Source organism: Phyllostomus hastatus, unplaced genomic scaffold, assembly GCF_019186645.2.
Source record: "Phyllostomus hastatus isolate PE091 unplaced genomic scaffold, TTU_PhHast_1.1 phas_contig_17, whole genome shotgun sequence".
In the NCBI taxonomy this organism is placed as follows: domain Eukaryota; kingdom Metazoa; phylum Chordata; class Mammalia; order Chiroptera; family Phyllostomidae; genus Phyllostomus; species Phyllostomus hastatus.
This window is the reverse complement of record NW_025333664.1, coordinates 2,600,208-2,668,465: the sequence shown is the minus strand read 5'-3', so window position 1 is coordinate 2,668,465 and position 68,258 is coordinate 2,600,208. Positions and strand designations below refer to the sequence as shown.

General features: G+C 57.6%; 2 protein-coding genes across 6 annotated transcripts; both read left to right on the top strand.

The window, feature by feature from the left end:
- Positions 1-7,966: 7,966 nt before the first annotated feature.
- Positions 7,967-32,730, top strand: STX16 (syntaxin 16). 4 transcript variants are annotated; one of them, XM_045832661.1, is made up of 9 exons: positions 7,967-8,883; positions 17,639-17,650; positions 24,105-24,212; positions 24,608-24,748; positions 25,419-25,584; positions 26,370-26,461; positions 26,931-27,074; positions 28,307-28,387; positions 30,079-32,730. In XM_045832661.1, the coding sequence occupies exons 1-9, from the start codon at positions 8,752-8,754 to the stop codon at positions 30,181-30,183; spliced, it is 981 nt and encodes a 326-aa protein (XP_045688617.1). In that variant the 5' UTR covers positions 7,967-8,751; the 3' UTR covers positions 30,184-32,730. The 4 variants fall into 4 exon arrangements, with proteins under 4 accessions (XP_045688617.1, XP_045688618.1, XP_045688619.1 ...); XM_045832663.1 differs by having other exon boundaries at positions 7,968-8,832; XM_045832662.1 differs by lacking the exon at positions 17,639-17,650.
- Positions 32,731-41,513: 8,783 nt separating this feature from the next.
- On the top strand, positions 41,514-57,502 carry NPEPL1 (aminopeptidase like 1). Of its 2 annotated transcripts, none has more exons than XM_045833617.1 (12): positions 41,514-41,929; positions 42,506-42,691; positions 43,175-43,345; positions 45,521-45,610; positions 46,080-46,161; positions 47,856-47,998; positions 53,377-53,454; positions 54,303-54,403; positions 55,024-55,147; positions 55,454-55,586; positions 56,103-56,213; positions 56,736-57,502. In XM_045833617.1, the coding sequence occupies exons 1-12, from the start codon at positions 41,780-41,782 to the stop codon at positions 57,011-57,013; spliced, it is 1,647 nt and encodes a 548-aa protein (XP_045689573.1). In that variant the 5' UTR covers positions 41,514-41,779; the 3' UTR covers positions 57,014-57,502. The 2 variants fall into 2 exon arrangements, with proteins under 2 accessions (XP_045689573.1, XP_045689574.1); XM_045833618.1 differs by having other exon boundaries at positions 41,516-41,929; positions 55,410-55,586.
- The last annotated feature ends 10,756 nt before the right edge of the window (positions 57,503-68,258 follow it).

Here is a 68,258-nt window from a genome sequence, read left to right as displayed (position 1 = left end):
TGGGGTTTCGGCACTCCGCTGGCCCCGCAGACCTGAGCGCATCACTTCTGGGGAAGGTGCACGCCCCGCCCCCCCCAGTCCCGCCTCCCCGGCTCCTGGAGAGACCTGAAGTCCCCAGGGAGAGTGGAATAAGCTCCGCCCAGACCCCACGTCCAGTCCCGTTTCTGGAGATAATTTGACAGGAGTCTGACTCCACCAGCCTCCATTTCCATCAGAAAGACGGGAAGCAGGCTGCCGCCCCCGTCAGAACAGGATAGTTAAGTCACATCTGATAAGAGCCAAACAAACACATGTAACTGGGTTTGCAAGTGAACTCCGGAAGGAAAACAAAAAGGAGAAGGAGGGGAGCAGAGAGTGTGTTTGTCCCAACCGTCCCACCTGGAGGCTCCAATCAATGGAGCCAGCCTGGCAGAGGCCCCCGGAGGCGCAGTACGCAGGGGCAAAGTTCAGCGGCGGCAGCTTTGTTCTCCGTTCTCGGTTTCCACGAGCTTCTCATTAGCCCGCACAGCCCTCAAGGCTCCTGGGCTTACGGATTGTTCCCGACTCCAAGGAGCAGGCCCTAAAGACATCTCCCTGGGCTCGCCCGACTCACATCTCAAACCCTGGCTTTGGTTACAAAACAAGGCCTGTCGGCCCAGCATGAGACGCCTCCCCAGCCCTCTGATGCTGGTGGGATCACTCCGCCTCCGCCACGCAACGGGGAGGCTCCGATGTCTTCGTTCAGTCGTGTGCCAGGGAGGCCGCTGCTGGCAGGCACGGCAGATGCAGAGAGGAGCGGGCAGTGCCTGCCCTCTCACCCTCCCCACCTAGAGGAGGGGACCCTCGTGGAGAAAGACTGGCACAGGTCAGGGTGCCTGTCCTGCAGGCGGAGAATGAATAGGGCGCTTCGGTGCTTTGTGATCCAAGAAGCAGCCCTGGCTGATGTTGGCTGGGGGGGTGGGAAGGGCTCAGTGTGATGTCTGACCTTGATCTCGAAAGGTCAAGATCTAGGGCGGCAGAGAGCCCGTGGAAGAGATCTCCTTTCCAGGAGAAAGGGGTGGAGGAAAGCACTCAAGGTAAAGGGTATCAGATGTTGAAAGCGGCAGAAATGGTAAGCAGGAAGTGTGCCGAGAATGTTCCAGAAAGCCAAGGCTTCCAGGTGGGTGTGGCTGGAGAGGGCATGGCTCCTCAGGCTTTTAGAGGCAAAGTTCAGGAGTTGATTTTTTTTTTCCAGGAAGCAGCAGGGTGACCATGCAGCAATCTAAGGAGAAGAGGAACATGAACAAACTGATCTTTTTAGAAAGGGGATGGTTTCGAGACCATCCTGCACCAGGGACCAGGGCTGGAGGCGTGGAGACCAGGTAGACGGGCCGACGTTGCTACCTTCCAGGCCCAAGGGACGTGACCGGAGGAGTGGCGGTGGGGCCGGAAAGGAGGAGGGACAGCTGAGACTCGGGGGGCAGCACCACCCTTCTCCGTGTCCTGGTAGGGCACGGAGGAGCTAGGATGGTGGGTGGCACCAAAGGCCCCACGGAGGTGCACTGAGTGACTGCTGGTGCCCGTGATAAAACCGGGACTCGAGGAGGAGGCACGGACCGCGACGGGACGCCGGTGGCTCACAGTGCGGCTTGCAGGGCACCCAGGCAGCCCGTGCAGTCGGAAGCTGGAGGTCTACACGGACTGCTCAGAACGAGCGGTGAGGGCAGAGGGTGGGCGTCGTGGAGACAGCCTAGGCAGGCGCACCTGAAACCATGCGCAGGTGAAGGGTAAGACAGAAACGCAAGGACCGAGCACTGGAGGCCCAACACCGTGTGGAGGCTGGGCCTCAGAGAGTTTGGGGAGGGGAGCCGGTCATGGCTGAAGTTCCAGACGCCAGAGGGGTGAGGTTCCAGGAGAGGCAGGCAGGTGGCAACGTATGCGGACTGAAAACTGGCCCAAGGCAGGACTCCGTGGTGTTTGAACCCCCCGCCCCCCATCCCTCTTCTCGGGTCCCACACGCTGGTTTCAACACGAGCGAACTAGCCGTGCCATTTCCCTGGGTGGCTCTGACCCTGCCGCCGGCACCTTCCCGAGTCCACAGGTGGTCCCAGGACCCCGGGCTTGGCCAGCCAGGTGACCCCCACTCTCTGGCTACAGCTTAGGAATAACACTGTGACTCAAGAGAGGTCACGACAGTCCACTCCAGGACGTGAGCTGAAATCGCCGGGACGGAGACTTGTGCCTCCCGTGGGGCTGCCGGTCTGCGAGATGGCGGCCGCCGCGCGCCCAGAGCCCAATCTGTCACCCGCTGGGAGAGCGAGCCTGGACACGCAGCTGGCGCGGGCAGAGCGGAGCCGGGGCGCAGGGACTCTTGGGATGTCATTTACCCTCCGCATGTGGCTCTGCCCAGATTTTTAAAACGTCATTTGGGCCAACACATTTGCTTTTAAGCTTAAGCCGATCTGATTTGGGTCCTGCCACTGGCAATTAAAGGGGCCCTGACCCATACAAGGCCACAGCACAGCTGTCGAGGGGCTGCTGGTGACAAGAGGGGCGTCTGCAAGGGCCCCCAGTCCGTTCTGCACGTACACATCACTCAGAATTGGTCGGTGGTGATGGTCATGGGAAATAAAAAAACAAACAAACAAACAAACTAGAAACGGATGAGCTGGCTGTGTCTCAATACCTGTCAGCATGAAAACACAAAGATTTCCTTTATGTTTCGTAGGGGCTGAGTCATACAGGCCGGCCCCGGCTGTGCACATCCAGTTCTTGTTCCTGTCAAGGGAGATGGTTAAGATGGGAAGGTTGATTTATGTGAGTACGCATGTGTCAGCTTTAGCCTGGAAAGAGAGAGAAAGAGAGAAGAAGGAGGAGGAGGGGGAGGCGGAGGGGGAGGAGGAGGGGGGAAGAAACCCTCTGGTGGCACGAGCTATCACCAGGGGTCTCTTTCGTGGCCTCCAAGACCCAGAGCCTTGAGGCTAGATGTCGTTTGAATCTTGCAGCTGACGGAGCATGCGCCCGTGGTAGGGTGGGCCTAGGGGCCGGGGAGCTGACAGTCCTTTCCCAATGCCGCCGCTGGTAAGGTGCGGGGACTGCTCCCCAGGGCGACATCTGAGACTCGAGTCAAAAGAAGGGCCAGACACACAAAGGTGCTGGGTAGGAGGGGAGGAGAGTGCTCGGGCTTGAGACATTGTCACAAGGCCGGTGAGTCTGAGCAGGAGAGCGGACCGCCGTCCTGTCTGTGTGTCTGCCTGTCCCACCCGGTTAGGCTCTTGACCATCCGGTCTAGTCTGGTAGTGAATATATTTAATCTCCTCTTTCTATCTGTCAATCCACCCAGTCATCTATTCCACAAACATTTATTACCCCAGACAGTAGGGGGCGCTACGTCCTGAGGGAACCGTTCACCAGGCAGGAGGGGCAAGACCCTCGATCTAGGCAGAGGGCAGCGCCAGGAGGCAAGCCCTGCAGGGAAGAAGCTCCCCGCTTGGGTGGGGCCCGCTGGGAAGGACGTCGAACGCCTGGCTGCCATCTCCGCCGCACTGGGAGCACAGGGCACCAGGCATTGTAGACGTAGGAGAAAAAAACAAAAGGTTGACACATGATTCTGGGATAAGTCTGACACGGTCTTGTACTAGATTCTAACACAGCCAAGGGACAGCAGGCGCCAAAGGCTTAAGGAGGAGCGAGGGGAAGAACACTTAACGTGGAGGCTATTCCATCAATTAGCTACATTTTTTTCCTGCCAACCGAGCAGAGACCGTCATCAGTTACTGTCGGTGGCGGCCCGGCTTCGGGCGCACCTGTTCTCTGCTGCCTGTCGCCGGTGCGGGCCTGAGGGAGCTGTTTCGGGGCCTCGGTCAGGCAGGGACACGATGCGATTGGTGCTTTGGAAAGGTCCCCTCAGCTGCAGGGCCAGAGGCTGGGTGGAGGGGAACAGAGGGTGCCCGTTAGGAGGCTGTTGGAGAAACGCGCTCGAGGAGAACCGGCCTTCAGGCGGACGTGGTGGAGACCGGCCAGGCCGGGCTCAGCCGCTGCCACACCCGTAGAAACGCCCACTGCACTGAACTGTGCGGCGAAAACAAACCGCAGCCTGAAGGGAGTCTGGGCAACACGGCACTGCCGCCTCTGCGAGTCCCTGCGCTGGGGAGGGGCCTCGTGGCGGAAGGCAGACGGAGCTGGGGGGTGTCTTGAGGCCAGACATGCTCAAGGTTTTGAGGAGTCATTTGGGGAGACAGAACCCAAAGCTCCTCTCTCCTAAATCTGGCCAGGATCGGTGCGATACGTCGGACCTGGGCAGAGGAGACATTCATGAAGCTCGGGGGCCTTTTGCTGCCCATCTTGATAAAAGCAGGACCTTTTTTCAAGGGTCTTACAAGAGGTGCTAGAAAAGCCAAAGTTCAGAGGCGCCCAGGGACAGCTGTTGAAACCCACCGTCTGCCTGAGAGCACACAGCATTCACATCTGGGTTCCTGAGCCACAGAACCAGGATCGAGGCCATGTGCTGGGAGAGGGCCCAGTTCCCACCACTGTGCCCTCCCCTTTGGAGTGTGCTGTGATGCCTTCCAGGGAGGGTGGAGCCCGCGCGCGCTCTGTGCCAGCAGAAACGGCTCTGTAATACACCAGGGTGCCCACTGGTAGGACTCTTAGTACGCGCTGGGCCCCAGAGGGCTCCGTGAACCCTGTCTCAATGAAACCTCTTCACCCGAGGGGGTGAGTCTCACCCTGCTGACCCATTTTGTCTAACCACGAACCTGTTAACACTAGAAACCTCCTCCCAAGCATGCTGGCCATTGCCTGGCCCAAGCTGGAAACGTCTGTGTGTATGGTTCCCTTCCAAACGGATTAGGAGGACGAGAAGACAATGAAATACTTGTCTCCAAAAGTGACTTCTTGGATCCATTGGCAAAATGTTAGAAAGTGGGTATGAAGCCCAAGAAACAGGACACCCAGGCTTCTGGAGCTTGGGGAGTATTACAGAATCCTAGCCCAGGCCAAGAGTGAGTCACAATGAAAGCTTTTAAAATATAAAACCATCAACCTAGATTTCAATTCCAAGGAAACACATACTTGGCCATGAGGGAACGCTTAAAAAAAAAAAAAAAACAGGCTTAAGACACTTGACAGGAAAATAAAACAGCCAAGGAACATTCAAATGTAATGATTTACATCCTCCCCCTGCCTTCCCCTCCCTCCCAATATGGGTCAGGGTGGACACAGAGGCCATCTCCGCCAGCGTCCTTGTCCGCTCCTGGCTCTCTGCTTTTCACTTAACACCATTGCACGCACACAGTACGGAGCCGGCCAGGGCGGCAGGTGCTCGCTGCCTGGGGTTGCTATGCCACTCAGGGACTGCTCACCATTTCCCTGGGCTCGGGCTCTGCGTCTGCCTGGTTGGGGTGGCTGTTCGGGGCATAGGAGAATGCTTCTTCCATCCTTTGTGCAGGCAAGCACCGGTCATTTCTCTCCCGGAAACAGAAGCCTGATGGACTCCCTAAATGTAAAGGAAAAAAAACAAGATTGCCCTGGAATAAATATTTAAGACTGACGAGGAAGGACGACCACCATCCCCTAAAACACCAGGCCAGGAATCAGTCCTTTCCTAGGGAAGGGAATGAATGAATAACCATCCTATCTAATATTTGCTCAGCCCCTGACAGTTTACAAAGGTTCTCACTTATCTCATTTGATCAACACAATAGCCTCCCGGAGGTAGACAGGGCACGGATTACAAGAATTATTAAAACCCCACATTTTTTTTTTTTTTTTGCTTTCTTGGCAGATAAGGGTTATAAAGGCTTAAAGTCATTTGAGGAAGGTGGGAGAGTTTGGGGACTAAACCGCGGGTCTCTAATTCATTCATACACACATTTTAAAAACGTTTATCCGGAGCCTATTCCAAGGCAGAGGAAATGGCAGTGGGTACACAGATAAATAATACACGGCCCCTGCGTAGGAGGAAGGTCACGTTCTAGCCTGCGGGAGAGAGCGAGGAGAAGTAAACAAGTCCCCGCTTTGCAAGGTGAAGAGTGCTTAAGAGAAAGGAACAGAGCGGGGGCGACATTGTCTAATCTGATGATCTCACGAAGATGGGCTCAGTTGTTATTTACAATGGCCTGTCCTCCCCAGCGGGGAGCAGGGGGTCCCAGTCAGGTGCCGGGGTCGGCTGTCACTGGGGGGATCACAGGCGGTGTGGGGACAGAGCCCCCCCTCCTTCGGCAAATATGCAAACATTCCCCGCGGTGCCGAGCTAAACCGGGGGTCCACGCGAGGCTCCCCGAATTTCCCTGCACGAGATAACTCGGGGTCTCTGCCTTGACCGCGGCGTCTTCGCGCCGCCACAGCCTGCAGCTCGGGAAAGCGGGCTGCTCGCTGTCTGCGGCTCCACGCCGCGGGGTTCTGGGGCGCCCGCGCGCGCGGCCCAGGCCCGGAGAGGTGGGAGCCAGCGCCCCTGCTCCGCGAGCCGCGCTCCGCCGCCCTGGCTCGGCAGCCGCAGCCCCCTTCCTCGAAAGGAACGCGCCAGCCCGGCTCTCCGGCTCTCGCTCTCTTGTTCTTCTTATGTTACGCATTTCGATGTATCGCCCGAACGTATCCTAACATGTCTAGCGTCACAACCGACACACAGAAGCATCCTCCTTTAGAGAACCGTGTATGGAAATGCTCGGGGTCGCCGCGATGCCGGGGAGCCGGTGGGGACCCCGCGGTCCCCGCGCCGCCCGCCGGGCCCCTTTGTGAGCGGCGGCAGCGGCTTTGTGTGGCTCACTTAGCCGGGCTGCTCTTCGAAAGCCCGGTGCTCAGCACACGGGAAACGCTCGCCAAGCCACACGTGTGTGTCAAGTTTGTGTCACGCAGGAACAGATACAGGGGTCAGGGCCCGACCCCGGATTTCGGGGCGATTTTCCTTTGTTAAGACCCCACTCCCGAGCCCTGGCCGGCGGCTCCGCGGTGGTCTCGGCTCGCCCTGGGGGAAGCCGGCCGGCCTGGGCGCCCGGTCCGGGGGAGACGCAGCCGCCCGGCTCCGCGACCCCGACCCGCTCGGCCCAGACCTCTCCCGGCTGCGGCCTCGGCGGGCTTCGTGCCTCCCTTGCGGGGACGGCCTCCTGCCCCCTGCTCGCCGAGCTCGGGCTGGGCGGCTCGAGACCGACACGGATCCGCGGAGCCCCTGCCTGAATCCCGCCGACCCGGCTCCCGGGTGGAGTGCTGGGGGTCGCTGGCCGGTCCCCCTGCCTCCCCTGACCCTGTCTGACCGCGGGAAAACGCGGCTGGAAAGTGGGGGGCGCGAGGCCAGGACCAGCACGCGGGTGCGCGGGCCCACTCGGCAGGAAAAAGTTATTTGGGGGGAGGGGGGCTGTCAAAGTTTGGGGGATGTTTTCCACTTGAGATTCCACAACCCTATAGTGCCCCCTACAGAACGCGGCAGCCGGGGAGGGTGGGCGCCCCCACGACCCCCCAACTGCAGCCGGCGGCGCGGCCCAAGCGGCCTAGAGCTCTAGCTGTTGCTTTTGCCTTTTTTATTTTTTTTTAAAGCTTGTTGTTTTTCAGATACATCTTTTTTTAGAATTGGGGGAAAAAAAAAAAAAGCGAGCGCGAGCCTCTGCCTGCAGTGGAGCGTGCTCGGCCTCCAGAGGCAGTCGTCTCCAACTTTTCCTCTCCCGCCCCAGCTCCGTGCGCGCCTCAAACTTCTGCCCTTCTGGAGCCCAAATTTGCCTGCCGCTCGACTCCACTCTAATGTGCGCGCCCAGGCCCCTGGCAGCGGTTTGCAGCGTGGGGGCCACACTCTCGAGGCCCAGGCCCGCCCGCTCGCCCGCTCCCCGCGGCCGGGCCCAGTTGGGGAAGGGAAAACCGGGCGCCCCGGGAGCGCCCAGGGAGAGGGCGGAGCGCTCCCGCGCCCTGGGGCCAGGGGGCAGGGAGCTCCCGCGCCCGGAACGTTGCGAGCAGGGCTTGTGAACGTCGCAGGGGGGCACTCGCGAGGGACGGACAGGAAGAGGGCCAGGGGGAACGCCAGAACCCGGGACCACAGTACGGAAACGGCCCGGGGCTGAGCTGCACTTAGATCCTGGGATGGAGGGAGCCGCAGAAGAGGAGTGAGGAGGCCGGCAGGCAGGCCCCGCTGCCCTGCTGGAGGCCGGCGGCCTGTTGTGGCAGTGGAGGAGCCGGCAGTCCAGAAAGGGAAGGGGTCAGGAGGTCGGGCCCGGGCCTCCGCAGGCTCAGACGAGGCCCACGAAAGCAGCCCCAGGCGCCCTGGGGTTCAGGGCCGTGGCCTCGCCCGGTTGTCCAAAGAGGGTCAAGGCCAGGCCTCTAGTGGGGAAACTGAGTCAGACCCAGGCATCAGGGCACGGCCCAGGCGCGCGTGTGAGCCAAGCTAAGGGCAGGAGACAGAGACGTTTGAGGGTCTCCGAGACTAAGGGGGGTAGGGGGCTTCAGATCCTCCCAGTCCAGAGCTGGATTGGCGAGTGAGACGCTTGTAGATCCGAGGTTGGATTGGGGAGGGGTCTCTGGGAGGTTGGCCAGCTAGGCAAGGATTGGGGGTATTTAAGTGCTTAGAGATCGAAGGCAGGCCTGAGGAGGGGGGCTCAGGCAATTGAAAAGCCTGGGTGGCTATTTGGGGAGGGGTCTTCGTGCTCGGAGGAGGCTCAGCGCTGCTCCTGTCTGGCTCGGGGTCTGAGGCCTTCTCAAGAGAAGCTGCTGCGAAGGGTGGGCCGACTAGGCCAGGCAAGAGCAAGACAGTGAACGAATCTGGACTATAAGTGGGCGGGGGGCCCCTGAACAGGGGTTCACAAAGGGTGAGCCATGGCCACCAGGCGTTTAACCGACGCTTTCTTGTTGTTGCGGAATAATTCCATCCAAAACCGGCAGCTGTTAGCCGAGCAAGTGAGTAGTCACATCACCTCCAGCCCTCTGCATTCACGTAGCAATGCTGCGGTGAGTCCCCGGGCGGCCTCTCCGACACACGCCTCGTGTGCACTGCGGCTCTGCCTGTCTGTCTGTCTCTGTCTGTCTCTCTGTTTAAAAAAAAAAAAAAAAAAAAAGGATAAGAGTAATACGGTAATGCGAGGTCTCTTGGCATCTGTAACCCTGGAAAGGGGTGGGGGGGTTAGGTCCCCGCTCCACCTCTGCCTTGCTCTCTCTCCCTCCTCACTTCCGCAACCCTCCCAATTCCTCGCCCCCGCACCCCACTTCCCCCCTCCCGCGACCGTCGTCACGGCACGACAATCCGCCTCCAATTTACATATGTTTTAACACTAAGATTTGGAGGCTTTCTGAAGCCTTTGTGTTTCGTTTTTTCACCCCCCTCCCCCACCCCCCCGTACTGAGCCTCCCTTTGGTTCTGAGGGATCGCAGGTCCAAAGCCTTGCAAATGAACGACACCCTCCCCCCAGACGAAGAGGGAGTTGTGGGGTTTGGGGGGGTTAGGTTTTTTTTTGCCCTTTTTCTTTTAATGGCCTCGCAGCCCGCTGTGTGGTCGTGTACCCTGTGAATAATTGCTTCACTGTTTTTCCTGGGGGCTCCTGTGTGTGAGACTGGAAGGTGCTAGCATCTTCCTTTTCCATTTCCCCGACAGGAAATGAAGCTCTCCCCTCCATTCGAATTTAAAAAACAAAACAAAGCAGTGGTTTGTGAAAATGAGCCCCCAAATAGCACAGGGTTTTTAATTTCATTAACCTGGCCCTTCGTGGAGCCCCGCAGCAGAGCCTCGTGTAGGCAGGGCCCTGCGCGATGACATGTTTCTGGGCTGGTGTCTGATGGGGGCTTCCTTTCCTTTGTGAGCATCCGTGTTCTGCTGTGCAATGAGGAGAGGGGGAGGTGGGCTGTCTGGCTGATCTAAACAAGACAGTAATGATGAGCAGCTTTCTAATATCTCAAATGGAAGAGGGGGGTCCTGAAACTAATTTGTAGAGGGGGGCTGCGGGCTGTAGACAGCCCAGGGGCAGCCTCGAAGGAAGAAGGAATCGAGTCACCCCCCCCCCACTCGCCCCCAAACCAGGTTCTTGGGGATTACACTGGAAATATACAGCTTTGGGAGTCACGCACTCACTTTACCTCTTAGGGACTGTATTGCCTTTTCATTTTTTTTTTTCTTTATGACTACCTAAATGCTTCAGAAAAATTACGCCATGTGTCTTAATTATGGGCAGGTTGTCCACCCAGACAGATTTTCCTTTCCGTAAATCACAGGTGGAAACTGTCTTTGGCCATTGTTGTTCCAGTAGAAAAGCTAGTCGGAGCCGTGTGAGCAGCTTGAGGGATGCAATCACGTACACTCAGATCAGAAATCACAGAAAACGGGGGTGGGGGGTGTTTATGTTTTTACTTACTTAAGAATTGGGGTCTTTTTGCATTTGTAAACTGAAATGGTATTATACTGAAATGAGTGTAAAATAGAAATGGCTAATTCCAGCGCTCATTTTGAAAAGAATATTCTGAAATAAGCCAAGAATTAGAGAGTAGAAATTGAATGAAAAGATTCCACATTGGAACCTGAGTTTTATTAAAGAAGATGATAAAAATTACATGCTCCTTAAAAATGGCTTGATTTCATGCTATCCCCTGGGGGGGAAAATACAAACAACTAAAAATCACCACCATTTCTAAGGTGTCTGTTTTAATTGAATGAAAAAATAGTGTTTGCTTTTAAATTTTTATAAGGTTCAGAACACTATGAAATGTTGGGTGATGTGAGACTTTTTTATTATTAATTATGACAGTAATTAGATCAGACAGTTTAAAAACCTGGGCTCTGAGACTGGCAGCTTTTTAAAAGTGCATCCCTAAATCAGGCCGGTTTTTAAAATGGTTTTCTAAGGCAATTAAAAATATATATTTATATATATAAGCTTATATATATATACTTGTGTGTGTGTGTGTGTGTGTATATATAAGCTAAGTCAAATAATTAAAAATTGATACCTAAAGTGGATAATTTGGAAAAATAGATAATGTCAAAAAATACAGATAGGTAATGCAGACAATTTCTTTAAAATAGATTTCCAAATCCAACTAAAATTTTAAAAATGTATATATAAACTAAGTCAAACAATTAAAAATTGACACCTAAAGTGGACAATTTGGAAAAACATGTCAGAAAATGTGCAGATAAGTAATGCAGACAATTTCTTTAAAATAGATTTCCAAGTTCAGCTAAAATTAAAAAAAAATCTATAAGCTAAGCCAAACAATTAAAAATTGATACCTAAGGTACACAATTTGGAAAGTAGACCTGTCAGAAAATGAACATATAGGTAAAGCAGACAATTTCTTGAAAATAGATTTCCAGATAAAACTAAAATTAAAAAAAATATATATATATATATATATATATATAAGCTAAGTGAAACAATTAAAATTTGATACCTAAAGTACACAATTTGGAAAATTAGATATATCAGAAAATGTACAGATATAAAATATCCGTACATTTAAATATATAAAATATATAAACTAAGTGAAACAATTAAAATTTGATACCTAAAGTACACAATTTGGAAAATTAGATATATCAGAAAATGTACAGATGGGTAATGCAATTTCTTGAAAATAGATTTTCAAATCCAACTGAAATTTTAAAAATATATACATATATATCAGCTAAGTCAAGCAATTAAAAATAGATACCTAAAGTACACAATTTGGAAAAATAGATATGTCAGAAAATGTACAAATGGGTAATGCAATTTCTTGAAAATAGACTTCCAAATCCAACTGAAATTAAAAGAAAAATATGTATCAGCTAAGTCAAGCAATTAAAAATTGATACCTAAAGTACACAATTAGGAAAAATAGATATGTCAGAAAATGTACAGATGGGTAATGCAATTTCTTGAAAATAGATTTCCAAATCCAACTGAAATTTAAAAAAAAAATGTATCAGCTAAGTCAAGCAATTAAAAATTGATACCTAAAGTACACAATTAGGAAAAATAGATATGTCAGAAAATGTACAGATGGGTAATGCAATTTCTTGAAAATAGATTTCCAAATCCAACTGAAATGAAAAAACATATCAGCTAAGTTGAGAATTAAAAATTGATACCTAAAGTATACAATTTGGAAAAATTGATGTGTCAAAAATATACAGATATTTAAGGCAGACAATCTCTTGAAAGCATATTTCTAAATCAAACTAAAAATATATGTCTAAGAGCATTAAAAAATATTTTCTGTATGTTATACCAGTTAAAATGTTACATTCATTAGACTATGTAAAATCTCAGATTATAAGCAATCAGATCATTTAAAATATTTTCATAGTCCAGACAATCTAAAAAATAGAATTTGCAATTAAACAAAAATGGTTTGCCTGGTTAAAATGAAAAAGAAAACACATTTATGTATTTTAATTTTGTGCCTTAAAAACACATGGCATGTCATCCGTTTCTGAAGTGCTTAGGGGTGAAGGTTCTGTCTGCAGTTTGCTCACAGATTCTACAGAAACTTTCTACACAGAGTCAATGTGGCGAGATGTTAATTGGCTAAGTAGAGGGTATAGTTTTTCAACTTTCCTGGAAGTTGGAAAAGTGCTACAAACACTTTTGGGAAAAATGCTCGTCTGATACAATTTTTAACAACTATGGAGTAACTTATGCAGTGTTTTTTTACTGCAGATCTAGCTCATAAAAATGTTTAGATCTCTTTTCTGACTTGTAAATTTTGAAACCGTGTAGCAAATCAAACTATAGCTGTCAAATATGAATGTGGGCTGGGTTTTAGGTGATATTAAGAAATTATTAATTAAAATAATTAACTGATTTAATTTCTAATTTTGTTGGAGGCCTACTGAAATTTTTAGTGGTGAAATGTCAAAATATCACCTCATAGTCTTACCCCCCTCAAATGAAACAAATGAGGCAAAGTGTTACTAATTGTTGAATGTGGTGATGAATGGGGGGTGGATTTTATACCATTTTATGTACTTTTCTGTATATTTGAAAATAATAAAATAAAAAGTTAAAATGTATACATACCTATCATGTTAAAAACACAAGTAAAACAATTAAAAGGAGACAATCTGTAAATATCTAAAACTCAAGCAATTAAAAAGCAAGTAACAAAACTCTAGAATTTAACTTGATTTTAAAAATCATAACCTGAACTGTCTGCTTTCTAGTTAGAAGAAAAAGCTGTGGAAGTTTATTTTCATGTGTGTGTTTATCTTACACAACTGAAAATAAATGACATCTAAAGCAATAGGGTTTTTTGTTTGTTTTTTAGTTTTAAACCTGAATTTCCACATCCTTATTTAAGGAAAAAGCTGTGGAAATTGGTTATAAAGTGGTGTGTATATCCATCTCACATAAAAACAAAGCACATCAAAAGCCTTAGCAATAAAAAAATGTACACGTGCTTTTTGCATCCTCGTTTGAAGGGGGAAAAACGTAGAAGCTGGTTGCTGGTGGTCTGGGGTTATTGTGGGCACCTGCACGTGCACACTAAAACAGGTGTGTGCAGCACTGGGGCGAGTCAGCCCCAGGCACCGAAGGAGCTGTGCAGTGACCCAACAACACGCACAGTCCCGAGAGCCAGAGGGACCCAAAGGTCACCTGACCTCACCCCTGTACCTGCCTTCCTTGACCACAGTCTGTGATGGCCCAGCAGCTGCTCACCCATTGCTTGTACTTGGAAAAAATATCCTTGCCTCCATTAACCCCAACTTTGCCTGTTACCTTGCCTCCTGGGGCCCGGCCCGGGGCCCTCTGGGCCTCGTCATCCTTCTGCATGACAGCCAGGAGGCCTGGAGCTTTCTCTGGCTCAGCCTTCCCGGCTCGGGCAGGGGAGCTTAAGTTTCTTGCCAATGAATGAAATCTAGGGTTTTTTTTTTTCTGTGTGTCCTTTTTAAACTTTAACACCCAGAACTGAACAAAATTCCACTTAATTGTGTTCTTGGTTGTGTTGATGTTGGTGAAACAAATAGTTAAAAGCAGACTGGGGTTTGATTTTGAGACTACCAGCAAAATACAGTTGTTGGCATTTCTCATTCATTCTGTTTTGGCCTTAGCTTTTGCTTCCCGTCACGGTCATGCCTCAGGCAGCATGAACTCTAAGGGAGGGGGCATTGGACTCGAGTCTGGGAATTCGGGGCCTAAGTCTCACTGCCACGGCCCAGGAAGTGTCTTTAGGCAAGTTTTTAATCTCTCTGGCCACCTTTGGCCTTATTTGTAAATTGAGAGGTTTGAGTTAGGTAATTCCTAGTGGCCCTGTGGATTCAACAATGCTTTCTCGAGTCCTGTTGTATACATCATTTCTCCTGACCAAGGCACAGGCCTTAGCTTCCCATCTGAAAAGGAGAAAAGCACAGCCGACCACAGTACCGTGCCCGTCAGCCCCACGTTGCCGGCAGGCGCCCGTAGCAGTAGCCCCAGTACCGTGCGAAAGTGATGTGGATGTCGTGTCGGCCAAATGCAGGTTTGAAGGCAGCCCCTCCATCAGACAGCTACAGGCAGCTTGGCTTTAAGAAGCTGAAATGAATGTACAGAGTTAACTAGCCATTCAGAACATGGTATGGTCTTGAATGAATGAGTGAGTGAATGAATGAATGAAAAGTAGAAGCCGGTTACCGTTCGGATCCCGCGTGTCGGCTCTGCGGTTGCCTTTGACCTCCCAGGATGCTCTGGCAGAGGACTGCAGCTTCCCTGTCAGTGCTCACTGCCTGATCGATTCTCTGCTGTGCTCGAGCGCAGGCAGCACGCGGGAGCTGGAGTGCACTGGTCTCGGATGAGTCCGAAGCTAGCGCATTATTTTTAATAAAACACGGTGTGCTTCGAGGGGAAAAGAAACGAAGGATTAGCCGTGGTTAGAGGAAACCCGAGGGCCTTCTTCAGCCCGGGCTGTGCAGCCGGCTACGGTCTGCTGAGAGTTTGCCGGCTGCCTGGCCCTGGGCCCAGCCCTTGCGAGGGGCAGCCCCAGCCGGTCCCCCCAGAGCCCCGGCAAATGAGTGCTGCGGCTTTTCCCACGGTCCAGACAAGGCAGCCGAGGGTCGGGGGCGCTGGAGCCCCGTCCCTTGTCGCCCACCCAGCAGCTCCAGGAGCTGGGGAGGGAACTCGGGCAGACCCGGCCTCGGGGCCTGTGCTCACCTGCCCGAGCGCCGGGCGTGTGCGTGCAGGTCCTGGGAAATGCCCAGGCCCGCTGTTTGCTTTCCCCCTAGAGCAGGGCAGCATCTCTCGCACCTCCCAGCCACGGAGCCCACTTCAGCCTGCACAGTGCGGGTTCTAAGTTTCAGTCCAGGCCGGGTCTGCTGGAAAATCAGTTCTCTGCCTAGAGAATCCAAGCATGAAATCATTGTATATTTCTCTTTAGATCTGTTTGCTTTTCTGCTTCTCAAGAGTCTGTTTGAGCGGTGCGGCTTACTCGAGAATAAGGGTACTTTGTTGAATAAAAGTGAAGCAAACTTTTATTTTGGCAGGAACGGAAATAAAGTAAATATCACTATAGCATAGAGCTGTATTTCCAACTCATTTTACTCAACTTTTCCAGACTTCCTGAGTAAACACAGATGGGTTTCCACTTATTTTTCAGTTTTATGTAGAAAGTTCTTTAGACTATAAATTCCACATGCTTCTTGGAGTTTTCAGTATTTTCTTGACTGCATGCCATCGGTAGGCCAGAAACCTGGAGCTAGACATCATAGAGATTCAGAAGGTGATGATGGGCAGCAATGTGTTTTCATTTGGCTGTATTTTGTTTTTTTCTGATGGTAATTCTCAATGTTTTAACTCAGGTCTTGATAACGTTTTCTGGAATTTGGTGGGGGGATTTTGAAAACATTCTGTTTTTAAGTAGCAAAATTTTTTTTGGGGGGGGATAGGTTCCCTTGGAATAGATGCCCCTCTGAGTTTAATTTCCGATACAGCGTGATGGTAGCTGCCTACCACCTGTGTAATTCCCAGAGTTGCTTGTAAAATCAGGGAGGCTGGAAGGTGGGCGGCAAGAGGCCGGAGCACCTGGGTCCGCCCGCACCCCAGCCGGCCGTGACCAGCTCTGTGGCTCGGGAAGCAGATGTATACATTCTGGAGCGTGGTTTTCTTATTTGTAAAAATAGAGTTGTGTGTAGCCCGTGACTCTAATTTCACCTCTTATCAACTAGTAATTGTTGAAACCAAGAGATGGGGGTCTGCCCTGGGCGGACGGCCCGAGAGCACAGGCGCACGCGCGTCCCGCCGCGGCTCGCAGCTCCTCGCCAGGGGCCGCTGCAGACGGCAGCCTGCGCGCCAGCCCCGGAGTCGGGCGCCTGGCCCGAGTCTCGTTTTAGCAATAAAAACACTTCAGTGCTTTCCTGATGAAAATGTGAAGTTTAAAAAATACAACTGTTTTCTTTTCCCTTTATGGTAGAAGATAATTCAATCAGATTTCCTTTTGACACTATCTTCTCCATTAATACCTTCTCTACTACAATTACGGCCCCGCGTGGGTACAAGCAGAGTCCTGTCCTGCTCTCAACAAACTGCAGAAGGGGTGGGGGCGCTTTCAGCTTTTGATGTTAGCTGGATTTACGTTAGTTTATGATAGCTGAATTTTTACACAGAGGAACCTTTCATTACATTTTTATTGCTCTCATTGTTTAATAATATTTTAGCCCTGACAGACCAGTTTCATTTGCACTATTAATTTTTAAATAAGGAAGTTATGTTTTTCTTTTGTAAATTTACTGCTAAGCATAAAAAAATCAACACAGTTGATTATTGAAATTCACCACTAATTATTTCAGGGATCAATACTGTAAAAAAAAAAGACGTAGTTGTTTAGATTATCTATCATTAGGAAATATCTGTTCAGAAGATAGAGTTCTACGTTGATCTAAACAAGAACCTTTAGGTTTCAATTGAAACTTAATCCTCTGGCTGCCGGAGCTTCTTCCTTCCTATTACCCCCTTAAAAAAAAAAACCTCTCCCTGTTTTTGTTTTGTGTGTTTGCTTCTATAATAGCTTTATAAATAATGGTGCTTTCTAGACTAATAGTAACATATGCCAAGCAAATGGGAAGAGTTTTTCTTTGCTTTTACCACCTGTGTCTTTCTCCGGGGAAGCGTGGTTTCCCGGCTGGCTTATTAATAATACCCACGGAGAAGCCGGGTCTGCAGGATTGAATTGGCGGAGACCTCAGATGTGCGGTCACTCACATATTATCTGAATGCAGCCATAGACAGTTTCTGTAGGTTGTTCATTTTCTAATCTCGCTGCGTTTGCAGGGCTGGTTTACATGTTAAAATATACACGTACTTGACATGGTAAAATTACATTTCAGCTCAGCTCTCCTATTATCTCTTCCTAGGGGGAATTTAGAATATTGTATGTGATATTTGATATTTATGAAACAGATGAGCGTTGCATTTTAGGGGAACTGAAGCAAATGTGTTTTATTTGCTTCTGTTGTGGTTTAATTTTTACGACTGTGCACTGTTTGTTTCCTATCATTTCCAAAACAACAATCACAGTAAACATAAATAAAAAAACATCCTGATGTAGCTTTTAAAAAGAAAATAAAGAATCATCATGGGGAGATTGTTTAAATGCCTCGATTAGTGGATCTTTATTTTTTAGTCAACTTGAGAGTTATTTAAAGTCTTAGTATTTTCCCAACTGACCATACTTTATCTGCCTGTCTGTCTGTGTCTGTCTGTCCATCCTGCTCTCTCTCTGCTGTCCCTAACTGGACGGGGCTCGTGGGAACGACATATCTCTTCAGGAGCTGGATGAGGTATTGTGTTTTGAATATTTTTGTGTGTCAGTTCATGAAATTATGCCCCTTTTTTTTCTGTAGTCTCTGGTCATATATAAAATGCTAACAGAGCTTACACATAGTTTAACATTTGTTTTGATTGCTTATCACTGCTGTGTTTAACAATTTAACGCTTGGGATTTATGGGCTCTACCTTCCCACCAGGTAGATGGGTGGTTCAGAGAATTCATAGCTCATGGGAAAGGGGGCCAACTTAGGGAGCAGGACAGGTGGGGCAGGCCCGTGAATGTGGTCAGCCAGGTTGTTTTTAGGGTTGTGTGTGCAGCCGCCTCGCTCAGGTGGGGTGGGAGGACCTGCTTCCGGGGAAAGCCACAAGGGGGGGAACAGCCACCACCTGTTAGGGTCTCCACGGTCGCTGCTGCTGCTGCTGCTGCTGCTGCTGCTGTTGCGTCGACTAGGCGGGCTCTCCGCCACCCCTTCCTGCCCACTGGGCAGCAGCACACTTCAGGCCTTTCCAGACTCCTGTGCGACTTTGCCAGAAGATGGAGAGGGGATGTCCCCTCTCCATCTCATGGACCTTCGTCGTGGCTGCCACTGAGAGGGTCGAGGGAAAGGGGATGGGGCCATGCTTGTTGATTCCGTGTGTTTCTGTTACCTGCTTCAGCGATGAAGGGGAAACTATTTTTCCTCGAGGGTAGGCCTTGTAGAAAGAGTAACTGGGGTGGGGAGCGCGTTTATTTTGGTTTTCGAAGGATGAGCAGTGAAGGTGGTGTTAGGGTGACGGTCTTCAAAACCACTGGGATTCCTAATTTCTAGATTGGGATCTACCTGTAGGTTCTAAAAACCTTAATGAGTTGGGGTAGTAAACAGGGACAGGGGACAGCCAGCCTGAGTGTCCTTCACTGGGAGCTGGTTCAGTTACCCAGCATCCCCACCTCTCGGTCCCTGGTCCACGGTCCCCGTGGGAGGCTGCAGCACAGGGAGCTCCCAGCACCTGTGCCCCGTGCCAGAGGGTCTGGTGCAGAGTGGTGTGGGCAACCTGGTACCCCCGCTTTTTTTTTTTTTTTAAGAAAAATAACTGACGTTTATGCTTGGGAGTACTTAGAAACTTTCTGAAAAGAGACACAAGAAACTGTTAATAGTGGATACCTTCCAGGAAAAGTCTGGGATAGAAGAGAACCTTCCTTTGTGTTGCCAACTTTTGTCTTTAGGTTGGATATGTATTTTTTAAACCACGTGCATGTACTTTATCATTAAGAAACAGCTAATGTTTAAAAACAGACCCTCAGCTGGGAGCTCCCCGCGCCAGGTGCTGTGGCCGCGCCTGACCACGGAGCCTCCCCGCCAGCACTGCAGGGCCCTGGGGAGAGCGGGGGCAGTGCCGCCCACACGCGGTGGGCCTGCGCACCCCTGGGGGCCGGCCGACGCGCTGGGTTTGCTGACCGGACCCCAAAAGCATTGAGGCTTGGGGCACAGAGAGGAGGCTTTTAGGACAGATGTTACCACCCCTTACTGAACGTCTCGGAGAGAGGGGACTCGTGGCCCCCGAGAGGAGGTACGTGGCGAGGGAACACGCACTGGAACAGCCTCGTGCTGAAGCAGCGCCGAGTGCTAGCCCCACGCCCGCCCGTGCGGCCGGCTGCAGGGGGCAGCCTGCAGGGTTCATTCACTTCATTCATCCCTCCCGCCCATTTGTTGTCGACTCACCCAGCTGATTACACTTGCACATTTATTGCTGCTGAGCGCCAGGCGCTGGGCCTGGTACCCGGCCTCGCTCCGCGGAGGCTGCAGTGGGGCTTCCGGGAGGAGGAGCGCGAGCCCCGCCCTCGCGGGGAGGCCTGAGCCCTCTTTGCGGGCTGGTCCCTGGGGCCTCCCCAAGCAAAGCCGTCTCATCGGGTGGCTCCCTGGGGTCAGTCCACATCCGTGATCACTCTGTGCAGACCAGCTGGGCCCTCGCCCCGCTGCAGAAGGGCTGAGTCAGGCGTCCCTGGGGAGGAAGCGCGGCCTCCGCGGTCTCTCCAGAGGCGTGTCCGGCCTTCTCCTGGGTCTCCATAGAGTCGTCTCTTTGGTGGGTGGGTTTTTAAGATTCTAAACAGGAACGTTCAAAAATCTCAAGAAGCAGAGGTCCAGCCCCCAAACCACACCGCCTGGGGGAGTCCCTGGGGGACCCGCAAGGGCTGGGGGCTGCGGCTGGGCTCGCTGGGTGCGAGGCCGAGGGCGGCTTTGAGCACGTCCCGGAGCGCGGCGGGGCCCGGTGTCCCTCCGCGGGTTCGCGGGGGGCGCTGAGAAGGTGGAGCCGGGGGACGCGCAGTGCGCCGCGGGACACGGGCCTCATGGCCGCCGCCTCGCCGCTGTTCGGGGTGTGTAGTTGTCGGGTGGAAAGGAAAACCTAGTAAACACCAACGTGTGTGTGTGTGAGAGCTGTGATTGTCAGCTTTTTCTATTTCTCCGTCTTCTGCGCATTTAAAAAAGTGTCTATTTTGAACATTTATTGTTTCATAATGAAAAACGTAAACACTTTTAAGTGTCACAGATTAAAGAAAAACCACAGCGCTGACACCCTCACTCTCTCACCCACGTGCTCGCTCCCTCCCTCCGAGAGCCGGGAGTTCTCCAGCCTCCTAGTCCGTGGGCCCCGGGGGTTCGGCTGGTGGTCCCCCAGCGTCGCACGTGCTCCAGGGCCGGCTCGCGTGGAGGCGCCCGCGGCCAGGCCGTGTGCCGTCCTCGGCGCCCCTGCTGGACTTTCCAGCTGTCCTTGCCACTCGGGCAGCCGGGAAGTGTCAGCCCTGCTGCTGGTGAACGTTAAGGTGGAGCCCGGTTCGTTTCTTTAAGATGGGGGGACGTGTGTCTCACTTTCTAAATCCCCACAGAGGCCTCGCCACTTCCTGGATCTCACAGTCCCCTCAATCAGCCCCCAAAGGCAGGGCTCTGGAGCAGGGAGGCCGGGGGCCTGGAGCAGTGGGGTGCCGGGGGAGGCGCAGGCGGACTCAGGGCAGCGGTAACCTGGGGGGCTGGCGGGAAGCCTTGGGCGTCTGTTTTGAGTGTTTGGCGGGATTTTGCTGCCCTGGGGAGGTTGAGTCAGACAACTCGGGGGTCAGGCGATCGCCCCCCCAAGTTCTTGGAGGACAGAGCTACCAACCAAAAGAGGAGAGCTCTTAAATTCTTAATTCTCATCAGTACAACTTATTATTTAAAAGGTGTTTCTATTTAACACATGTGGAAAGATGTTTTTAACTTCAGAAGCACAAGTTCTTTTAAGAAAAGCTTCCATCACCAATATCATGTGTCTGCAGAGGGAACTGACTTGAAATTCAGCAAGAATAAGTAGAGAGATTTAAAAATCGGGCAGCGTTTTAAAGGTCTAGAATTGACTGAGATGGCTATGAAAAGTGGTATGTCCTGGATCTTAAAAAGATAAGAAAACGTGTTTTTAAGTGGCAGGTGGGCTTTCTGAAGTTGAAAGGGTGATTTTACATTTAAAATATATTTTTATGTCCATATTTGTTTCAGTTTTAAATAACTGACGTTTATATTCTGTTGTATTTTTCCATCCCAAAACACGGTCTTTTTTTTTTTTAAAGAAAAACAGCACAAACTGTGACGCGCGTTCCGAATCTGCACCGGTGAGATAACGGACACGTTCCTCCCGGGTAGGGCCGCGCGTCTTCGTCACGGGGGCTGTCGCCTCGGACTCGGCTGTGAAGGGGCACGGTACGAGTCCACAGGCCCAAGGCCGCAGCTGGTCTGTCCCACCGGCATGCCCCCAGTGTGCCGTGTGGGCAGGAGAGGGCCAGCGAGGTGGGCTGGCGCCCGTCCCCGTCCCCACCGTGCGGGGGTGGGACCCGCATCAGAGCGTGTGTTTCCCGGCTTTGGTTCCCGAGCGTCTGGGAGGCCGGGGAGACACTCGCTGTGTGGGATCGGGCGCTGCCTGAAAGAGTGGAAGCTGCTTCAGCGCGCAATTAATTGAAAAGCCCTCATTTGTTTCAGCTAAATTGATACTAATTGCTGTGCATGTGATTTAGATAAAGAACATCTCTAGATCTTTTTTAGTTTAATGTGTATTTGTAAAAAGTAATAATTAGATCCTGAGTTAAAAACTACAAATAAAACCAGTCACTGTTATTGCTTTATTGAAATGCGACACTGAAGGCTGCACTGATAAGGTGCAGTGGGTTAGATGGTAAACCGCCGGGACCCACGAAGGGTACCTTAGCCATTTTAGGTTTGACTTTGTATAAACAGCTGGAGGTTTAAGTTCAAGTTCGGCCCCAGTTGGGCAACTCCCCTGTGTCCGGCCCTGGCCATACAGCGGGCAGCCGCTGGGCGCTGGTGTGCGCGTCCTCCCTGGGCCTCGGCCAGTGCGCTCCACAAAGCCACACCTCCTGGTGGCTTTGCAGCAGGACCTGAGGGGTGGACAGCCCCGCCTCACACAGCGCCTGCCCCGTATGGGATGAGCTCTGTGGCTTGTCCCTGCGGCCACAGACGTCAGCCAGAGAGGCTGCTTTTCGTTGACATTTATGTGCTCGCGCATTGCGAGGGGGGGGGCTTCCTGGAGTTCTGGTGCTGCTGGTGGGGACCTGATAGGGATCAGAGGCCTGTTTTGTGTTGTAGTTTTAATCTGAGGGTCTGTTGTCCTGATTTGTTTTCTCAGCAAGTTGCAATTCTATTTCACGGGCCTGTCAAGGTGATTGGCAGCTGGTGGAGTCGATGGCGCTTCTGGAGTCCACCAGCCCGGGCTGCACTCTGTCACTAATAGCTTTGTGACCTCAGGCCAGGTACTTACTTCACTGAGTTTCAAGTTGCTCATTTATAGATTGGAACCACGGGTTCCTGGCGCACGTAGCTTTTTCAAGGATTGAAGTTGCAAGAAGCGATGTAAAATTCCTGTTAGTGAACTCTCAGAAACAGACAAGGGGGCCGTGGGCGTGCGGGCTGGCTGACACACCTTGTTGTGTTGGGGCCGGAAAGGGTGCTGGGCTTGCGGGGCCCTCGGGGCGGGAATCCAATCACACCTCAGCCCGTCCGGGGCAGCAGTGGGTATTCTGGCCGCTCCCGAGGGGTCTCTGCTTGCAGCGCGCTCCCCGGAGCCACAGGGCGCTCTGAGAAACGGGGGCAGGCGCCGCTGGGAGCGCAGCGGAGCCGAGGCGAGGCCCCGGGGGCTTTCAGGGGCTTCGCTGTGAGCTCCCTGTTCGGAGTCCGGGGCTCAGTGCTTGAAAGATGCTTTTAATCTCGTTGTGTTCTTAGGTGATATTTCCCCCCTTCATCGGCAGATTTAACATTTCTGTCTTGTTCCTTTATTGTTAGGAAAGCAAACAAGTCCGGTGTTTGCTGAAGGAAGGGGAGAGGGAGGGGGAGCGGGGAGAGGCAGTGGAAGTTCTTCGCCCGGGTCTGCAGTGTGGCCGGAAAACGGGCGCGGTGCTGCCCGCAGGGGACTTGTGTGTGCTGTTTCCCGTTGTGTTTCCATCCCCGTTCCGCTCTTTGGAAACGGGCGGGCGCTGTGAGTCCTACGCTCCAGAGGGCCCCTCGGGGGCCCTTCCTCCCGCTCGCCGCCTCCCGGCGGGGGAGCACCGCCCTGAGCCCCGGGGCCGGGGTCGCCCTATCTTCTTCGGAGCGTCTGAGGCTGTGTGTTCCGAGGGTACGATCAGCGAGGACTGTCGGTGTCGTCCCAAAAGAGGCGAAAGTGTGGCCTGCGGACATCTGACCGGAGAAAGGAAATGACCGAGTGGGGCTGCGTGGAGACGCCAAGGGTCGGGTTTGCCGAATGGTAGACGATTTGCTAGCTGGTTAAGCGTTTCCTCCGCACACCTGAACACGTGCCTAACGACCCTGTGGCCACGTTAACCGCTTCGGCCCCGTTTCCCAAGGAAGCCGGACGCGTGCGAGCAGACGTCGCTGCCGTTGAACTTGGTGCTTGCTCCCTTGACGGCCTCGTCTTTCTTTTACCGCCTCTTGGAGCAATTTCCGATTTCAGTTTACGTCTGAGATGGTTTTGTGTCGGTTTCAGGTGTGCAGCGTTAGCGGCCGCACAGTCACGTCCTTTCCGCACGGTGGTCCCTCCGACGCGGCCCCGCCCCTCCCCGCACACGGGTGTCTCAGCGTTACTGACTGTGGCCCCCGTGCCCGCTCCACGGCCCAGCCAGGCATGCTTTCTCTACCTTGTGTCTGATCGCATTAATTGTCGACCACTAGAAGTTTTTCTTTTAAGGCACTTTTGTTGACTTGTGTATTACATTTCTGTAGGCAGATCGCGTCAAATTCCCGTTCACAAGTGTACCCGCGAACACTGGGAACCGGGCGCATGAAAAGATAGAAACGCAGTTCCGGCGTTAGCGGTCTCAAAGCACGTGCCTGGTCGGGCAGGTGTCCCCTGTTTCCGTATCTTCTTGGGGAGAGACGCTCAGCAGGGAGGGAGCGTGTGCTTAGCTCAACCGAGTCTGAGTAATTCTTGTAATGTTCCTTTATTTCCCGGTAGCTCGCTGACGACCGTATGGCCCTGGTGTCGGGCCTTAGCTTAGACCCAGAAGCAGCGATCGGCGTCACAAAACGGTCACCTCCGAAATGGGTGGATGGAGTGGACGAAGTAAGTGGAATGTTAGTTTCACACTGTCTTACGCACGTGATTGTGACCCTAACCTATTTTAGATAGTTGCCATAAAAAGCGGCTCTGGCTACGCCTGAATGCACGTCCTGGCAGAGCTTCAGCTTTCGGCGAGCCGCGTGTGCACGGCACCGGAAAGGTGGGCTGCGTGCCGGTGATCCTGGCTCGCAGCGACCGCCCGGACTGCGGGCCGACACTGAAGAGCTGTAGGACGTGCGGGGGTGGTGTTTGCACTGCTGGCTCTCTGAGTGGAGAGTTGCTCGTGCGCTCGGCAGCCTCCCTCCCGGTCAGCCGGGGATGGCGGTGCACCTGGCTGTCTCCGAGGGGGCAGGTCCCTGGCGCGCGCCGACGGAGCCCTGGTGCTCTCGTGTGCCCAGATCCAGTACGACGTCAGCCGGATCAGACAGAAGATGAAGGAGCTGGCCAGCCTGCACGACCAGCACCTGAACAGACCCACCCTGGACGACAGCAGCGCGCAGGAGCACGCCATCGAGATCGCCACCCAGGAGGTCACGCAGGTGAGCGCTGGGGGGTGGACGCCCGGCCCTCGGGGGTTCGGGAGGGGACCTGCAGAGGCGCTGGGCTCTCCGCGTGCGAGCGAAGGAGCCCGCGTCCTGGGGCGGAGAGGACTGGTCTCCGTTGTTGAAGCTACTGCTGAGGGTTGGTTTTAAAAAATAAACCCAGAGCATTGCCGAGTTCAGTCATCTGACTTAAAAATGTGTGTGACTTCAGCTGGGTATCAGTGCGGAGACATTCGTGTTAAAAGTGGTCCTCGTAATCGGAGACGGGGAGTTTCTGCCCTAGACTGAGTATATTAGTAGCCTAGGAAAAAATCTCTTGTAAAATGTTAAATTTGAGTAATTTCAAGTTCAGACGGCAGTGGTTGCATGCTTTGTTTGTTGGCACTTCCTGGGGGCTCAGGAGGAGAGGAGGGGGGTGTGGAGGGGGCCGCCGCTGCTGCCCTGCTGAACTCCAGCCCTCGGCAGTGGGATGGGGGCCTATGTCGCCTCTCCGCACGACTCCAGGGCCCTCGTCTGCAAAGTAGGGGTCATAACACGTGCCTCCTGGGAGGGTGGGCGTCTGCGTGGGGCGTGTGCGCACCCCTGCCCCCGAAGGTCGACCTGAGCAGCGTTCAGGCTCAGGGGTGCTCCCCCAGGGACAGGCACGAACCTCGGGGCCCCGTCTCAGCTGTTCCACAGGTGCCAGCGTGCAGTGCAGGCTCTGCCCAGCCGGGCGCGCCGGACCTGCTCGGAGCAGGAGGAGCGGCTGCTGCGCAACGTGGTGGCCTCGCTGGCGCAGGTGCTGCAGGAGCTCTCCAGCGGCTTCCGGCACGCGCAGGCCGGCTACCTGAAACGTGAGTCTGGCCTCCATGTCAGGCCTGAAGAGCTTGACCTCAGCCTAGCCCATGGAACGACCGGTAGCTCTCTAGGTGTTGGAATGGGGGGCTGCTAATTAATAGGTGAAACCAGTCACAATCACACTAAAGCTCCGTATTTCCATAGCAACCCCAGTAGCTGAGAGTGCCCGGAAACCTTTCTGGGGGGGGTCCCACACTTCCTCTGAGCCTGGGGGCTCAAGGGCTGGGGGTGGGCTCTGGATTCCAAAGAACACAGCCAGTGCAGCTGCGTTCCCCTGGGTACCCCACAAACTGTTTCTCCTGTACCACCGTTAGAACCGGTGACTCCCCACATGCTCTGAACACTAGTCCTTCCCCTGTCTGACAACTGCAGGCTTGTGTTTTAATGTTATTACTTCTAAAATTTGGTTTAGATCCATGTGAAATTTGCACTAGAGATGCTTCTAGAGAAAAATACTGATTTTTTAAGCAGTGTTTTGTAACCGTAGTTAGAGCAAAGATTCTGCCTCACGTGGACACGCCCCGGTGAGATCGTTCTGTCCCTCACTCAGCGCCCAGTTGCGCACGTTAACGTGTCGTGTGCCAGGACTGCCCCAGAGCGCCTGCCTGGTGCCGTGTTTACGGCCTTTTCCTGCCCACGCCCACATCTGAAGCCGCTGAGGGTGTCTCCGTGTTGACTGTTGAGTTTCCATCTGGATTCCCCTTTTTGCGGGTGGCGCAGTCCACCCGGGGACGGTGTGCACGGCTTGCACCGTGGAGTAAAGGGAACTCCTCTCTGCTAGGCATGAAGAACCGAGAGGAGCGGTCCCAGCATTTCTTCGACACGTCAGTACCGCTCATGGACGATGGCGAGGACCACACTCTCTATGACCGGGTGCGTGGGGGGCTGCGTCCTGCTTTCGCTCCTCGTTCACCTGTGATCTGTGTGCGAGGCGGGTGGGCCCACGGTGTGGGACTTGCGGGCCCACCGGAAGTTTCACCGCGGGCTGAAGCTCAGCCTCCCTCCTTCCCAAAGCCTCCGGGGAGACCCCGGGATCGCCCTCCAGAACCCGGGGGCAGGTGCTCGGGGTTCTCCCTGCTGGTCTGGCCGCCCGACCTGCGTGGCTGCGAGCCGGGGGTCCTCGCCCTGCGCCGCACCTCAGCCAGTCCTGCCCTCGGTCCCGCATGCTCTGGGGCTTTGGCTCGTTCCTGTTAGCGAAAAAGAAGTGCTTTTATGTTTTTTCTGTGCTCTGCAGAACAGTTTCCAGAAATCATTTTCTTTCGATCACGTCTAAAATGGTACACCGTGGCATCCTCGCGGGGGAGAAGTCTGACATAAAGATCCCGTGCTCTTGTCCGGCCAGGGTTTCACAGACGAGCAGCTGGTGCTGGTGGAGCAGAACACGCTGATGGTGGAGGAGAGGGAGCGGGAGATCCGCCAGATCGTGCAGTCGATTTCTGACCTGAACGAGATATTCCGGGACTTGGGAGCCATGATTGTGGAGCAGGTGTGCGAGTTCACCCCTTCCTGGTCGGGGTCCTCCCGCCGTGAAAGCGGGTCCTTCTCTATCCAGGCTCTTTGCGCTGTGCACTCCTGTCAGGAAAAGACCTTGCACCTGCCCCCGGTGTGTGTGTATGTGCGTGAGTGTGCACACGCATACACACATGTACGCACACACAAAGTATATACATGTCCCGCTTCTGTTCTCTTGATGGAAAAAGACAGTAAACCTGTTTTCAGACAAACCAGCAGACAGACGGCAGACGTGCTCCTGTTCTCTGCCCCGGGGTGCTGGTGCGAGCGCACCCCGCCCACCTTGGGGGCCCGGGCAGCTCTGCCCCCGCTCAGCAGTGACTCTGGCAACAGATAAGGCCTCTCTTCTAATTTTGGCAGGTCACCGCGTGACAGCAACTGGAACCACTAGCTTTCAAGTGGAATTAAATTGTTTGTTCGCTGCTATAATCTGATTAGGGTATTTTATTATCTTGCCGGTGGGGATCTGGGTGCTGATCCCCATCAGACCAGCGGAGAGTGGAGGGTCGGGGCTGCAGATGATCTGGTTACGTTAATTACCGCCGCGGCTCCTAGGGCGCCACCCGCTCTCCCTTCTGAGGCGGCGTGCGTCCGTTGAGAGCCCCACGCTGCCGTGCGGCCCAGTGTGCCCTGCGCCCCAGTGTGCCCTGCGCTCTGTCCGAACCAAGGCACTAAACAGTTGCGGATGGAGGTCTCCTCGAGGCAGGTGTGAGGGGGCGCAGGGTGGGTGGGAGCGCACCGTCCTTGCTCCGACCCGTGACAGCCGGTGCTGACGTCCACAGACACGGCCGTCCGTTTCCAGGCCTGGCCGTGCCGGGTCTGGTGACCCTGGAGTCCTCAGCCCGCTCAGCCCTGAGCAGCAGGCGGTCCCCGGAGCTCGCCCTTGGCTGCTCGAGGCCGGTTTCCACCAAACCGTGCATTTTCTAAAGCACCAGGAAGCCCGAATGTGGCACCTCCTATGGCGATGAAGTCCAGACCAGAAACTTCACCTTGTCGGTCTTTCTTGCTCCTGAGCTAGACTTCACTGCGGCCGACACCGCCCTCTGCCCTGCGGCCTGACACCGCTGGCTGGTGGGCCCTGAGCTCCCAGCGGGCTGGGCAGCGCGGCCGAGTGCGCAGGCACCCCCGGGCCTGGTGACGTGTGTTTCTGCGGCCACTTTCCCCCCATGTGGTTGCTGACTGCCTGTCACTGTCATTTCTTGCCAGGGCACAGTCCTCGACAGAATCGATTATAACGTCGAACAGTCCTGTATCAGAACTGAGGACGGCCTGAAGGAGCTTCACAAGGTAGCACCCTGTCTTTGGGCAGCTGAGAACCTGGGGGGGTGTTACCCAATGCCAAGAATTTTGCGGGGGGCGGTGTTTTTTCCACCATGGCCGCCTCCAGGGCTCAGCACCAGAGCGTACCAGCGGGCAGCGGGGCCCGCTGCCACTTCGCTGTCACTGGTGTTTGCAGGGGCACCTCGCACTTAGATCTGAAATTGCTGCGAGCTCCCTTCCGTGACAGTGAATTCTAGAAGAACGGGGGTTCCCTGCTTTCAGAAAACATTTCACCCTTCGAGTCCTCCTGGCCTAGGAAGGCGGTTGAGGAGCTCTCGCTGGAACGCGCTGCGCGTCCCGGCTGCACGCGGAGGCCGACGTGGCGTCCCGTGCGGTGGCGCGTTCCCGGTGAGTGAGCCGCCGCGGGAGCGGCACCCTGCGGAGGAGAGAAGCCTGACTTGCCCTTTTAATCACCGCAGTGCGTCTGTGCGCGCACCCCCACAAGAGAGTGGTTTGTTGAAGTGAGAGTATCATTAGCTCTCTTGTTCTTTGCTAATAAGGTGGCTATTTGGGGACTATTTTTCATGATATTTGTTAGAAATAAATGGGAAGCATCTTAGCTCTTGGGACCGCGTGTGAGAAACACACCCACCCGTACACTGCCGAGGGGCTCCTGCGCGTCGTTGGTCCCTGTTTACTTTAAAAGCCCTGGAGCGCCTCACAGATGACACAAACCCCGTGCACCTCCTGTGTCTTTGGCGCCCGCTGGCGTGTCTGCCACATCCCGAGCGGTCGTCCGGGTCCCTCACGAACCGCCCCATCGTTCGTCCAGAGCCGGTCCCCGTCCCCAGCGGAGAGGGCCCTCCCCTAGCGGCCCCAGGCGCACAGGCGAGGCCCGCACGGGTCTGCCCGGAACCCCAGGTTCTCGGGGTGTGTCGCTGCGGTGGGGCGTCCCGGTCCAGCCTGGGACGAGGAAGGAGCGGCCTCGTGTGGGCCTCGGGCTGCGGAAGCGTCCGGGGGCGTTCGGCGGCCACACCGGCCGGTGCAGGAGCGAGCCTGCCTTGAGCTTCTCGCTCTCCGACGCCCAGGCTTGGGTCTGCCGTGCGACCGAGTATGTGTCGGTCGTGGAGTTTCTTCAAGTCGGCCGGCGCGTGTTTTGTAACAGAACGCAGAGGAGGGGAAAAGCTCGTCCGCGGGAGCATGCAGACCTCGGGGGAACTAGAACTTTGTGTGGGGTCCTCCTTTGTAAATCGTTTGGAGAGGCTGAAGCACGTGTTCAGCGTGGGCCTCCCCGGTGTCCGGGCACTTCCCGGGAAGGGAAGCAGGCTCGTCTCCTCGCGCACGGCGCCCTGCTGTCGGGGACGGCGCCCGGCCCCTTGGCGGACCGCTGGTCCAAGGCTGACGGAGCCTCGGGAGTCGCCTCCCGCCGGCAGCGGCCTCTCCGGCCCAGCCCGCACATGGGCGGCAGGTCCCAGCCCCGGGTCAGTGCCCCCCGGAGGCCGTCGCGCTCCTGCGGGCGCAGTGGCAGCAGGTCGGGGCTCTCCTTGGTGCCGGCCGGTGCCGGCCGCGTGCGCGCGGGCCGGTGGGGGCGAGCAGTGAGGGAGCCGGTAGCCAAGGTGTCGGCTGCACGGAGGGACCCGAAGGAAGCCTAGGGCGGGAAACGGGGGGCACTTGGCTTTGGGGAAAATAACCGCCTTTCCCTCCTCCTCTTTCTGTAGGCAGAGCAGTATCAAAAGAAGAATCGGAAGATGCTTGTGATTTTAATACTATTTGTCCTCATTATCGTCCTCATCGTCGTCCTCGTCGGCGTGAAGTCTCGCTGAGCGGCCGGGTCCGTGTGCCGCGCGGATCGGGCGCTCGGGCCGAGCTGGGCAGCGCCGCCGCCCGTGGAGGGGGGCCGCCGGGCCGTCACATGGACTCCTGGACGGCGCTCCAGCGGGGGGCGGCCTCGGCTTCCTGCTCTGGCGGCGATGGGAGGACCTTGGCGCTGCCGCCGGCCGCCGAGGGAGCCCTGTCGCCCGCAGCCCGAGAAGAGGAGCGGGACGTGGGCGGCGCCACTCCGCGGCTGTGCGGTATCGTTGTGTGTGCTGTCCGTCCGAGCTAAAGTAATCTTGGGGGGAAAGATGTTTGAAAACCATGTGGTTTTTAAGGACTGGCACCAGAAGTTTACGGGTAGAGGCAAAATGCCTCTTCGTCTTTCTCTGCTTGTTTCCCAGTTGAAAACAAACGGAGAAGTCCTCTACGAATTTACAGCCCGACCCCCGTTACCTTAGGTTCGCTTTTCCATCACTGTTAACGATCAGAGTAACAAAGTGTGAAAAATGAGAAGCCATCATCGATGTTAATTAACACATTCAGACGGGCCGGTGAAAGCAGCTCCGTGAGTTTAAATTAATTGTGAATGGAGCAGCCCTCGTGGGAAACGCCCGCGCCGCGCGGCCGCTGCAAGCCCCGAGGGCGGCCGGGCGCACTCGCCCGCGCCCAGGGCCGGCGCGGGGACCGGCCTCCCGCGGCGAGGGAGCGGGGCGGGGCCGGAACGTCGCCAGCGCCGGCGTGCGCGTCCCCAGCCGTCCTCGCTCCGTCTGTCGCGCGCACGCTGCCCACCTAACGACCGGTTCAGACCGGCCGCCGCTGAGCGGGCTGTGAGTTCACACAGCGGCCACTCCAGAGGGGCCCCGCTTCGGGGCTCAGTCATTAACCCCGCGTCACGCCAGTTCAAAGTCGGGTGCTCCCCGGGGGGTGTGCGTCACGGGCTCCCCCGTTGCCGCTGCCCATGCCCGGAGGGGAGGCGTCTTCCTGCCGCCGCCAGAGCGGCGAGGCTCCCGAGCGCGTCTGTGCCCTGTGCCCGTGGCCGCCGGGCTGCTCCGGTGCCTCCTGGAATTGCGCGCGCGCGGGGGCGCGCGGGGGCGCGCGGGGGCGGGGGCGACTTGGGCAAGGGAAGCCGTTCGTGTGCTGTGTGCCCTTGTCTCTCTCTTGACGGCTTCTCCGTGGTGTTCACCTCTGCGTGTTACCTTTCATCCGGACCAGTCCCCCACAATGCTGCTCTGGAATTCGACTTGGGAGTCGTTTCTGGGAATTTAAACTTGACTCAAGTGGCCCCAGCCCTCCCTTTCCAAGTTGGTGCCGGCACCAGGGAGCCCCCGGTCTCACGACCGATGTGGCCGTCCGTAGGGTGACCGCAGGTGCCCCTGGCATGGTAGGAAGTGGCGTCACGTTGCCGGCGCACAGTTGTGGGGAAGAGAAGTCAGGGACCGGGAAGCCAGCCTCGCCGCGGTCGTCCTCGGGCCGCGGGGCTTCCGCGGGTGCTGGGAGGGGCTGCGGGCGCCCTCGCTCGTCCCGGCCGGCCCGACCCCGGCGGCGGGGGCCGGCGTCCCTGCCGCTGCTGGGCCGGGACTGCCGGGACCCAGGGCCTTCCTCCCGGACGGCCTGTGACACTGACACTGGACCGCTTCTACAAGTGCTGTCCTCACGACCCTTGAGGGACAGTGGCCCTTTAAGAAAGGACCCCTATTTATTCGTATTTATTTTCAGTGACTAAGGCGACTAGGGTTGGTTTTTTTCCCCCAGCCCATAGGGATAGATCACGGATCTGAAGTGGCTTTAAGGCTCTCGCTGCGGTGGGTGGACCGTCCATCCTGACGGAAACCAGGGCGGCGCCAGCCAAAGCCCCGGAGCCTGCGTGCCGGCCCGCTGGGCTCCTGCAGACACGGGAGTTCCCTGCCGAGCCTTTACCGGGGGCACATCGGCACTGGGGACAGCGAGGGTGACGCGGTCATGGTGTCCTGGAACCGCAGGGCCACTCCGTCCCCACAAAGGGGACGGCTCCTGGCCCTGCCGCAGCTGCTGTCCGCGGGAAGGCCCTGGCCGGAGTGGTGGCTCTGTCAGGCTCCCCCGGCCCCCCGGGCTTCGCCCAGAGACAAGGGGCAGCGGGGGCCCTGCCGCTCCGAGTCCCTGGCCTGTCCGCCTGGTGAGAGGGGACCTGGACGGGTGCATGTCCTCAGGTCCCCAGAGCCCCTGCCCTCCCCCAGATCGTGGCTGGGGCCCACCGTCTCCGGTTTTACTCATGGGGTGGGGCCGGGGGTGGCCTTGCCATGGGCGCGGAGCCTGGTCGGTGTCCAGTGGATTGGCCACGCTCTGCTCGCTGGGCGCTTCGTTTGCGTGCTTCAGTGTCCTGTCCCGGCTAGTGGCTTCGTGACGGCAGCGGAACCCTCCCAGCCGAGTCGGTCAGAGAAGACGTTTTCCTGGCGTGCTTAAATAAGGCAATTAGTGAAGCGCTTCTGTCCAACACGCCTGTTTTGTCCTTTTTCAAAACTGATTTCCTGTTACTGGAAACTTTTGTACAATAAAGCAGCGGTGGAGATGGAACAGCACCCCGCAGTCCTCGCGTTAATTGTAGCCGCGGGGTTGGTGTTGTCCTCAGAGGCCTCTGGGTCCTGGGGGGGGGGGCACCTGGGCCCCTGTGTCGTGCATGAGGCCCTGGCCTCCCTCTGAAGGTCCGTCTGCCTGTCTGGAGGACACTGTCCAAGGGCCAGCGTCTTTGCTGTCCAGGAGACAAAGGGGCAGATCTTTATTTCCTCGCGAAAATCTGTGCTTCACGTACATACCGAGCACCACTTGGGGAGGGTCCAGAACAGTCGGTGTCTGCACCCTCTAGAGAGGTAGCCCTCACACCCCGGCTCCGGGGGGCTTGAACTTCCAGAGGCCTCGGCCGTCCCACCCTTGCTGCCCGGACACTTCAGGGGCAGTGTTCGCCAGTTGAGCTCAGAGCCACGGCGCTGTTTCCGCCCAGACGTCTGCATCCCCTCCTCCGAGGCCAGGGTGGCTCTTCGTCACACGTGTGTGCCCGACGGGAGACGCCGTCACGGTGCCACAGCGCCTGTCTTTTCAGTTAAACTCCCGAGTCCCCCGGGGGAGTTGCCTCAGCGAGCTGGGCATGGGGCCCCGTCGTGCTGCCGGGGTCCGCGTCCCTCCTACCTCGCGCGCCCGTCCAGGGCCCCGCACGGGCGCGCCCGCGTCGCACCGCACTCTGCCCTGGTGTCCGGCCGGACCTCACGTCCCCCGGCTGCTCGGCAGCCACTGGCCCTGTCCGGGAGTCACGTCGACTCACAGGGCGGACGCGTCCGTCCCCTAGGCCTCAAGAACATTCTAGATCAGTGGCAGCGTTGAAGAGCTGCATCCTGCTCTTCTGCAGCGGTTCCGGGGGCGGCCGGGGAGGTGCTTCCCGTGCGGCAGCTCCTCAGGCTTTCCCCACCCGTGTCCGGTGGCCTGCTCTTGAAGGGGCGCCGCAGGCAGGACCGGACACGCTGCCCGCTGAGCAGAGAGCTGGAGGGCTCCGGCCCGGCCCTCGGGCGCGCCCGGAAGTGTGGGTGTTTACGGGGGGGTCTTTCTGCACACCGTGGCGGCTGGGGGGCAGCCTGGGTGCAGGTTCACCCTGCCGACGGCTGTGAACACCCTCCAAGGTTCTTCCGTGTGGGGGGATGGGACTGGGTTCGCAGTGCCGCTGCAGTGACGGAGTTTCCATTTCTCCCAAGATTCCGTCCAGCAGACCTGGGTCATGTGGCGGCAGCTGCTCTTGGGAACTCAACACTACGTGTCCCGGGAACTGTGGGCCTCGCAGAGTGGATTCCTGGGTGCTAGACCCCTGAAAAGCTAATTCTTCTCTCCCCAAGTTGCCTTCGCCGCCCAGATGCCCCTCTCACCGTGTTGCCTGCTGCTGCTGTTTAGTTTTGTTCGAAATTGAGTGCAGAACAACCCCCTTCGTCGTGACGGGTATTAGAGCAAGCCCGGCCAGGGCTCCCGGCGGTTGCGCAGGGAGACGCCCAGCTCGTCGGAAAGCAGCTCAGAGTCAGGACTGGAAGTCGGTGTGCGGCAGCCGTGTGTCCTGTGCGTCCTGCCTGTCCTGTCTGTCCCGTCCCCCACCCCACACCGCCCTTGACACCATTCAGCCAGTCTGCGGCCAAGTCGGTCTTCTGACAACACAGAGGGCCATGCCGTAGTCACAATTACCTGGCCAACTGAGGAAAGAGTGCAACCATCTGTCCACACGTCCTCGCGAGCTCCCTGGATTGTCTCCAGTGGGGGGGGGGGGTTGCGTGGGCCTGCACGTGAGCCCATCGGGGTCAGAGGGGCCGTTTCAAGGAGGGTCCATTCCCCCCAGCGTCCATGGCACCGGGGTTAGTTAGAACAGACCCCTGGGTTTAGCATTTTCTGCTTGTCAACTGTTGCTCTCCAGTTGCTTTTAGCTAACCATCCAGATGCTGCCATGAGCGACCACCGTCGCTCTCATTTCACAAAAACAGGTCGTGACGGAGGCAAGAGGGTCCTGGTTCGCCTCGCCCGGCCTCTCCTCAGAGGAAGAGGAGGGGTGGGGGGAGGTGTTTCTTTAACGCGGTGGTCTGACTCGGGGCTCCCCGGCATCCACTCCGGAGAGCATGCCCCCAGACCTCCCCTCCTCCCAGATGGGGGGCCGGAGCGACCCCCGGTGGGGCCTGGCGCCCTCCCTCCTCCTCGTTTCCAGACCAGCACCGCTTTTGTCATTTTAATTGTTCATTTCTTTGCATGCAATTATATGACCTTCTCCGAGAAAGATTTAATGGTCAAGATGTGATTTGGTAAAAGCTTCCTCAAGGATTTTCTTCCCGGTACAAAGGCGAGCGCCGCCCGCGGCCCGGGGAGACGCGCAGGCAGGGATGTGTCACTCTCCCCGGCCCGGCGTTCCGTGTGATCGGCACAAAGCCGCGGCTGCCGGTGACTCAGCCTCCCACCGGGCGGGCAGCGGCGGCTCCTTTGTGCCGGGCCCCGGGGCGCAGACGTGGGCACGGGCGCTTGTTTGAGAAAGGCCCGCGTGTGTGTCCCGCACCCACGGGGACGGTCGTGGCGTTTGAGCCTCGTAAACAAAACACAGATGTGGTCTCGGGCAGAACCGACCCTGCAGTCGCCTGAGAGTGTGGCACTTCGCTCCCACGCTGTGCAATGACTAGAAATTGATTTTTTTTTTTTTTTGAAATCCAATTAAGCCTCAAGGTCGGTTATCCATTTAAAAGGTCGGCTGAGTTAAACAGTGACAGTACCTTCAGTTCACGCTAATAATTAAATGCACGCAGGACCTCAGCACCGCCACCGTGCCGCTCGCAGGCTGCGCGCCGTGTGTTTTACGTAGCCACGGCTGCGGGGGTCCCCAGCCACGGGGCGGGCCCACCGGCAGACCGAGAGCCCAGACCTGGCGAGTCCCCGAGCTGGCTGCCGTCCCTGCCACGCCGTCCCCTCCGAGTTCTGTGGCCCGAGCGGTTTCCAGCCGGCACGCCACGCACGTTTCTACCAGGCGCAGTGCTGACTGTTGAGTCAGGGGAACTGCCCTCTTTTCCCTTAGACGGTCAAATAAAAAATGACAAGAGCCCACCCAATAGATGTCCAGTGTGAAAGGAATCAAAAATTATGCCCGGTTTGGCTCGGGGGGTCAGATCAGCCAAAAAATCTATGTTTTGATGTGCCGCAGCGTTTTAGTCACTAGTTCGCGCATGTGCGCGTGTGTGTGCGTGTGTGTGTGTGTGTGTGTGTGTGTGTGCGCGTGTGTGTGTTCAGATGGAAAAGGTTCGGCCAGTGCTGCTGGGGGTGCGCTGGTTCCCACTGCTCTCCCCTCCTCCCTTTTCCGTGACCCCCAAGAGGACTGGGGCAGGGGAAGTGGCTTCTCATTCAAAGAGGAGAAAAGAAAACGGGACTCGTGGTGTACGCGCGAGGCCTCGCGTGCTGCCCAGCTCGCAGCACGGCCGGCCGCACCTCAGAGACAGCGCTGCACGGCGCTCACTCCCTGCGCGCCCGGTGTGTTGGGAGAAAGGCTTCGGAATGTCTTCTTACGGTTCTCGTAGGCACTGTGTAAGCATCGCCCGATTTATGAGGATCTTAGGAGACCCGCGAACCCGATTGGAGTGCTCTTTGTACTCTGCGGTAACGGGTTGTAACGCCCCTCCAGTTCTATAAACCGTTGCGAGGGGGTCCATGATCTTAGTTCCAGTGTAGTGTTTTGGCTACACTGTGATGTAAGTAAGGAAGCCCCATCTCGGGGCTTTGCAGCCGGAGCCATGAACCAGCCGGAAATACGGAACCTTCTAGATTTACTGCAGAAGAAATATACGTGTATCATTATACCGGGTCCGGCACAAGTAATGCCCCTCTTCCATTACAAACTCTGTTTCATTACAAAACCATGAGCATGTAATTCTGTAACCTGACAACATCGCACGCAAGCTCACCCTCTGACATTTTGGGTGAAATGTTCCCATTGCCGTCTGTCTCGTGAGATTCATTCACGTCCCCCCCCAGCCTCGTGCAGGCAGGCCTTACTTGTGGACCCTGTACATGTAAATACACGTTACAGTTCCCTCTCACGGCCCTTGAGAAAAACTAACCGTTCCGGTTCGTGGTTCCTCCGCCCCCCCGCCCCCTCCTCTCAGAGCCCGGCTGCCAGGGCCCCTTGTACTTTCTCAAAGATCCCCATTTAGACACCACCGAGGGCCGCTCCGCGCGGGGGTGTTTCTGGGAAAAATATGACTCAGGTGTCTGAGGCCTGAGTCACTGCCAGTGCACCAGAGGCACGAACTGCTCCGAGGGCTCTGCCGGTGAAAGTTTTCTCCAGCAAAGACTCCTCCATCAAAATGCGCATTTGCCCTTCATCTCTGCCGGACAGCTCCCTGTTCGCATGCTGAGGGTGTTTCAAGGAATGCGGGGCCATTCGGCCTGTTAATTATTTCTCTTCTCCTTCCTGCCGTGCCCCCAGCCCCAGGCCTTCCCTGTGCCCTTGAAAACTTCTGCAGCTACAGAAATAATGTTACCGGTGCTGGGCAGTAAATAGGAGTTCAGTCCCCGGGACACGGGGGTCGCTGCTCCCTGAGTCCTTGCCCTCCCTGGGGGAGCAATCGAGGCCCCTTAGCGTGAGTGGCGGGGGGCCTCCGGGGCCGCTGGCTCAGCCCCTCGCGTGATGGAGAAGCCCTCCACACCGACGGTGGAAGGAGTGCTTTTCGTCATTAGGAAACAGCTCCCTGATCACATCTTTCTTTTTTTAAATTTATTTTATTATATTTTTTAACGTCTTTTATTGTCGTTCAAGTACAGTTTTCTGCCTTTTCCCTGCACCCTTCTCCAGCCCTCCCCCTCCCTCCCTCCCATCTCCACCCCCTTGTTACTGTCCGTGTGTCCTTTATACCTGTCCCTGCAAACCCTTCCCCCTTCCCCCGCTATACGTTTTTCCTAGCACCTGCTCCCCTTCCCCTGCAGTCAGAACACCAGGGCACCACAGAACACCAAGTTCTACACGGCGTCACCAGATGTGCCTTTTTACAGCAGACCGCAAAGGGTGGCGTGCGACACGCCGTCTTTTGTGTCAGAGGCACGAATACACGGGATGCTGCCCTTTCCACCCAACAGAAAACAGGAGAGAGAACCCCGAAACTAATAAAAGTGTTTCCCTGCCGAAGGAGGAGCAGAAAGGGGGCGGGAGGCAGAGGCGGCCCCTTGGCGCCTCCTCCCCCTTCGCCGCGTGGACCACAGCACCTTCGCGTGCATTCAAAACAGGGATGGGCTCGGGAGACGGGAGACGGCCCGCCCGACGCCGAGTGCAGGCAGGAGCACAGCAGTCGGATGTGTCCCGGCGAGACGCAGCGCACGAAAACCAATAAACTTTGACACACCAGTGGGACACATTCTAAGCACAGAAAAAGGAAACACTGTTAAGACATCATGAACTCGATGCAGTGGGTTTGCGGTCGGGAGTGGGGGCTGTTTGGTGAGCATGGCAGGGGCGGACGAGAGAGTGTCCTAGGAGGGTGACTGGGGGCCGGGGCTTCCCCCGCGGGAGAGGCAGACGCAGACGCAGACCCAGACGAGGGTGGCGGCAGGTGCCGAAGGGGCCAGCGGTGTGGGGTTTGGGTTGGAGGAATCCCTTTGGCCTCTGGGGTTAGGTAAACAACTCGTACCCCATCCTCCGGGAGGGCCAGAGGCAGTGGGTGTGGGAGCAGTGGGGCCCCCACACGTGGGCCTGGGTGTCTCGAACCCCGTTCCCCCGCTCACAGGACACAGGCTTCTTGAAGGAGTGGCTGGCGCTGGGTTGTGGGCGAGGAGGGACCAGCGTGCGTCTGGGGGCCGTCTCACTGCCCCGGACAGGACAGGAGCACTCATGGACGGACAGGAACGTGTGGCAGAGGCAGGAGCTGGCCGATGGGACTCGGTGGCCTCGGTGGGGACCCTGGCAGGGGCGGTCCTGAGAGGCACGTGAACATGTAACGGGGGGCAGGGGGGCCTGCTGGGCACGCAGCCACTCGGGGCTCCGTGTTGAGAGTTCAGTGCGTCTCCATCTTGACCTCCTTTTCCAGAGGACAGGTTCTACGCCTTCATCTTTGCGCCGAGCCCCGCAGATGACGCAGCCGGCCCTGGGGAAAGGGGGGGCAGGGAGGCCTGACCCGGCCTGGAGCTTCCCCGGGCTGACAGTCAGGAAATAGATGTTGAACAAACAAAAGAAACACCGGGAAGTTGAAATGAGCACTCCCGGAGGGGGGGCCGGTGTCCCCTCGTCCGGGCCGCGGTGGGATCGTGCGCATCGAGGCAGCGGGCTGGGGCCGGGCGGGTGTCGGGGCGCCTGGCGGGGTGCACTCCGGAACGCAACGAACGCCCCACAGCCATCTCCCGTGCTGGGGTATCAGGGGTGTGTCCAGAATGTGGACTGTACCCCACGACTTCCACGTAAGTCCTGGGACCTTTATTCTGACTTCTCCCAGAAGTTTTTCAGTCTGTTCCCCAACCCCTAGATTAGGCCGGAACACCCAGGTGAGCTCGGAAGGGGCCTCCAGTCCCCCAAAGCATTACGTTTCTTCTTGGGGCGCCTTCAAGATCTGGTGAGTGATTTCATGTCTTCATTGTTTAAAGGAAGTTTAATGGAGGTGAGCTTTTCATGGGTGGTGAAATATACACTACCCTGCAGATGAACAGCTTCCTACAAATGGACCCCAACAAAGTGCCCCACCCCCCGTCTGACGGGGCTGAACGCCTGGGGAGGGCAGTGAGAGGGGCCCGGTCCCGGGCGACTGCGCACCCGCCACGGGCCCACCTGGAAGAGACGTCTGAGGTGGAAGATTTCCTTAACGTTCTGTTTCATCTGGGTGTCTTGGATTCGGGGGTGGCTTAAAACCAGAATCAGTAATATCTGCTTATAACAAGCATCTGTGTTGTTTTCTTTTTTCCCTGGCTTTCTGTGGAGGGAGGTTCAATAAGCGTGGTTGGACTGAATCATCGCATCCATCCTGTCCTGGGGCCATCTACAAGGGAAGAGCCTCCAAAATCATCTCGACACCGACAGTTCCTTCCCCCCTCCAACTCCCTGTACACAGAACGGCCGGGTCTGGCTCTCTGAAGCGCCTCTTGGATCCGGCCATGGCCTGCAAAAGTCGATGCGATGAGTCAGACGCCCCGGCCCACCACCGCCACCCGCGCCTCCTGCTCTCACACCGAGCCCCGAGGACAGTGTGGGTCTGCGCCCTCCTGCCAGGCCGCTCCCCACCTGGATGCCCCCCCGGCCCCGCCCCCGTCCTGTTCGCCTGTGTGGGCCCATTTCATCCCCCCGGCCCCGCTTACCTCCCTGGCCCTCTAGGACCGTCCCCCGCAGCCTCGCCCCCCGCCAGAACGCCCTGCGCTCGTCTGCGGTGTGTTTGCAAACAGAAGAACAGAGCGATAGATCTCCGTGCGTGCTTGTCGTACCCCATGCAAATGTGTGAAAACATTCAGCTGCTGTAAAATCTTTTGAAGAAAATAAGACCCAATTAGCACGGACTTTTATGTGGGGAAAGCTGGGGGGTCGAAGAAGCCCGTCACACTCGTTCCGCAGCTGTGTTCTGGGTGCCCGCTCTGCGCCGGGCCCCGCAGAAGGAAGACCAAACGGCCCGCCCGCGGAGGCTGGGGCTCCCGGTCCAGTGGGAGGTTCCCGAGGACCACGGCTCAGAAGCTGTGGGAGAGTCAGGGCAGGTGGCAGGGGAGGTGCAGGCGTGGCTCGTGGCTGGGTTCAGAGTCAGGGAGGGAGGTGCTGAGCCCGGAGAGGGGCTGGGAGCCTCGTGCACACTGGGGAGCGGGCTCAGCTGCCTTGAAGGTTGACGGTGAAGAGGAAACTCAGTAAGAGGAGTGGTACTTGGAAGGAGCTGGGGGTGACAGAGGGGTGCCAACCAGAGGCCTTTGAATATCCAGCCGTGGGCGGGATAGGGTAGCACTTTTATTTTTACATGACTCTTGAGTACCACTTCCACCAGTGGGTCATCTGTCCCTGGACCTTGCATCTGAGCCACAGCAGGAACCAGGACCCTCACCAATGGCACACCCCCCAACCACCAGGTGCCCCCAACACCCTCCCAGGGCCCCCTCTTCAGTGACAGGTGACTCGGGTGCTCTTGTGAGTCACCCACCGACTCCCCCTTTCTTCCGTCCTGTCCTCTCTCCCAAAGCCGAGGGGAGGCTGCAGCTCACCCAGACTCTCGCCGGGTGAGGGTCTTGCCAAAGGAGGGTCCTCCACTCAACAAGGCAATGCCCGGATTTATTGTAACTGGCCAACTCAGAGACTGCAACCTGGGCAGCAGCCCTCCTCTCTGCCCCCCCTGTCACATCCAGGACGGTGCCTGGCAAATAGCAAGGGTCCTAGCGACACAGAGAGGCCCAATAAGTGAGGAGGGAGACTGGGCGGTGCCCAGCGTGCTAGCCACTGGGGGCCCGATACAACGCGGAGCTGGCACGGGTCCAAAGAGCAGGATTCCCAGCCAAACCTGACTCCTGGGCAGGTGTAAGGGCAGGCCTACCAGTGTGGGGTCCCCCAAAACCCCCACTGGGTGCTCAGAGGGCCCTGCAGGCCTGCCTCACTGGGGCTGGGCCTGCTTAGGGTTCATGTACACTCCAGACCGGTGGGAACTGCTGCGGTGGACTTGAGGTTGAGCCTGAGTCTACTCAGGCCCAGCCTGAGGTCAAGGCCACCGGGGTCTGCTGGCTGCCTGCTGGGGCTGCGGGCCAGGGCCCTCTGCCAGAGGGCTGTCTGGAGAGCTGCGCTTCCTCCTTTTGAGGGCAGGACCTACTTGGGGGCCTGCCCGGGTTTGGGGCCTACTCGGATAGAGGCCTGTGGGTCGCTGCCTGCCCGCCTGGAGCTCGGGGCCAGGTGTTTGGGGCCTGCACGGAGTTCGGGGCCTGCTCCAGAGCCCGGCCCGGGCCTGCCCTCCGCCCCCTCTCGCCCCCTCGCGCCCCGGGCGGGCCCAGCACGTCTCGCGAGCGGCCCGCAGCGGCGGGGGAGGCGGGGCCGGACGGCCGGGCAGGGCCGGGGCGGCGCCGAGGCCGGGCTGGAGCGGGAGCCCGTTCGGAGCGGGAGCGGCGGCCGGGCAGGGTGGGGCGCGCGGGCCGGCGAAGATGGCGAGCGTGGGGCTGCAGTTCCAAGCGAGCGCCGGGGATGCGGACCCGCAGAGCCGGCCGCTGCTGCTGCTCGGCCAGCTGCACCACCTGCACCGCGTGCCCTGGAGCCATGTCCGCGGGAAGCTGCAGCCCCGGGTCACCGAGGAGGTGAGCGGGCCGCGCGCCGCCGCCCTGCGCCGCCCCGCCGGCTAGCGGGGGGACGGGCGGGGTCGGGCGGCGGGGAGGCGCCGAGGCCCCGCCTGGCCCGCGCTCGAGCCCCCCGCCCGCCTGCCTGCCCGCCTGCTTGCTGCCGGAGCGTTGCAGGGCCAGGCCGGCCTCCAGGCAGGCCCGGGTCGCTGCCTCGACACCACCAGCCCGCACACAACAGGCCACCTCGAAGGAAATGCTTCCTCCCAGACCCCCGTGGCTGTGCCCACTTGTCCCCACTTTCAGTGGCACCTGGCTGGGCGTCCCCAGTGGGGGTTTCTTGCGTTCCAAGCAAAGCAGCCCCCAAACCGGCCTTCAAACCCCCACTGCCCGGCCCCGCAGGTGCAGTTGTGCTGTCAGACACACACACTGAGCTCTAGGCGGAGGCCACACGTCTCCGTGACGGGGGGCGGGCGCCTCGGGGACGCTGCACAGGGGCCCCTTAGCACTACAAGCGTCCACATGCCTCTCGGGGCCACCTGGCATGCGGGCTGTTTGAGGTCTTGTGTCTGTCTCCGTCTCTCCCCTCCCGCCCAGCTCTGGCAGGCCGCTCTAAGCACGCTCAACCCCAACCCCACGGACAGCTGTCCCCTCTACCTGAACTATGCCACTGTGGCCGCCCTGCCCTCCCGGGTGAGCCGGCACAACAGCCCCTCGGCCGCCCACTTCGTCACCCGGCTTGTGCGGACCTGCTTGCCGCCGGGAACGCACCGGTGCATCGTGGTGAGTGCTGCAGGGAAGCCGGCTTCCGTCACGGGCAGGGAGCGCAGGGCCCTAGCTCGCCCGGCCTGGCAGAGCGCTGGCCCACCGTAGCTCAGAGGCCGCCACAACCCTGACGTTGTCACTCCCGCCGCACAGACAGGGAAACTGAGGCCAGAGACGCGAAGCTGTTTCCCCCAGATCAGTGTTGCAGACAGTTCCGAGGTGCAGATGCAGACAGGCCCCTGCCGCAGTCCCTTCACGTCCTGCTCTCCTGCCTCGGACGGCCGCAGATGGCATCCGGTCACTGGGGTTTCCTTTCCCGGGCAGCGAGACAGCGAGTGGCCGAGGGGGAGGCCTCGCTAGAATGCCTGTGTCCTGACTCTGTGCACGGTGGCCCCTGACCCAGCTGTGAGCCCCAGCACCCCAGGACTGCGGCTCCCTGGGTGGCCCTGGCCCCCGTGGCCCCCGCTTCCCACCCTCATCCCGGTTCCCTCCGTGCTGCAGATGGCCTGCGAGCGGTCCGACGTCTTCGCCTCCGCCTGCGCCTTGGCCCGAGCCTTCCCGCTGTTCACCCACCGCTCCGGCGCATCACGGCGCACGGAGAAGAAGACGGTCACCGTGGAGTTTTTCCTGGTGGGACAAGACAACGGGCCGGTGGAAGTGTCCACTTTGCAAGTGGGTGTCTGGACGTGCAGACAGTGTGCCTGGGCCGTGGGGGGGGGGGGGGGGGTGTCTGGGGGCGAGCTCCCCCTCCTGTGGCGGGGGGGGGCCGGGAGGGCTGCTGTCACCCCTGAGAAGGCCCCCCCCAGGCGGGGCTTCATCTCCAGGATGAGGCTCTGTGCAGCCAGTGGGTGCTGGGCGCCTGGGCAGACTGGGCGCCTGCCCGTCTTCGTGTTGATAATCCTGTGCCTGTATCTGCCACCTTCCCCTCTGCGGAGGGCTCGCACCTCCGCTGTTTCACTGGATCCTCAGAAGAGTCCTTTGGGCCCAGGCAAGGCGGGAAGTGTCTTCCAGCTCTGAGGTCCTCGTGTGGCTGAACGTCACACAAAGCGCCCTCCCCTGTGCTATGACCCTCCCAGATCCCAGCGCTCTGCCTCCCCCCCACCACCTCGGGGCCCCCGCCCAGCAGCCAGACCCACGTGGTCCTTTCTCCCACGTCACCCTCTGTCATTGCCACCTCCGGAGCCCCTGAGCGCAGGGACCTGCTCGGACTCGTGATTTTCGCAGCACGCGGCCCGATGCCGTCGCTCAGGGCGCCCCCCACCCACGCCCACGGCTCCGGACCCCACAGTCGTCCCTTAACTGGTCCCTCCCCCAGCGCCCCCTCCGCACTGCCTCGGGACGGCCAAGCTGGTCACGTGATAGCCAGAGCCCTCCGGGCACCCGCCAGGGGTCAGGCCCCGCTCTAGCACATGTGCGCGCCCTCAGGGGTCAGGCGGGCCCTCTGAGGGGGGACCTGCTGTTATTCCCGTCCTGGCGTGGAGTGGACTACAGCTCCGAGACGGGAGTGACTTGACGGGTCCACTCCCGGCAAGGGGCGGGGCTTCTGCAAGGGGCGGGGCTTTGCAAGGGGCGGGGTTTTGCACAGCTGCCGCCACCGTCTGTCTCAAATTGTCATCTCAGGAGGGGCCGGCTCCCAAAGAGGCCTTTTGCTCCTTAACGGGACCCTCTTCGGTACCCATCCGTCCCCTGGTCCCCTCCGGGTCCCCGTGGCGTCTCCCACCCTCCTCCTCTGTAGCACCGAGCGCAGTGGTACGTTGCAGCCTCGGCTGGCCTTGCACCCTCGATCACCCTCAGATTCTGGGTCTAGCATGGGGCCCGGCACGTAGTAGGTGCTTGCATCAGCATGGGTGGGATGAATGAATGAATGGTCCTGCTTTTTGTGGTGAGGAACCTGAGGCGTGACGAGGTGTAGGCTCTTCCCCAAAGCCACGTGGCTCTGCGGGGGCGGCGCGGTGAGGCCCTGGGAGCCTCCGCCAGCCCCCCCGCGCCCCCCTGTGCTCCGCTGCCCTCGACCCAGAGGCTGAGGACCTAGAGTGCTTTTCCACCTTCGGGAGCACCCAGAGAAGCTTCTGGGGGAGGAGGCTTATGAGAAGTGTCCCATGGGATGGCTGGGTACCACCCCCCCAACACCCCGCCCCTCCCCCCCCCAAGAAGAGAAGGGAGGGTGTGTTGGTCAGCTCAGGCCGCCATCAGGAAAGCCCACAGCCGCGGCGGCCTGACCAGCGGATGTTCACTCCCGGCCACTCTGGAAGCTGGAAGTCCCAGGTCAAGGTGGGCTGGGGGGAGGGCTCCTTCCCTGGCTTTCAGACGGCTGCCCGCTCCTCACCGAGTCCTTCTGGGGCAGAGAGGGGGAGAGCTCCGGTCTCCTCTGCTTCTCGTAGGGACACTAACCCCATCGTGGGGCCCCACCCTCCCAGCCTCCCAGAGGCCTCCTGACCCCATCACCGTGGGGGCTGGGGCTTCACTGTGCAGGTCTGGGGCAGCCGGATGTGTCTGTAATAGGGGCAGCACCTCCTGGCCCCCCGGGAGAGGGAGTGGGCAGTGCCCAGGGCCCACTGGGGCCCAGCGCAAGGGCCACCCGCTGCTGGGAGGCGGCGAGCAGCAGGCCGGGAGGCTTGTGGGCCCACTTGTGCCAGGCCGGGTGGCCGGGTGGGCAGCAGGAACCAGGGCCGCGTGACTCCTGCTTCCCCTCCACCTGCCCCCTCGCTGTCCCGTCCACAGCCCCGCAGCCTCCCCCGGATGACATGTGCCTCTGACACGTTACGGGCCCCAGGGGAATGGACAAAAAGGGACAGCCCCTTCCACCTGGCCCCGGGGCCCTCGTGACAGCCTGTGGTTTTCTCCCAGTGCTTAACAAACACCACAGACAGCGTGCGGCTGGCAGCCCGCATCGTGGACACGCCCTGCAATGAGATGAACACGGACACGTTCCTTGAGGTGCGCGCCCAGGGGGTGGGACCGGGATGGGGTGGGTGTTCGTGGACCCTGGGGAGGGTCAGCGGGGAGCTGGGGGCCGGAGGAGGACAACGTTCACAGTCTCGGCGCTTTGCCTGGGGAAGCTTGGTGCAGCTGCGGGCCAAGCTCTGCGCCCCACCCAGCTCCAAGGGGCCGCATTCTCTCCACCGAGGGCGGAGGGGGGGTAGAGCCTCCTTCGAAGGCCTCTTTGCGGGACTCCAGCCACGAGCTGCAGGAAATTGCAGAGTTTGGAGGGCGAGCCTTTCCTCCTGGGTTTAATCACACTGCGAGCGAGAGTGAGAGAGAGAGTCAGGGCCGCTGGCCTCGGAGCCTGCCCGCTCCCCCACCAAAGGGCCATCCGCTCCTCCTTGGCCCGGAGCTTTGGCCTCGCCTCGAGCTAAGCCGTCTTCACGTGTCTCTGCGTTGTTGTTTTTTCCACAAACGAGTCCAGGAGATTAAGAAAGTTGGAAAAGAACTGGGGATCACCCCAACCATCATCCGGGACGAGGAGCTGAAGACCCGAGGATTTGGAGGTGAGTGGGGGCGGGCCCTCGCAGGTCTCGGCCTTGGGGAGTGGTCCCGGGCGCCCCGGCGGGCAGGGTGGCAGGGGGCCGCCTGGGGTGTCGTTGCTGCTTCATCCCAGGAGGAGCTGGCCTGAGTCCAGCGCCGAGGCCAGGCCCTGGGACGCAGACCGCAGACTGTCTCTCGGGGAGAGAGGAGGCAGCGGTTCAGGCTCTGATTCAGACTCTGGAAGCCGTGGGGTCCAAGCCCCCCCTCCGCCCCCCCCCCGGCCTCCTCACGTGTTGCTGTCCCGCTCCCAGGGCCAACTCAGCGGGGCCTTTCTGTTCCTCGAATGCACACGGCCACGTCCGCACCAGGCCTTGTACTCTGGCTCCCTCCATCGGGAGCGCGTGCCTCCAAGATGCTCTCGGGGCGGGGCTGCCGTGCGACGCACGCCTCGGCTCCAAGCCGCCCCCGCAGACGGTCTCCCCTGCCCACCAGCCCCGTCCCCCCCACTGCCCGGGCACCGGTGGTGCAGTGAGCCCGGGGCCTGGTGCTTTCAGACCACCTGGGGTCAGGTCACCGTGTTCGTCCTCTGTGGCCACAGAACAAATGACCCCACAAGGTGGCAGCTGAGAGGGACATACATTCACGATCTCACAGCTCCGTGGGCAGAGGTTGGGGCCCGAGGCCATCCCCAAGGCTGCCCTCATTCGAAAGCTTGACTGGGGCTGGGAGCAGGCCCCAGCCGCTCCCACTCAAGGCTCTGCCAGTGGGTCTCAGGGGCTGGCACACCGTTCCTTGTCACGCGGGCCTCTGCTTGAGCAGCTCGCAGCATGGCAGCCGCTCCCCCGGGCACGTGCTGAGTCAGAGAGCGAGAAGGAGCGAGCAGCCAGATTCAGGCCAGGTGTCTGTAACCTCCCCTTCGAGGCGGCACCTCCTCCCTTCTGCCGTGTGCAGAAGTGGGACGGGGGGTCCCGCCCCTCCTGGGCGGAGTGGTCACGAGTGCCCTAGGGCAGGGGCCACTAGTGGCCGTCTCAGCAGCGCCTGTCCTGGCGGAACCAACTGCAAGTGGAGGGAGAGGCCGTGCCCGTCGGGGAAAGCTTCCCAGAGGAGGCGACCTTCGCAGTGGGTCTTGCACGATGAGTAGGAGGTTGCCCGGCAGCCATTACTGGCTCTTGTCCCGGTTGCTGTGACTGTTCAGTTCCGTTGCGGGGCACCTGAGGCATGGACTCTGCCCACAGTGGGCCAGGGCTTGCTTGCAAAGACGGGGCGTGCGTTGCGTGGCGAGGCAGCGTGGTAGGAGTGAGCTCGGGAGGGGCAGCGCCGAGTTCTGAGAGCGCGGAGGGTCCGTGGAAGGGAGGCCAAGCGTGGGCGGGAGAACCACGGAGTGGCGTCCAAAAATCATTTTCTCCTGCGATCCTGTTCCTTTCTTCCTGGGAACCATACCGTATTTTTTTCTCAGTGGGTTTTCTTGCCTAACAATGCTTTGCCGAGGCTCCGTGTGCAGTCCAGAGCCTTGGAGCTGATTTGCGTCCCTCAGCCCCGCTGGCCAGGGGATGGGAGAGAGGGCCGGGAGCTGGCTGGGACGTGCAGCGTTCCAGGGGAGAGACCCCAGGACCAGGGGGCACTTCCGGTGGGAGAGCTGCTGCTTCCGGGGGGCTGCGCGGAGTCCTCTGCTCAGTGCAGCCCGAGCCTGACCGACCCCTCCCTGTGCTTCCCGCAGGAATCTACGGCGTTGGCAAAGCCGCCCTCCACCCCCCGGCTCTGGCCGTCCTCAGCCACACCCCAGACGGAGCCACCCAGACCATCGCATGGGTGGGCAAAGGGATCGTCTACGACACCGGGGGTCTCAGCATCAAAGGGAAGGTGAGGTGCTGGGGCCAGCGCTCGGGGGGTCCCAGCGTGCAGGGGATCTAGGCGGGCTCCTGGCTCTCAGGTGCTGGAGGAAGGTGGCCAGGTGTCTGGGGGCTGCTAGTGGGCCCTGTTCCCCTTCGGAGAGGGACGCGATTATGGACTCACCTTGCGAACAGGGGTCTGGAAACAAACAAAAAAAAAATCTGGAGAGAAGCCAGAAAAAAGCTGCAGAAATGATTCAAGGGCGGGAAACCAGAACCCCAGGAGGCAGCCTTCAAGGAACCAGGTGTCCCTGGGGGACAGTGAGAAAGGCCCTGGGTACAGCCAGCGGGGGTGAGGGGGTTGGACCCGGAGGCCAGCTGCCAGGGAGCATGGCTGTGACGCTGAAGTCTCAGCCGTCACTCCTGTGGGTGGCCTTTGAAGTTCGCAGTCTTGGGAGGGCAGGTACTTAGGGAGGACCAGCCTGTGCCCGAGTCTGTCAGCCGCTCAGTGGCCTACCCTCCTCCGCACCCAGTGCATTTGGGGCCTGCTGGGCCCAGGAGCCCCCTTTGTGCAGGAAACAGAGGCAGCCAGAGGCCTTCGTCTGTCCCCCACCCCAACCTGTGTGACAGGCCGGGGCTGGGCTCTAGGGGACAAAGACTGCCGTGGGGTGGGGGTTGGGGGGGGCTCCGAAAGAGCAGGCATGTGAAACTGATGCCCCAGGAAATCCAAAGGGAAGAGAATCGACCGTCCCCAAGAGAAAGCTCTGGAAGGGAGAGAGCAGGCTGAGCTCATACCGAGAGCACAGGCGTGAATGCTGGCTGCCCGCGTGGCTCACAGCTGCGTCCTGTTGGCCCAGGCAGCGTGTTTTTTTAATTTACTGATTTTAGAGAGAGAGAGGGGACGGGGGAGGGAGGGAGAGAGAGAAACATCCAACTTGCTCCACTCACGGCTGTGTTCACTGGTTGGTTCTTGTATGCGCCCTGACTGGAGGTCGAACCTGCAGCCTTGGTGCATCGAGACGACGCCCTCACCAACCGACCTACCCGGCCGGGGCCCAAACGGTGTTTCAAAATTTGAGTTAGTTACCAACTTTTAAAAGCAGCAAGAATTCTCCCAAAAGACTGGATTTGGGACCTTGTGTAGGCTCAGAGAATCTGGCAGTGCCGGTCCCGTGTTCCTGCCGGTCCCAGCATTCCGCTGAGCGCAGTGGTGGCTGCCCAGGGTCGCTGCCCCAGGGTCACTGCCCCAGGGACACAGCTTGCATCCTGCGGTTTGCCGCAGGCCCCACCACGCCCTGTCACCTCTCCGACGTGGAGCCCCAGTGTCCCTTGCTATTTAGGGTAGACATTGTGCTGCAGTAGGCGGTCTGTTGTTGTTGTTGTTGTTGTAGTTTTTCAACGTCCTCCTTCTCCAAACAAAATTATATGCAGGACTAGTCAGGAAATGAAACTAGTAATAAAAACAGTTAGAAAAACCCCACCGATATCGAATTCACTGACAGTGAACTCTCTTATTGAATTCCATGTATATTTCCATGCCAGTAGAGAGCTTAAAATCAATATTATGATACAAATGAAAAGGACAGTCGTGGATTAACACATTGAACTAGTATGAATGTAATCTTTTTCATGGAAAAAACTCATGCCCCCATATTGGCTGTGGGAGTGGGTACCGGCCTGATTCAGGTCTGTGTCCTCCGGCCTTACCCCTGCGGACCTGTCCGAGATTGTATCAAAACTGATCTCCACATGCTCACATGCACTAGACAGAGAGAGGTCCCAGGTGCATCCATCCGTCTTTACGCGTGGCCGATACTACTGCTTTACATTTTGAGGGGTTTCTGGGAGCTGAAGCCACCAAAACACAACCACTCAGGAAAAGTCTTCGGCCTCAGGATTGCTTGGTAGGGACTGCTGAAACTTCCATTTCCCAAGAAACCCCAGAAATTGTGATACTGCCCACGTGTTCGGTTCTCTGAGATTGATTCCAGGGGCCTTCCAACACCTGCGGAGTGCAAACCGTTCAGACGCCACTCCAGGTGCTCCCGTAGATTGAGAGAAGCGAAGGAATCTGAGTCCGCGGCGCCCCTGGAGGCCCCTGTTTGCAGGCGGGAGCCTGAGACTCGCAGCCCCCGGGCCCAGGTCCATGCGCTCGCCCGCACCCCGCCGACCCTCCGGGCTGCCCTGCGCCCGGAGGCACGTCGCTGCGCTGTGCGTGGGGGCCGGCTGGGAAACTGGCAGTTATTACCATCCATTAGAATAATGTTCCTAAAAGGATTAGTAATTAAAATGGGCAATTTGAAGCTTTTATTTATATGATTAGGACTCACTTCAACCAACAACAGGTTTTTTTCAGAGCAATTTACCATTGATGACAACAGGCGGGCTGACTTTTAGTCGGTTTATTACTGCTTTTCAGTTCTCCCCAGACCATGAGCCCCCTCTAGCTTCTCTGGGGCTGGGCACCCCCTCCCTGCCGCCCTTGCCCTGGAGGCAGCTGAGAGCCGGCCCGCAGAACCATGGCCTTGCTTCCCCCGGGGTCGGATGCTTGTTGCGGATGCTGGCTTGTGGGAGGGTCGGAGTGGGAATTGGGGCTTTCTGGAAACTAGTCATTTTGCGGGTGGCACCAGCCCCCAGCTTAGGAGGAACAGTCAGGTTCCATTTCCAAAGGGTTCGAAGGCAAACCAGGGTCAGCAAGAACGAGCGGGCGTCAAGTATGCCCGCCTCAGGACCCCTGATGCTCTTAAAGCAGGGATCCAAAGAGGTTTTGTGTGTAAGAGTGATGTGTGTCGATACTTCCCGTGCTGGAAATTAAAACGGGGACGTTTCAAAGATATATGGATTCATTTAAAAATAACACAGACCCATTGTTGACCTGCATGTTAATGTAAATATGAAAATAAGTATATTTTCTTTCCTTTTTAAAAATTTCTATTGTATTTTATTTTATTTATTTTTTAAGATTTTATTTTCATTTATTTTTAGAGAGGGGAGGAAGGGAGATAGAGAGAGAGAGAGAAACATCAATGTGCAGTTGCTGGGGCCCATGGCCTGCAACCCAGGCATGTGCCCTGACTGGGAATCGAACCTGTGACACTTTGGTTCGCAGCCCACGCTCAATCCACTGAGCTACATCAGCCAGGGCTGACAATAAGTATATTTTCCAAAGTGAAAAAAATGAGTGAGACGAGTGGCATCATTCTACATGTTTCCAAATCTCTGCCGTGCCCGCCTTAAGGGAAGGCAGCCATGCTCACGTAGCTGCCTCGGCCTCTGGTGCACCGTGATCGGTGATAGGCTGTTCCCGCTGAGATGGGGGAGGAAAGTCTGGCCTCACTCATTTTGTAGGTGGAAAAGGAGAAGTAGTTGTAGTACATGTCTTAGAACTAAGAACATTCTCCTTTGCTATCACACCAAAACTTGACAAGTGGTAGCTCCTGAAAGGTCAGCTCTAAGGTGGACCCTGAAAAGGCATCAGTGGAGATTATGCCGCTACGTTAAAACCGACTGGCGTCGCGTGAGCTGTGAATGCACGACTTTGTCATAACGCACATGGGTCCTTTGGAAGACATTGTTAGCAGAGTTACGCAGAACTCCTCAAGTTTGACACATTTCGTCACACAGTATTTTTTTAAGTCCCGTTTGTTAATATCACCCCCCATGTCATTTTAAAAAGGCATTTGAGTATTTGGAAGCTGGAGGCAGATGTAAGTTTTCTGAAAATTCTGACCTTTTTATTTTTTGCTTAAAAGCTCAAATTTGACCATTGGCAACAAACAACAGTGGAACTTTTCCTGGAAGGGAGAGGCCCGATTTGTTCATTTTTGAGGAAGGAGCTGCCAAGTGACCGGCGTAGCCCAGCCGTTCCTTCGAGCAAGAAGGGTGCTGGTGAGGACAGGCTGGAGGAGGCGGGAGCTCGGGGCTGCTCCCTGCCCCCGCCCTCCCCAGCCCTCCCTCGCTGGAGCCCCGGGAATGCGGAGAGCGGCTGTACTCCGGGGCTGAGAGTGGTGGCGCGGCAGTAACTTTCCTGCCTCAGCAAGGAGAGGCGAGGGGGACCGGCCGGGCTGTGCTTTCCTGGGGGCCGGAAATGGGCCGGGCGCCGGCCGGCCGCCTCGGTGCCATGCCGCGTGCTGTGCTGTGCCCGCTGTCCACTTGTCGCCTGTGGCCCGTGGGTGTGAGCGTCAGCCCAGGGCAAAGGGCAAAGGCCACCTTAGTGTCACTCTGGGAGTCGTTCCCTTTAGAAAAGGAGAAACGGCACAGGGGCGCTGCGAAGCGTGCACCAGCAGACCCGCACTGCAGTGCGGCGTTTGTCTGCCCGTGGTTGGGAGGGAGGCCGCGCCAGTGACAGGGACGTGACTCCGGTGACCGCCTCGAGCTGTTTCCTGCGGGCCGTTTTGCAAGTAGTTTGACTGCAGACCCGAGGCCCCGTTTTTCCGTTTAAACAATCCTGGGCTTTTTCGCAGTTTAGGTCAAAGGAGATAGCTTATTTTCAGGAGTGCCAGCTGGGTCATGTTCCTTTGATTTAATTGTAAAAGCAGCTCAGTTTATATCTAAAAATAGTTTCCATTAAAACTCGAGGCTCACGTAATCCGATAAAGGTTCAAAACATCACTCGGTACATTGCAAACCCGAATCCTTCCACGTGATGACCTGCTGTTAATTTAAAATATGAGCTTGTCAATTAGCGTGGGGAGCCTATAAAATGTAAAAACATGTAACCACTCTGCGCCGGTTTACAGACATCACGCGTACCTCGGTGGCGGGCGGGCGCCTCCGTCTCCAGCCGCCTCTCACGCAACCGCTCTACCCAGGAGATGCCAGTGGACAGTGGGCAGGATGGCGGGACAGCAGGGGTCCCCGCCGGTGGGGGTGGGGGTGGCGATGTGACCGTGACATCTGTAGCGTTCACACTGACCGGGGGAAATCACTCACGATGGTGACGTGGAGGAGCAGAGAGAGCCGAGAACACAAGTGTCGGCAAGGCCCGATGGGGACGCCGTCCCACGCCAGACGGGGAGGTGGGGCCTGCTCACGGGGCAGCCCGGCCACGGGCCACACCCCAGCCTCCGGGCCAAGGTGGCCGTGTCTTTGCCTGTCTGAGTAGCGGCCTGGCTACTGCGGCTGCGGCAGCTCTGGGGTGCCCTCCTCCCCCATGTCCTCCTCCCCCACCCCCGACCTGCTGCAGTTCTGTTGGATAGCCCCCAAAGCTGTGTTCAGAAAGGGTCTCCCGGTCTCCAGCCTCTACTTCCCATTGCTTCTAAGGTGTTTCCTGGCATCTCTCCTCTAGGTCCTGCGGGCCTGGGCAGCGCCTCTGGGGTCGCTGGGCAGGGTGGGACAGGGTGGACGGGGCACTGTTGCCAACCAGTCAGCACCCTCTCAGCCCTCTCTCCCCGCTTTGCCCGCCCCCAGACCACCATGCCAGGGATGAAGAGGGATTGCGGGGGCGCCGCAGCCATCCTGGGGGCCTTCAGAGCCGCCATCAAGCAGGTTAGTGGGGTCCCACCTCTGCAGTTTGGTGGGGAGGGGTCCCAGGGCGTGCCCCCTCCCTCGCAGCCTCCCCTGTTCTTCCTGGGGGATCTGCACCCATCAGAGACCCAAAACTCTAAAAATGGGAGGAAGCACGGCTTCCGGAGCAGCCCCTCCCTGCCCTGAGGCCGAGATGTCCTGGGGTGCGGGGTGAGGCTGGGGGGCGTCCTTTGGAAGACGCTGTGCCATGAGACGTGTTCGTGCGACAAAGGCGTGGTGTGCCCTGACCAGGGGGTGACGCGTCTGAGCTGCCCGGCCCTTCCGGTCACTCAGCCCAAGGTCCCGACTCTCCACAGGGCCTGCCCGTCTGGCCTGGGCCCTGGGGGTGAGCTCAGAGCTTGAACCCAAGGTCTGGGCAGAGTTTCTCATCCATGCCAGCCAGGAGCCCAGCCCGTCTCCCGAGAGGGAGGCAGAGACCCCAGGAGGAAACGGGGCTGGGTCCCCAGGGGGCAGGGGCTTCTAGGAGGGCTGAGGGGCCGGCCCCTCCGGAGCCAGGCCCGGAGCCAGGCCAGCTCTTGGTTCTGCCCGTCTCAGCCGCATTGGAAACCGGCCTTTCCAGGGTCTCTCTCAAGCAGAGCCGCAAGCCACAGGCTGTCCGCGGGCCCTGCGGGGGGACGTTGCAGAAGGAGCACGAGTCGCCTGTTCTCTCGTCCCCGCGCCGGCTGGAGACTAACGAGGAGTGCGGCCCGCATGCGATGAGGCCGTCGCCTGGCCCGGCCCGCGCCGCCCCCGCCCCCCCAGGGCCCCTCGGCCTCCCCGGATGAGCACCGCCGGCCGGTAACTGGAGCCTCTGCCCACGCCCCCTCCAGGGTTTCAAGGACAACCTTCATGCCGTGTTCTGCTTGGCCGAGAACGCAGTGGGGCCGAACGCGACGCGGCCCGATGACATCCACCTGCTGTACTCGGGAAAGTAAGGCCGCCCCTCGGGTCACTGCGCGTCAGCCTGGCTCCCTCCGGGCGGGCCGCCCCTCCTTCCGGAGCCAGGCCAGTCCGCTGGAGTCGTGCCCAATGTGGGGGGGGGGGGCAGATCTCACCCCGCTCGCTCCAGCCAGGGGCACATCCCGCCGGAGGATGCCCTACGACCGGTAGCCCTGGACCGCAGGCTGCTTGCTCCCAGGGCTGTCTGGGAAGGTGGTCAGGGCTCAGGAGCTTGGGATCCAGCCTGCTCTCGTGGGACAGCCCCCCGCCCCCGCCACACACACACAGGGGTGCTCGTCCCCAGGGTTACCCTGAGTGGCACGTCCTCCTCCACTTTGACCCAGGGCCAGGAACTGTGTAAATGTCACCTACATGGGCCCGTTCTCCCACCTTGCAGACGAGGAGACGAAGGCACAGGCTTGCCCCAGCTGAGAGTGACAGGGTGGCCCCGACCCGGTGGCCTTTGCTCCTGACCTAGCCCTGCAAGGCTGCAGGGCGCAGTGGTGGCTCTGACCCCCGGGGGGTTGCAGAGACCAGCGTTCCAGTGCCAAAGGGACTCACTCCAAGGGTCCCAGGGAGCACCATCCTGAGTGGTGTCTCTGCCACCCCCAGGACTGTGGAAATCAACAACACGGACGCCGAGGGCAGGCTGGTGCTGGCGGACGGCGTGTCCTACGCCTGCAAGGACCTGGGGGCCGACATCATCCTGGACATGGCCACGCTGACCGGGGCCCAGGTGGGAGTCTGAGCTGCTGTCGCTGCATCTTCATCGCCTGGGCAGGGGACCAGGGAGCTTGTCGGTGGCAGAGCTGGGGGCTGGGGCCTGGATGCCGGCACGGGACGGGTCGGGACACCTTCCTCCCGCTGGCTGTCTCTGCCTCTCACTACGTCTCTTGTGGCTTCTTTGTGTCCTCTCTGCCCCCTCTTGCCGTGTGTGCCCCCCTCTCCCCGGGGGCTCCATCCGCCTCTCCCTGGTCCCCCGTGGGGCCGCCTCCCAGGGCATTGCCACGGGCAAGTACCACGCCGCCGTGCTCACCAACAGCGCCGAGTGGGAGGCGGCCTGCGTGAAGTGCGGGAGGAAGTGCGGGGACCTGGTGCACCCGCTGGTCTACTGCCCGGAGCTGCACTTCAGCGAGTTCACCTCGGCCGTGGCCGACATGAAGAACTCCGTGGCGGTAGGCTCGGAGGGGCACCTGGGCTGGGGGGGGGCGGGGCAGGCAGCGCCCTGCCCTCGTGGAGTCAGCATGACCCCATGAAGCAGCAGCAGTAGGGATGCGGCCTGCCCAGGAGGCCCCCCTACTCCGTGCTTCGGTGGGGGCGGGGGAGGGGAGGGTGTCCAGAGCAGGGGCGCACCACTCCCGGGGCTCCCCGCCAGCATGTCCACCACGCCTGGTCCTGGGTTGCCTCCCCCTCTGGGGTCCGTTGTCCCCGCCGTCAGTCCCTTTGCGGGACGCCTCCTTGCCGTGCGGTGAGGGCGGACCTGAGCCCACGTGCGACGTCCTTGGGGTCCTGGGTCCCTCTCAGCTGCCTCCCCGCACCGGACCCTCACCCCGGGCCTCTTTTTTCAGACACCAGGGGACGTGGTGGCTGAGGATGGCAGTGGGGGCACCCCAGGGGGCGTGGGAGGGGCCACAGCCGTGCCCCCACTGTGAGGGGAAGAACGGTCATTGTCTGTCCTTCCGCCCCCCCAGGACCGGGACAACAGCCCCAGCTCCTGTGCCGGCCTCTTCATTGCCTCGCACATCGGCTTCGACTGGCCCGGGGTCTGGGTCCACCTGGACATCGCTGCACCCGTGCACGCCGTGAGTCCGGGGGCCCCCCGTGGGTGCCTTCCCGCCCGTCAGGACGCCTCCTCGGCTGGCCCGCCCATCCGCTTTCCCACCTGCCCGCTCCCCGCCGCCAGCACGGCTCCCACCCTCCCGTGCTGCGTGTCCCGAGCCCCTCTCTGGCCCCAGGGCTGCAGGCTGAGCTCATCGGAGCTCATTCTGTGTCGGGGGTCACACCGCGCATGGCCCGGCCTCCCCGCCCACTGCGGTCCTTCCCGACCTCTGGTCTCCTCGCCCCTGGGAACCGAGTGGCCACTGTGCGCGGCCCCTCCCCAGCCAGCCCATCCTCGGCAAGTGCCCCGGGGGCTGGGGTCTCACCCTTTTGCACTCCTTGGTCCTGAGTGCGGCGGGACAGCCGAGGGGTCTGTGGGGGAAGGCGGGGAGGTGGACGTCTCACCCCAGTCTGGAACTCCTCCCGGCAGAGGCGGGCTCCAGAGGCTGAGCGGGCCTGGGTCTGGCCCCGCCGGCACAGGACGCCCACCTGCCCTTTGCCCGCAGGGCGAGCGCGCCACGGGCTTCGGGGTGGCCCTCCTGCTGGCGCTCTTCGGGCGAGCCTCCGAGGACCCTCTGCTGAACCTGGTGTCCCCGCTCGGCTGCGAGGCGGACGCCGAGGAGGAGGGGGACGTGGAGAGGGACTCCAAGCGGCGCAGGCTCGTGTGAGGCCGGCCGCCCTCCCGGCCCAGCGACGGACGGCCCTGCCTCGCTCTGCACTCATTAACTTTAAGCAATTGGAAGAGAACACCATAAGAGGGGCTCTGGTTTGTTTTTGTGTATAGTTGTCGTGGCGATGGAAATGGCTCCTTCTGTCTTCGAAGGCAGTGGAGGAGTCGCGGGGCCCTGGGGGAGGGGCGGGAAGCACGGGGGGCCGTTGCTGTTCCAGCGGCCCGCAGGCATCCCCCCAGCTGCTGCGAACTGCGCTCCCCCCCCCCCGGGGCCTCTGCATGACCTTGGGCCCCAGGACACACCGGCAGCCCCAGTGCCTTTGGCCTGGTGGCCCTCACATGTCCTGCATCCACTTGGTGCCTGAGACAGACACTCGTGGCCCTGTTTCCAGCCCCAGGCCCCTCGCAGGGGGCACCTGTATTACAGGGAGCCCGGGCCCACGCTTCAGGCCGGGGCTGCTGCTGTGTCCGGGCAACCAACCCCTTCCAAAGGACGGAGGTGACTTGCTTCGGGGAATCCATGTTTTAGAGCAAAAGGAGTCTCTGCTCCGGCCCCCTCCAGTCCGCCCGTGGTTGAATTAAATGTGGCTGCCCCTCATCGCACCTTTGCCTCTGTCTCTCTCTCTCCCCCGCCCGGGGTCGGAAACCCGCCCTGAGGGCTGCTGCCACCTCCTCCCAAAGGATACCGTTGGGTTGGCGAGCCCAGGTCTGCGGGGCAGGCTGTCCCAGCCCCCTGCGCACCGGGAGGCCGGGCGTTGTGCCGGGTCGGCCTCGGTCCTTCGCACGGAAGGGCACAACCCTGGGGCGGAAGGGCCAGGCCTGGCCGGGATCCAGGGAGACCTCCCGCCTGGGCCCAGGTGAGGGGTCCCGGGGGAACCCAGGAGCCTGCTCCTCCGGAGTTTGGCCGAGAGCACAGGCAGGGCCGCTGTCCCCTCTGGTGCTCCGTGACAGCAGCCGCCTGGGCCGGGAGGAGACCAGCCGCTCGGGCCCCACCTGGCTCGGGGGCGGCTGCCCGGGCCTCCTCCGCTGGGCAGAGGGGTGAGAACACGGCTGCGGGACGCACATCACCACCTGCGCCCTCCCTGGCCCACCGACGACCTCGCCCCTGCCCAAGTGTCCCCAGACTCATAAGTTCCTTCCCCCGCCCTGCAAACCAAGGTGACTCTTTCTGGGCTTGATCCCAAATAAATATTTATTAACTGCCCGCTGCGTGCGCGGCCACAAGCTCAGCCGGAAAAGGCAGGCAGCGGCTCCGAGACCTGGGCCCCGGCTGGGAAAACTGCGACCCAACGTGTTAAGTGACGATAATAGCGGTCACAAGGCAGTCGGTGGGTAGCGGGCTCTGTGAGCACAGGGGAGACACGGCCGGGGTGGCCGGAAAGGCCGGGAGCCTTCATGGGTCATTAGCTTGCTTAATGGCCTCGCAATAAGCAGCTCTCACCAGCGTCCCTCTGAGAGGACCCGAAGGAGACAGAGGTCGCTGAGGGGGTCTAGTTCCTTCTCCAGGCAGCCGGCACTGCCCGCTCCCCTCGCCAGGGGGCTGTCGGATGCAGGGGCAAGGAGCAGGGCAGAGCTGAGCCTCCCTTGTGAGGGCACAAAGGCGTCCTTGGGGCCAGGGACCCAGCTGGGGACCAGCTGCAGACTCAGGGCCTGGCCTGCGTGCCCGTCACCAGGGGGACTGCAGGCAGGGGGTGAGGGGGCTGTCGGCCAGAGGACTTGAGGGTGAGACGACTGCTTCCTGTGGCCTCATTGGAGCCCCGGCAACTGGGTCGGGGGCGGCCGCCAGCGGGGGGCAGGTGGGCACAGGCCGACCCACTTGATCGCGGTTTCCAGTGGGCCACATGGGGAGACATCTGTGCAGAACCTGACCGTGCCATCCATGTCGTGAAGCTTGTCACACCTGACAAAGGGGGGGCCACACTGAGGGAGTGCTCCCGGGGGGACTTGGCCACAACCGTCACCGCCACCACGTAGAGCCCCACGTAACAGGGGAGGCAGGTGGGTGTCAGCACCCCTGTCCCACGAGAGGAGGCCGCAGCCCTACATTCAGCCAGGTGGGGGAGGGGAGTGAATGCTGGCCATCCGGGCCTGCACAATGTCCTTTGGGGGTTCTGGGACCCCGGCACCCGCCTGGGGTTGGAGGGCAGCCAGCAGCAGAGCGTAGTACCCAGCAGTCAGGAACGAGGGACGACAGAAGGGAAAAACAGCTCTTTGGGGAAGGGGGTACCAGGGTGGAAAGAACCCCCAGCTTTCTGCTGGAGTACGTGGGCTTCCCCCGGGCTCGGGAAGAGAGGACGGGGGACCCCGCTAGCCTTCGAGTCACCGAACGGAGCCCACATGCACGCCAGCGCTGGCAGCCTGCAGAACGGGGTAAATGACCCGTGTTTTCGGAGCCTGTGCTCCCCTCCCAGGGCGGTTTTGGGGAGCAGGGGGGAGAAGGGGCCTGAAGGTTCAGAAGGGCCCACGGCTGGGAGAGCCCGACCTGTGTCCCGCCAGGAAGCCCAGGCTCGGGGGCTGACTTTGTCATCGTAGACACCAGGCTGCAGGTCCTGGCTGCAGCCCCGGCTCGGGTCACAGCCCCGCCGTCACTCCCGAGCCACCCACCCCTGGGCCACGGGGCTGGCTGGTGGCAGGCGTGTCAGCGGGCCTCAGCTGCGGGAGCAGGACTGTGACATTTGCGGAAGAAGGCCGGCCGTCCCCGTCCTGCAGCCCGTGGGCGTGGGCTGGGCGAACCAGGGCGACGGTCCGCAGTGCCCTGGGAGAGCGACCGCAACTCCGGTCCCCAGCACTGAGACGAGAGCCCCATCCCCAAAGGTGAGGTCTGTGCCAGCAGGGGTGGGGATTCCAGGCGAGAGCCTGCGTCAGGTCCCTGGGGGGTCTGCGGGCCTGGGAAGACACAGGGTCCCCCCACATGGTCATGTCTTGGGCACATGCTTAGGGAAGCTGTTGTCACCTAGCTCTCAGGGACAGGAGGAGGCCACTGGGCCCTGGGGGCGGGAGGCCACCCTGGTGGCTGAGATGTACCCCCCACTACCCTGTAAATGAGAGGGAGACTTCTCATTGTCACTCCCCGGCCCCTGAGGAGCACATCGGTGACCCCGGCAGCCCCCTCCCCCGACGTGTTTGTCGAGGATGAATTTGCTGTGCGATGCTCTGCCCAGAGCCTCCGTTCAGACTGTTCCCTGCGGAATTGATGTTCGGCATTTTTGTTTATTTGTTTGTTCTTTAACAAAAGGTTGTTTTGGTCTGAGATTCAGCAAAAACATACACTGCATTCAGCTTCCTCCCCATTCAGGAGTCAGTACACGAGCTGTTTTCCAGTCCGCTTCGAGTCCTTGCCTCAAATGAGCCTCCAACAAGATAATGCATTTAAAAGCCCTTGGAAAAGTACCAGGCCCCACGCACACTCAAGATGCGTCATCACAGGAGTGGCGGCTCAGCCCTGCACCCAAGCCAGGCTCAGCTCACCGAGCACACGCCGGCCTGGGTGGGGGTCCTCATACACGTGGAGGGGACCTGGTGGGTGGGGGGGCTGCTTTCACACCCTCCTGCGGCCGGCCAGGCTTCCAAAATGCAGGCCTGTCCCCCCCGCTGATGGCCCAGGAAGCACTGTGTCTTCCCTGCAGCACCATCTTGGGGGCCAGGGTCAGGGGTGTCGGGGAGGGGTATCCAGAAGGCCAGTGCTCCCTCAAGGGGTGGGAAGGGTCCTCACCAGCTTCCACCTGCCAGGCTATTTTCGCTTCGGCCTCGGCTGTGGTCCTGAGAGCTTGGGGGATGGGTCCAGGGAGTGTTCTTCAGTCAAGAAAACAAAAAAAACCCAAACAACAAAACCCCCAAATTAAAAAGCTCTGAGTCCCAGTTCACATTCGCGTTTAGCACAGTTAGCACCCAAAGGGGCCCTCCAGCTGGGACTGTGGAGCCCTGTGGGTGGTGAGAAGCTCCATGCAGCTCGCATCCCCTCCCCCACCCTTAAGTCCATTCCAGAAGCTTCCAGTGATGCATAACTACAGAACTCTTCTCAACGCCTGGGACTCTCTCTTCCTTTTCCACCCAGGGGTCAGGCGGCTCTCTGTGGCAATCACAAGCACGCTTGGCCCGGTGTGGTGACGGCCTACAGCCAGCTTCCTCGCCCAATAATATTTATTAACCACCACCTGTATGTGGTCCCTGGAAAGTGGACCCTACTGGGGAACACCTTCCCAGACGGTGGCAGGTAGAAGTCAGCTTCCTACAGAGGTGGGTTCCAGCAGCCCCAAAGGGGGAACAGAGCCACCCTGGGGGAGGCTGGAGGTGGACTGTGCCCCGGCACCCAAGGGGGCTGTTCTGAAGAGGCCCGTGTGCTGGAAGGGTTTGATGCAGACTCCGTCCAGCGGGGTCCGCGGTGCTGTGGGTGCGATGAACAAATGCACACGGACTGCAGAAGTCCTGTGGAGAAAAAGGGACGGCACGGCCACTCTCTGAGTGGGAGAGCACCTGGCTAGGCTTTTATTGCTTCCTAACAGCATCCATCACAGAAGGTTCTCATTCATTATGCTCAGGTTTGCTTTAGGTGACTACTTTTTACAGATAACAAAGGAAAGGTTGTTAGTGATTACTTCTTACAAATTAACAAGGAAAAAATGTTGCAAATGCAAGGGAACGATAAGAGTGATTGCTCTGGTTACACTTCATCCTTGGGAGAATTAGCATAGCCTTTAGGAAGTTACTTTAAAGATATGCAGTAAACATTTGCTGCTTCAACTCAGGGTGAGGGAGTTTTAGCAAAAGCAAGCCTCAAAGTAGCCTAGGTATAATGCAGGCCTGGTTTCCCACGGGGAAAACCAACCCAGGGCTTTGACTCCCACGTGCTGACTCACCCCTGCCAGTTTTCCGACAGGGCTGGGCTACACTTGCCATTGCCAGGTAGACTGGTTCTCTATGACCAAGCTGACCTCACTTTCTTGTACCAACCATGGGGATGGTTATTAGGGACCATTAGAATAACTGACATTTCGTAAGTGATTTGCCTTGTGCAAGGCAAATTATCTTCTTGCCAACCAGGAGGTGCAGAAGCTGGTTTGTGCTTGTGTCCCTGTGTTTCGGGGGTGGGAGGCGCATCAAACCCAGGCAACCTGTGTTCTCTCTGCATGACGTTTGCAGCCCAACACCTGCAGAGGAGGGAGGTGGGTCAATGGACACACAGAGCCATGGATGGCCAGACAGGAAGTTGTGGCCAGCTCCACGGGGGCTCACCCTTGGCTCGGTGCCCCAGGGAGCTCTGTGCACGGCCCTGGGCTCTGGCCCCCGTGTCCTCGCTAGTAAAGCGGATGGGCCCCGCCCCCTCTGGCCTCCCGTGACCCGAGAGGCGGAGCAGCTGAGTGTGCTGCTCACAGGTTCGGGGCGGCAGAACTGGGTTCAAACCCCAGCTGCCGGTTTTGTGGCTGCGAGGTCTGAGGCCACTCAGCAAGTCCCCTTACTGGGAAACACAGTGTGTCTATGCAAGTACCACCTAAAGGGAGAAACACACCCCTTTGCCCACACACCAAAGCGCCAGTCTGCACCAGCAGCACCTGGTCCCCCAAGCAAGGAGGGGCACCTAGACGGCTCTCTCCTGGCACGCACGAGCATGTGGACCAGCTGGTCCCACGTCTCCGCGTCTGTGTGCTACACCGTGTGCTTCGCACAAGCTTCCACAGGCTCGACCAGAGATACATTTCTGAAGGGCGGAGGGAAAGCCAAGGCAGATGCTGAGAAACGAACACAGGTGGGCTGCCATGTGGGGCCAGCTGCCCCCCTGGTCCCCGCCCGCGCTCCAGGATGTCCCCAGCCAGCCCAGCTGCCACGGGCCAGCACCTAAGGAAAGCTGTGGATCCACCATGTTTAATCCCAGGGAGCTCAGTTCCTGAGCCGGAAGAGGGAGCGAAGGACAACCTGCCATCCGAAGTTTAAGGTCTCGGCCTGCGCCCCAGCCCCTCGCCGACCACCCTCCAGCCGGCCAGCCATCGCCCGCCGGGCCACGCACGTGCTTCACCAGCGGCGCTGGCGCCAGGGGGCGCTTTTCGCAGCGGAAGGGGCGGTGCCGGCGGTGCGGCTGGATGTCCTTCCGCTTCCGGTTCCGGTTCCGGTTGCGTGCTGAGGCTGCTGGGAAGAGGCCGATGTAGGCGCCTCTGGCTTAGCCGGGTGCCCCAGCGGCAGTGTGAGGAGGGACAGGCGACAGGCCTCCATTGGCGCCCGGCGCCTTGTCACACCCGGGACACGTTCTGAGCCTTGAGCCCCCGTTTCTCCTTCAACAACCCGGAGGGAAGGGGCTGGCGCCCACTGGGCCTGGTGTCCTCGGGCGCCGCGGCCCGCCGCCCACCTCGACGCCCCGCCCTGTGTCCTCTCGGGCGGCGCCGCCGCAGCCGTCTCCAGAAGGTTCCCGGGGCCCTGCGAGGGCTCCGCCGTGCCGCCCTCCCCTGCAGCGGGCCTTGGCGCAGCCCCGCCGGCCGGCTTGGGCCCACGGACGACGCCGTTCCCGCCCGTGGACGAAGCCCCGTGTCCTCCACGGTAAGGACACGCGCCGCGCGTGAGCGGAGAGCGCGCACGTCGGTGCACGCAGCCCCGGCCGAGGGGGGCGCAGCGGGGGAGCGGGCCAGCCGGGGAAGCCGTTCCCCGGGCAGTGAGGGCCATCGGAGCCCAGGTCGCCAGCTGAGGGCCCCGGAAACGGTGCAGGAGACGGGAGAAGTCACTTCGGGCAGAGGGAGCGGCCCCAGGGCGGGGCGGGGGGCGATGCCCGCCAGCGAGCGGAAGAGGAGGCCGGCGCGGCCGGCGGGGAGAAGGGGGTGGGCGGTGAGGGTGGCGGGCGGTGGGCGGTGGGCGCTGCCTGGCGGGCCGTGCTTGGGGGCTGAGTTTTTGTTCTGAGAGCAGTGGGGCCCCAGGAGGGGTTTTGAGCGGACGACAAGCAGGTTGAGTCCGCCGCGTCAACAGAGCCCTGTGACTGCAGTTAGTTACCCCCTGCCCGCCCCCGCCCCGGGGGGGACCCCTTTTACACCTGGCTGTAGCTGGGAAGCGTTCAAGTCCTGGGGAAGGCCCACGGCTCTGAGGGCCGCCGAGAGCAAACACCCCAGGGGCTACGAGTCATAGGCGTCCGACCCCCAAAGCCAAGTTCCACTTCTGGGGTAGCAGAATCCACATTTTTGTCTCCCACGGTGCCAGGGTGAGACGTGGCTCTGCAGTCCTGCGCGCACCGGGCTCTGCCAGTTCCTGGCCAGGTGACCTTGACCCAGTGACCTGCTCGTCTTAGGGTTCGGGTGCTTCATGGGTCAGATAGGGAACAAAGTACAAACGTACAACTGTCCGCCTTGCTAGAGGTTGTAAGAGTCAAGACGGGGCCAGCAGCCATGGGAAAACCTATGGATATCAAGTATAAACTTTAAAAAAACAGCCATTTGAGGGTACTGGAGAGTGACAAGTGGTAAGAAATCAGAGAGGAGGGAGGCGTGTGGGAGGGACCCACATTTACATGACTTTTCCCTGAGAATGCAGACTAGTCCCTAGCACCTGGCAGCCAGTGTGCCAACAGAAAGCCATGTCTCACTGGCACGAGTGTGATAGAACAAAGCGTAGGGGCCTGAGCAGACGAAAACCATGGCGATGGGGGTGGGAGGGGATGTTCTGCAGGGAGAGAGGCCAAGTCTGTTTAACAACCGCTTAAATCTCTGTCTGACCTGCATTTCCAGCCACAGTGACGTGCAGAGACCCCACTGGATTTACCCTGTTGGCTTAAACAAGTAAAAAACCAGGTAAATATACAGAAGGCAACAGTTTCCAGACACTGGAAAACAGTCAGCACAAGAGAGTGGCCCGGTGAGAGAAAGGAGGCAGATGCGGGGCACCCCCCAAGTGTGAGAGCTGACTGCCTGGAGAAGTTTCCAGGCTGCAGTGCAGGAAGGAGGAAGCCACTCAGAGCCCAGAGGTCTTCCTGAGCTGAGCTGAGGACTCAGGACGCCCCAGGCAGCCGGGGTTTGCAGGACAGAAAACAAGAACCAGGAGAGCTGCCCGGAGAGAAAGAAATCTAGGCAGCGGGGTCACTGAGTCTTCAGCTGAGACGCGCTGAGCACATGCACTCAAGCAAATGACCCCTGCTAGGAAAGCCTGCCCACGGAGCAGAGGACACAGTGAGCGCTCCCTGGGGACAGGATGGGCCCTGTTCCCGTAAGCAGGGGCACAGAAAGACTTGGTGGGTTGGGCCCCCTTATTGACTACTGCCACTCGGCTCCACACCAGCCTCTGAACGGGAAGTGCGCTGGGCCTGTGGAAACAGCTCGGCCACAGCTTGGAAGGCCGAGGAGGCAGAGAAACCGCTGCCCGCGGAAGGAGAGAAAGGACTTGTGGTGTGATCCTCACCTGGCAGACTGCCCGCTAAAGCAGAAGAAGGAGGGCAAGAGAAGGGGAGGGGGCGGAGGGAAGGGGAAAAGGAGAAGAAAATCAACATTCTCTGTAGCATTTTAAAACAAAATAAAATCAATGACAATATCTAGGATAACAATCCAGCATTACTTGGCATACCAAGAACCAGGAAAATCTGACCAGATCTCCAGGAAAAGGCACTCAGAAGATGACGGCCTGGAGATGACCCCAACATTGGAAGTATCAAACACCTAAAAAGCAGCTCTTCTAGTTATCCTTTGTGAAGTAAAGCTGAGCAGTCCTGAAAAGTTTTGGCAACGAAACACAAACTGTAGTAGTCACTAAATGAGTTGTAGTATCCTAGATTGAATCTTAGTGAAAAAAAAAAAAAGACATTAGTGTATAAACTGGTGAGGTCAGAATAGTCTAGAGTTTAATTAATAGTAATGATCAATGTTGCCATCTTAGTTTTGACAAACATACCATGTTATGTGATAATGTAAGATGTTAACATTAAGGAAAACTGGGTGAGGGTATTTAAAAACACTCTACTATATTTGCAACCTTCCTGTAACTACAATTTATAAAAGAAAAAGTTTCTTTAAAAAACAAAAAATTTAGAACCAAGAAAGAAAATATCTGATAGAAAAATTTCATTGAGTGATGATGATGAAGGAAAGTGTCAATAAGCTTGAAAATAGATCAACAGAAGTTGTCTAATCTGGAGAATTTAGGGAAGAAAAGGACTTAAAAAATGAGCACTTCAGGGACTTGTTAGACATTACCAAAAGGTCTCACACCCTTATCATTGACATCCCTAGGAGAGGAGGAGGAGGTTTGTGCAGAAGAAAATTTAACCACTTTATTGAGGTGTGATTGACATACAAAACAGCTCTAGATATTTAGTCATTAAATTATTGAGTTACAATCTACTACAAATTGTAGTGAATTGTAGATGGTTGATGTGTTTGGAGCTCAGTGGACCCCCATACTGCTGTGGTCACTGTCAGTGCCATAACCTTATTCATCACCACCAAAAGTTTCCTCCTGCCCCCGCTTTGTTGGCTTTGTTTTTCCCTTTTTGTGGTAAGAGCACTTAATCTAAGGTCCATTCTCTTAGCAAGTTTTTTTGAAAGTGTGCACTACCATATTGTTAATTATAGGTGTTATGTTTCATAGATCTCCAGAACTTACTTGTTTTTAACAGCCTGAGCATTTGTAATATCCACCAGAATCCAAAACAATTTTTTGAAAGGATGATGGCTAAGCCTTCCCAAATATATCAAAAGACATTAATTTACAGGTTTAAGAGACACAGAGAACTCCAGACAGGATAAACTCAAGAAAACCACACCCAGACACATCAGAATCAAATTACTGAAAACCAAAGATAAAGAAAAATATTGAAAGCAGCCAGAGAAAAATTATGCCTTACTTGAAGGAGAACAATGACTGAAGATTTTTCATCAGAAACAATGGTGATCAAAAGGCAGGGAAACAAAACAACATCTTCAGAAATATGCAATGAAATGTCAACTCAGAATTCTAAATACAGCAACAATATTTTTCAAGAATGAAGGCAAAATAAAGACATACTCAGAAGAAAAAAATTAAAATGACTCATCACCAGCAGAACTGCTATAAAAGAAATATGAACAAATGTTCTCCAGACAAAAGGAAAATGATACCAGAATAAACTCAGACCATCAGAAATAAAGGAGGAACAACAGAAAAGGTACATACCTGGGCAAAAATAACAGAATACTTTAAAGTACTTTAAAATATGTATAACTTTAAAAAGCAAACGTAACATTATCAGATTTGATTTGTATAGATGTAATACATATGGAAACTTTAATAGAAGGGCACATAGAGAAGATAAAAATGATTATATGATTATAAGACTTCTATTTTTACATGCAGTGGTAAAATATTGATTCCAAATAGTGAAAAGTTTGGTTTGTATAGCCCTAAAGCAACAATTAAAAAGTAACACAGAGATACAGCCAAAAAGCCAATAGACAAAGTAACTAGAATACTAAAAAAGAAGTTCAAACAATTCAAAAGGCAAAAAATGGAAAAGAGAAGAAAATGAGAATGATAGGAAAATAATAAAATGGTAGACCTAAATTTAACTATAGCAATAACTGCAATAAATCTGAAAGGTCTAAAAACAACAATTAAAAACAAATATTACCACATTAGAGTGGGGGAAAAAAAAGATGACCCAATTAGATGCTGTCTGTGAGAAATGCACCCTAAATAAAATTGCATAGGGACCAATGAACTGGCCCACAGGACAAATCCAGCCCATGACCTGTTTTAAAGAATGTTTTTCTGTATCTTTCTAAGGGTTATGAAGAAAAGGAGAGAAATATGTGGTCACAGAGTCTAAAATATTTAACTTACTGGCCTTTTACAAAAATGTTTTCTCCTCATATTTATAGATTAAAATTAAAAGGATTGAAAAAGATATATCAAGTTAACACTAGTGAAAGTAAGGTAGAAGTGGCTATGTTAATATCAGATAAAGAAGACTTCAAAACATAAAATGGCCAGGTATAAATTGGGACATTACATAATGGTAAAAGCATTAATTCACTAAGAAGACAATAATACTGAATACGGATGCCCCCCGTGATGGAGTACCAAATGACGCAAGACAAAATCTGATTGAACTAAAAGAAATAGAGAAATCCATAGTTATATTTGGGGATGTCATCACTTCTCTCTAGATAATCAACAATAATAAGTAGACGAAAAATCAGTAAGGTTGTGGAGGACCTGAATAACACTATCAACTTGACCTAGTTATTGACCACTCTAGCCAACAGTAACAAAATACTTATCCAAGTGCAAGGGGAACATTCACCAAAATAAATCATATTCTGGGACAATAAAAATTAAAACCTTAAAGGAATTGAAATTATATAAGGGATATTCTCTGACCATAATGGACTTAAAGTAGAAATCAATAACAGAAAGATGGAAA

Coding starts and splice junctions, on each gene's coding strand:
- NPEPL1 (XM_045833617.1), top strand. CDS start 41,780: ATGGCGAGCGTGGGGCTGCAGTTCCAAGCGAGCGCCGGGGATGCGGAC. Junction 42,692..43,174: donor GAACGCACCGGTGCATCGTG/GTGAGTGCTGCA, acceptor TCCGTGCTGCAG/ATGGCCTGCGAGCGGTCCGA. Junction 56,214..56,735: donor TCGCTGCACCCGTGCACGCC/GTGAGTCCGGGG, acceptor CTTTGCCCGCAG/GGCGAGCGCGCCACGGGCTT.
- STX16 (XM_045832661.1), top strand. CDS start 8,752: ATGGCCACCAGGCGTTTAACCGACGCTTTCTTGTTGTTGCGGAATAAT. Junction 25,585..26,369: donor GCAGGCCGGCTACCTGAAAC/GTGAGTCTGGCC, acceptor CCTCTCTGCTAG/GCATGAAGAACCGAGAGGAG. Junction 26,462..26,930: donor ACCACACTCTCTATGACCGG/GTGCGTGGGGGG, acceptor TTGTCCGGCCAG/GGTTTCACAGACGAGCAGCT.